This window comes from Vigna unguiculata, chromosome 10 (genome assembly GCF_004118075.2).
Source record: "Vigna unguiculata cultivar IT97K-499-35 chromosome 10, ASM411807v1, whole genome shotgun sequence".
In the NCBI taxonomy this organism is placed as follows: domain Eukaryota; kingdom Viridiplantae; phylum Streptophyta; class Magnoliopsida; order Fabales; family Fabaceae; genus Vigna; species Vigna unguiculata.
This window is the reverse complement of record NC_040288.1, coordinates 12,242,968-12,315,056: the sequence shown is the minus strand read 5'-3', so window position 1 is coordinate 12,315,056 and position 72,089 is coordinate 12,242,968. Positions and strand designations below refer to the sequence as shown.

Genomic DNA, 72,089 nt, shown 5'->3' with positions numbered 1-72,089 from the left:
AAAACATGAGTCCTGAAGGGATAACTAATTTCAAGAAATCTGGAATGCAAAGTAAAGCACTACAAGAAAACACAATCTTGGTTTTTTGACAAGCCGGGAAGTAAAGTATGTATATTGCAAGCCAAACCACACTTAACCAATAAGAAACTCCAATGGCTAACGCAGCTCTAACGTGTCCTAAGCCCAACGTAAAAACCAGACCCCAACAAATAGGAACATGCAAACACAGTGAGGTAATTGAGCTGAAAACCATGGGAAAGATCATACTCTGAGTCTGGAAGTACCGAGTCAGAGCCTGAAGAATAGCATGCCCAATTCAGCAGATGGTGTTCCGTAGAGCTGCATCACGAAAGAAATGAAGATACTAGAATAACTCCTCCAAGGTAGACCAAATACAAAGCCTGCTATAATTTATAAGAGTCATCACACTCCATCACATATACACATAAAAAACATGTGTTTAACTAAAAACATATCTAAAAAATGCATGAAGAATATAATTAAAAAAATTAATCAATTCTACCCCATATATTTATGGCACACTTCATACAGGCAATTTTTAAAAGTTACTTTTTAACCTTCGTATCTTTATGTTACTTTTTACTTCTTTTTCTGCATACCAATTCATTGATAAATAAGTTGAAGTTATACATGTAATTATGCATTTTATAGTTATATCAAGTAAAAAGTACACTTATCTCATATAGCTAGAACATTACTCATTCAGTTAGTTAGTACTAAGTAGTTATCAACTATAGAATTCTGAAGGAAACATTGTATGTAATTATGCATTTTTGCAGTTCTTAAAACAACATAGATCCTACGAATATCAATTCATATAGTACAATGAGTAGAAAAATCTTGGAGCATGTTTTGCTTGCACAAGTGACAGAGAACACAACAAAAGTATATTATAATATCAAATAAGTGAGTTGCTACAGGAGATTCAACATCCTCAACCAGAATCAATAAACAACATCAAAAGTACTATAATGCATTCAAATGTTTTACAAATAAAGCTAAATTCTTACCTTTCTCTTTGCAAGTGCCAAGCATATCCAAATCCACTTTTCCAAGCTTCAAACCAAGTTCTTCAGTGATAAGCTATTGGGATTCAGAAAATGTATCACTAATAAGTTAACAAAATAAGATTTAATGCAGTAGTAACCTCAAAACAGTAAATTTACTGCTCCTCCTGTTAGAACTGCAAGATCTTGAAGAATTACTTAGATATCATAAAAGGAAACTACTCTTTCATTAGTAATTTAGAAAAAATTTACAAAACCTCTATTAAAAATATAAAGAGGCAATTTTCACCTTACAAAATATAAATAGAGGTAATTTTCACCTTACAAACCAAAGGAATAATTACACTTAAACTCACTTCCTAATTCACCATAATGCCAATTCTATGGACATAGGGATTTATTATCAAAACTAGATTCAACTAATTTAAAGCCCCCAATTTCATGAACATAGGGACTTATTATCAAAATTAGAGCCAACTAATGTAAAGCCACCTTACAAATTATCTCCAATTTCATCTGTAAGTCACAAGTCTATGACACTATGACAACGATAAGTTAATCTATGTAATTGATATTAGCAAGTAAAACAGGACTATAGTAGCTGCAAATCAAGAAATCGAGTAAACCAATCCAAATTTACATGATAATGCAAAATAAGTGTTCCTGATAATGCATTATAAAAGCTTTCTGCCTAAAGAATTCTGGTTTACAGATTATTATAGAAAGGAATGCAAAACATTGGATACCTATTATTATGAACTAATAACTTCCAATAACTACCTATTATTATTATGCACAATTTTCAAAGGAAGTGAACGAGCGAAAATACCAATTTCAAAGGAAGTGAAGAATTTTCCCTCATCAACCATTTTCTTAACGCCTTTTATGTCAATCTTCTTCACCAAGCTTTTCGATCCTCCAAATCCTTAAACGCCAGTCACCAAAATCAACTTCTTTGCAATGGTCTATAGATCGACAACCTTGGGGCTAGGGCGGGCTGTGAGGAGGCGACCATCGAGGCTGAAGAGACCTACGACGGTGGTGGAAGATGACGCCCCCGACATCAACACCTGGCTCGGATTCTCCCTCGCGGCTAACAAGCACTCCAAGGCAGACGACGCCTACACAGCGGAATCAATCAGAGTCGAACAACCAAGTCATCGTCAGGGTGGAGAGCTTCTACTGCGTAGTATACCGCTTGTGAACCTCCTCATGAATGCCTAGTGAGAGTTAGGCAAAGAAATTGGGAAAAATCAAGGGCAAAGGAATTAGGGATCCGGATACTTAGTGTTTAGTAAATGCATAAGAAAGAGGAGATGGAGAATTTTTTTCAAATGATGAGAGAAATTTATGTTCTTCGTATAGGAAGATGAGATTAAAGAGGTAGGATATTCTAGGAATGAAAATCAATTGTACACGAAACAAATAAAAGAGAGGGAAGACGAAAAGTGAGAAAAAGAGGGAAGGAACGAAAATTAATAGTATAGAACAAAATTAAAAGAGAGGTAAGACGAAAAGTGAGAAAAGAGGAAAAGTAAATATAAAAAATAAAATAAAAATATGAAATTTGGTACGGTTTTTTTAAAACTCTGGACATTTACCAAAGGTTTAAGATAAACCCCAATTATGTATAATTTTTGCAAGAGGTTATAATAACCCATGATAATAAACCTCAGTTATAATTAATTTTTTTGTACTGATATATAAATATATAATAGATAGATATCTAGATAAATATTTATTTACCGAAATAAATAAATATCTTAGACAGAATTTCATTTATTTATTAAAATATATAAATATTTATCTTTTTTAATAGATAATATAAATATAAATATTAAGAATAAATAAATAAATATATATATATATATATATATTTCAAAATCACCCGTTATTAGTAGATATTTACCAATATTTAAAAAAAAAATATTTTATAAATTTTTAAAATTAAATTTAAATGAAATTACAAATAAAAATAAATATAAATATAATTTAATAAAATATAAATTAAATTTTAATTTTAATTAAATTTTATTTAATAAAATTGAATTTTAATTTTAATTTTTTATAGATAATATATATCCACATATACAAATAATATAATATTCATACTCAATTTCCTCTTTATTAATGGATGTTAAAATATTGGTTAATAAAGGTAATTAATATTTCTGAATTTCAACTATTGATTGTGAATTTTATCCAACTTGGTTATAGATTTTTTTAATCTCTAACTTCATTAAATGTTTTTGTTGATGATACAATTTTAACTAGAAATCTATATTTGTTGATGTCGAACATTGATTTTTGTTTTATTGCTTTCTCAAAATTGTGAAACGATAATTTGAAAGATGATGTTGATATATGAAATAGTTAGTATTATTTGATTGAATATATTTATTTATCTTAAAAGGAATATTATCCAACTTGGTTATAGATATTTTTTTGTAACGTCTCGTTTAATCAACAAACATAATTAACAGAAACGTTGCACAAGGTAACGTAATAGCGCAGTCCTGGAGTTTTAAACTTAACTCCTTACAACTCAATGCACACCACGGTGCCACAGGAAAACAAGTTATAAAGTTTAAGAGGAACATAAAGAAATTAAAAGTTAAACTGATACATGGGCCATAACCCTAAAGAAGAGCCCAACAATAAACATCAAGTCCAGCCCAAGTGGACTACGCAGCAGAATCCTCTCTCCCTTACCACGAGTACCTCTCGCATCTGCTCCCATCAATAAATTGATGATCATCGCAAAAGTAGAAGGATAACATACAAGGCATTCAAACAAGAAAGGGTAAGCTAGAGCCAAAAAGATTCCATCAATACAGTCAAATATATTTTCACAATCCAATGCACACATATCAACCAAGCATGTCATGACTTCTCAAACAATACACCAAGACTCGACTCGACTCATCCGGATACATATAACCTGGTCGGATTCAACGGATGCTTGCACTTGTGGTGGATACCTCTGCTCACCCCCGAGCTGTATGTTACAAGTGTTACAATGAATCAATTCCCTCACACACAAGGTTAGCCCTTAATGAGTTTCAGGCCTCCTGCTACTCTCACCATAGGAGTCAGTCCGCTTTAAGTGAGACTAACTGACTCCTTAGAGTGTCAGGATGCAATCCTTACCAAGTTATATAGATGGGGCACCACCATGGACACCCACTAACAGGGGTCATGGAATTACGTCCCGACCACTGAAGCACGACCTTGAGAATCTCACCAAGAGATCCCAAGGATTACGCACTGACACGGACCAAATTATGTTCACACAACCAAGTAATATTTAGCATGCATGTATATATATCATGCCAACCCTTATAACCAATCCTCTTTCGTGTTCCAGGTCAAATCCATACCAACTTGTCGTACTCCACCCATGAATATAGGGTTTCAACTCATCTCATTACCATGTCACATTCATAACCAACCAATCTCATATTCATCACATGACAAGAATTTATACAAGTTCATCATTCACAACTCACACACCCTCCCATTTCATGCATATTCATTCATTTCATACTTTGGCATAGCAATACAACCAAGCATGTATTTAATACCCAAAACAAAGATTGAAACAGTACCCACACATCCTCTCGCCCAACTATCGCTTAGGCCAGAAGCCCTCGCTCAGGCGAGAGGGGTTCCCTCGCTCAAGCGACAGGCCCTCACGTAGGCGAGATCGCAACAGAGGTAAATGGAGTGTTTCTCACGTACTCGCTTAGGCGAGCCCTCCCTCGCCTGAGCAAGCCCACTCCTCGCCCAAAAATGAGGTCCCTCGCCTGCGCTGCAACTGCAGCGACCCAACCTCGAACTCCCACGCGAGCTCGCTTAGGCAAGCGTCTCTCGCCTGAGCGAGATAGCACCTTGCTCAAAACTAAGACCCTCCGCCTGAGCGAGAGCTCGAGCACGAGCCGAGGTTGGTTCTCTGCAAGTCTCGCTTAGGCGAGACCAAGTCGCTTGGGCGAGAATAACAGGTCACGCCATTGTTCATCCTGCATCAGCTATATTTCCATACCCAATAATATTTCCAACCATCTCATACGTTCACAACAACATGCAATTTCAACCAATCACGATACAAACACACAACCACAGAAAATGCATCACACAAATAGAGGGTTCTAGCTTCCCTTACCTGGAAATAAGCTAGTAGGATATCCCGACGCGCCCCCGACACAGAACGTAAGAACGCAGCAACTCTAGGAACGAAATAAGTGGCTGGAAGGAAACCAAGAAATAGAGCAGAACGGGTTATTGAAATGAGTCTCAAGGGAACGCCACTATAGAGTTAGAGGAAGGCTACTACGAGTTCAGGAACAACTTACATGGAGTGGAAAAGTCGAAGTTCGCTTGGAGAGGGTTGACGGCTAACCCTAGCAGAGCTCTGAAACGGAAGGGAGGCAGTGTTTAGGTTCAGATTGCCAAAGTGAGGCTGAAAGGAAAATCCTAGCAGCTTTAAGGCCTTAGCACCCTATGGGCCAGTCTTTAGGCCCAACAGATTAAGGCCAACCCTTAAGCATTAGGGCAAAGAAATGAAACTGGGCCTTACATTTTTAATCTCTAATTGCATTAAATGTTTTTGTTGATGATACAATTTTAACTAGAAATCTATATTTGTTGATGTCGAACATTGAATTTTTGTTTTATTGCTTTCTCAAAATTGTGAAACGATAATTTGAAAGTTGATGTTGATATATGAAATAGTTAGTATTACTTGATTGAATATATTTATTTATCTTAAAAGGAATATTATAAATTAAAAATAGAGATTAAATATTTTATAGAAATAGAAATGGAAAAACAAAATTATACAATTAATGTATCGTTTCTCGTATATTAATGAGATATAGATTGGTTTCTCGTATTTGTTCAATAACTATTAATTAACTTATGAGTATTGATATTAAACACACTACCACTTAAACCGTTCAAAAAACAATTTTTTATTTAATTAGGATCTAAAATGCTAAGTAATTATTTTCTGACAAAAGTCATGTAAGTTCTGTTGAATGATTAACTTTAATTTTCTTAAAAATATATAAAAGAAAATGAGTTAAAAATTTTATAAAATTATAAAAAAATTATCGTTCAATTCATCTCAACTTCTACTGTCTAATTAAGATTACATGTGGTCACTCTAAATGAAAAAAAAAATAGATAAAAAAAAATAGAAGAACTAAATTGAGATTTTGTTATAAAGATGGGACCAAGACATAATTAAACCTTTTTGTTTTTTGTTTTTCCAATATTTTTAAGTTGGAACCAAGAAATTGAGATTTTTAAGTTTTAAATAAAGAAACTAAAAATTAGTTACCTAAGCTTTGTCTACCAAAATAACTTAGTTACTAAATTACTCTCTATTTAATTAGTGACAAATTTAATGATCGATTATAATTTTTTATTTATATTAGTGTTTTAAGATCAATTCCGGAATAATGAGGTAAATACTGCTAAAGTTGGTAATGGTTAATAATGCACTATTCAATTTTATGGTATGTTTTGCTAATTGGTAGTGTATGTAGTTTGTAACAGGTTGTACACATAAGTAAGAAAAGTACTTCTGATGTAGTTCTTGAACAATGTGTAGATGACAGCCACAAAATTGATTGTCATGTTCCAACCTCCAATGACAACCAAATTGTAAGTATTGATATGATTTCTATTTTTATTATTTGCTAATTTTGACTGTATGTATTTCATTATACAGATTGCAGATTTTAGCTCGAAAAGGATATGTGATTTAAGTGTTGATACTAATAGTTTTATTGTAAGTATTTACCATAATTAAATTTGGTTATTTATACCAATAGTTCTACTTCTAATATTTTCACAGTTTTCATATTTATAAACTGCGCATTTGTGCTTATGTAGAATAATCTCTCATGTACAACAGACCATGATCCTCATTCATAAGTTTATAGAACACCTGTAAAAAGATTATCCACTGAATCGACCAATGATGATGACATGTCACAAGAGGAACAATCAAGACAATTATCAACTACTAAGACGACCAAAGTGATCAAGAAGGAGAAATGAATATTGACGAATCTGTAAATCAGTTTTGTATATAAGTAGTTCACTGTTTTGGAAGCTTTAACTTATAAGGACTTCATAATGTTTACCCTTTTGGAAGCTTCTGTTTTGTATATATAAGTACTTGCGTTGAAAAATTTAACATTTTAGAAGGTTTAAATTATATAAGTAGTGAAGCTTTAAATTGTTATTCCTCATTAATAGTTTACTACTTATATGCAACCTTTTCTATTACAGGTCTCATTAATACTAATGCTGGTCTAATCTAATATTTGTACATGAATCTTTTCTTTGTTTTCCTAAATCAATTTTATACTCAGAACATTTGATGTAGTATTATATAAAAAGCTATTGTGATTTATAAACCCAACATGACAAACAGTAAAACTGGAAGTCATTGATTTGTTGTGAGAGTACTCTGTAAAAAAGTTTCCCAACTAAGAAATAGAATTGGTAGCATTTGTTTTCAGCCCTTTGCCTTTCGGTTGTTGTTATATTTTGGATACTTCTACATTTATATTTATATTATAAGTCTTTCACAATTTGAAATAAGTAAAGACTAAATAATTTAAATTGTCTGATTTGTTAATTTTAACTTTCGTGTTTTTTTAATATTAATTAATTTTATATTATTGTTTCTTTACTAATTCCTTTAGTGTTTCTTTATTGTGATATTACAAATCCAGCCATGATGTCTACTGTCACTTATATAATTTTGAAATTTAATTTTTTCGAACGTAAATTAGAATATTTTAATGTATTAAACAAAGTATAAGTTTATTCTATCTAACTTTAACTTCGTTTTTGAACTTTAACTTTTCGCATACATACGTTTATTGTTACATTGATATAAAAATGAGTATAAAGAACAAATGCCATTATATAAATATATGCTTATTTGACTATATAAGATTAAATTATATATCTATTCAATTTATATATTGCAATATCAAGTGGCCTGTAAGTACAAATATCACCAAAATATAGGCAATCATAAAACATCCATATAGAATATTACCACTATACATCTTCCCAAATTTAAGTTTGTAATATGTCACAAAATGAATCATGTTCAAAATCCCGCTACTGATATGGATTCTACCCACCTCATTTCTCTTAGTCCTACAATAGCATACATGTCTCTTAGGGTCTATTAATTTCACTTACCCAGGTTCAAATTCCTTACCCCAACTATATCCCAGAATTTGAAAATCCAAACTATCCAGCATACGAACAAAATTAATACACTGAGTTAGCCAAATTAACAATATTTTACCAACCAAGTATGATGAAACTGAATTGATCATCAAAACCAACCATATACCTTATTGATCTGCAACGAAGTAGTGAAGCAATGGAAGAAATGAGGCGAAACCAATGGTTCATCAGGATTTTTCATGTCCTTAGGGAGTGGATACTCCATCTCAACCCAATCATCATTAAAAATTCTAACCATTGGTTAACTATGAAATGCCTTGATTGCAGACCATAGAACTCGATACTGGTAGCAGCAGAAAACGATTTTATGGGTGCATGTGTTCCATCAAACTCCATAGTCAGGAGGTTGCCATTTGGATCTCTAAACAAATTCGAACCATTGACTAAACCTTCAGCCTAGTAATGCAGCAAACAATTTTGAAATTGCACAACCACCTGTACTTACAAATCTTAGTATCAAATATAGAAGATCATATTAAAAGCAAGTTGACTTTGAACAGTGAGATGAAATTTGAAACCCTAAAGTAAGAAATGCATAAATTTAACAAACATCATCCTAAGTCCAGAACTCAAACAGTCAACATGTAAAAAATATTCCATAATCAGATAATGGCAAGCACAACATACGATTTCAACAAAGAGAACTCATGCAAATAAGATGTATAATAGAAATAGAGAAGAAGGAATGATAACCTTACCTTTAGAGGTTTTAAACTGCCCACTGATTGTTGAAACCAGTTGCGAAAATTAAGCCCAGACGCACTCCTCATGGTGTTGTCGAATGGAAGTTTCTAGAGCCTTGTAGAGTGGGATGTTGGTAACTGGAAGTCTCCAAACCACTTGAATCCGTGATGTTTGAAGAAGTCTCGCAATTTATAGCATTGAACATACCAAACATAACTCAATATGTTATATTAATAACGACAATGATACTTTAACCTACTTTTTTTGACCCACTTTTAACCCACCACTTCAATCACCATTAGATCATCACATCACATCACTAAAAAGAATAAAAAAAGATGATCTAATGGTGATTAAAGCAATGGGTTAAAAATGGGTCAAAAAAGTGGGTTAAAATATCATTTTCCTATTAATAATTCTTAAAAAGAAATTGGACAATATGACGTTTAAAAGAAATAAAATCAAATCAAAACTAGATCACATGACATAACTTTTCTGACATAAATTGAAGGGCATTAATTATAAGCTAAATAAAATATTTAAATTAAATCTTTTAACCCATTCATAATAACAATTCATCATTACAAATCTTACGATCAAATCTCAGACCTGAATAAAAATAAACTTCAATATGAAATATATAAAATAAATAAATTGCAAATATTTATTTATTCTCGCCATTATCAGTGAATAAATTTGACGAAATATGGTTTATGCAAAATTAAACTAGAACACGTAAGTTGAAGACGAAAAAGAAAAGCTAGGAATTCTTTCAAACATGGAAGTAAATATTGTAGTCTCGCTGCATCCAAAACAATGTATGACAATAGCTGATATCTAAATGCAGAAGACTTCAGGTTAACCCTATTAAACTCAATACATGCTTTCGATTTTAAAAAAGTATACATTCCAAACTGATATATAATCAACATAAACAGATTCTTCCTAACTTAATTCTTGCCTTTTATAGATACAAAACAATGTCCATGAAATCTTTTATAACATTATTCATTTAATATGTTGTCTTCATTTTGCATTTCATCTACTGTAATCTATATGTATATTTTGCAATTCATCTACTCACAAAATATTTGATATATTCTTACAACTTATTAAATATATCATGCATTTCTACCTTTCTATAGTCTTTATGGATAATCAGAATCAGAAGAATAAGCATAGTTGTGCTTTGGCAAGATTGAAAAGGAAAAAATTCTTATTGAAAAGAGAAGTAGGTATTACACTATTGCAGTGGGATCCTCACCTTCTCAAAGTACCTGTCAATTGAAAATTCTACGAAAGGGAAGGTACATGTTAACAACTGATTTACACTTACAATTTGAATGAAATCTTACTCAACTAACTTTTGTATTAACATTGCATAACCATAGTTAAATAGAATATTCAATGCACTCGAATTCAAGTACTGAAGATGAAGGAACATTGCAAAACAGTGTTTTTCATAAACAAAAAGCCAAGAAAACAAATTATTGTGCTTTGGTAAGATTGAAAAGGAGAAACTTGATTATTAAAAAAAGATGTAGATCTACACAGAATCAGTGTACACCAAATCAACATACACAACCAAGGATATACAACAGGCCACTGTCAGATATTACTTTAAGTGCACTCAATGAACCCTCTTCCTCAACTCCTTGGTGGGAAACACTCCAAGCACCACAAATATCCCCTCAGTAGGTATTGATATATTAAATACAATCCCATATAATATTAGTCATCGTACCAACCTAATTAATAGGTTTGATGTTGCAACAGAAGGAACAACTCCTTTGAAAGGTATATTTCATGACTACAAAAGCAATACTCCCGATACACAAATGGAAGGTATCAATCAGTTTATGATTATAACTCCTAATGTATTAAATTATATTCAAATTGTTTGTTATTAACATTCGTATCATCATATGTAAGACGATTTTGCAATGCATTCAAGTTCAAGTTCTGAAGATGAAAAAGAATTTGAAGACAATTTCATTGATTTATCAGTTGAATAAGATGTAATATCTCCTATGAATTCCTATTTCTTACTATAATCAAGTATTCATATATTTCTACTAAATCATTATGTCATGTCTAAGGTATATGGAGATATTGGTCAACCTATATATGAATGTATACATTGCAAAGCTCATATGTGGTATCAAGAAAGGATAAGGAAAAAAGTACATTGCTCCATTCCAAAGTTATAACTATGTTATGAAAATGGTAAAGTTCAATTGCCACTACTAAAGGAACCTCTTCCTCTGTTGCATCATCTTCTTACTGATATTGAATCTCAATAATCCAAGAATTATCAGCAAAATATAAGAATATATAACATGATGATTGTTTTTACTTCGCCGGGGGCAGAAATTGATAGAAGTATCAACAATGGATAAGGACCACCAAATCTTAGAATATAAGGTCAATCATGTCACAAAATATGTAGTCTCCTTCCACCAATTGGAGAGGTACCGAAGTTTGCACAACTTTATATCTATGATATTGAGAACGAGACACATAATATGATCCAATCCTCAAGGTGAACATTTTGAAAGTAGCACTACTAGAAATTCTCATATTACATTTGCAAGAAAAGATTTTTTTTCTGTCATTTTCTCTAAGAATTTTAATTGGCAGGTAATTTCTTCGTGGGTAATCATTTCTTACAAAATTATAAAATTTGCAAGTATTTCCAACAAAATTTGTTGCGAAAAGTGTTTTATACAAAATATTTTGCAAGAAAATTTGTAGCAATTTCTTGCAATTTTTTTTTCACAACAAAATTTGTAAGTATTTCTTACGAAAATATTTTCAAAACAAAATTGGCAGAAAATATGAGTTGTTTTAGTAGTGTAGAGATTAAAGCTGCTTACACTATAATTTTCATTATATACAACTACTTACATTAATTTATTCCATTATTGCTGTAAGAACTCAAATCGTATAGATGTTGAGATTGTTGAACAACTAACAAACATGCTTGATATGCATAATGTACATGCAAAGTCATTTAGAATGGCAAGAGACAAATACAAGGACAAATCGTATGATGACTTGAAGCTAAGACTCATAGCAAATAGGAGTAAGGATGGTAGAATTTATAATATTCCTATTATTTCTGAAGTAGCAACATTAATTGTAGGTGATGTTGATACTGCTTCTCCTAGAGATATCATCATGGAAAATAGAGGTGGAAAATTGCAAAGAATAAATGAGTTACACACAAGTTACTTAGGATTTCAGTACCCATTACTATTTCCTTATGGTGAGGATGGATATAGGCATGACGTGCATCACCGAGACTCATTGTTATCAACAAAAAAAAAAAAGGAATCGCTTGACAATACGAGAATGGTTTAGCTATCACATACAAATAAGAGATTGTGAAGCGAGTACTCTGTTAAGATCAAGAAGACTATTTCAACAATTTGTTGTGGACGAATATACCATGGTAGAATCTGAAAGATTATCCTTCATCAGGAACAATCAATCAAAACTAAGAGTTGACAAGTACAAAAATCTTTCTCAAAATAGTATGAATGAAGAGAATGAAGGTCCAAGCAAAGGGAAGAGGATTGTCTTGCCGTCAACTTTTGTTGAGAGTCGCAGGTTTATAGATTAATTATACTTTGATGGTGTGGCAATTTGTGGACATGTTGGTTTTCCAGATTTGTTTATAACATTTACATGTAACCCAAAGTGGCCCGAAATAAAGCAATTATTAGGTCAGTTGAACTTAACACTAGCTGACCGTCCAGATATACTTTCTAGAGTATTCAAGATTAAATTTGAACAACTTCTAGAAGATGTAACAAAGAAGCACATCTTGGGCAAAGTTGTAGCATGTAAGTCTTTATGTTCTAATTAATTAATCCATGCTCCTACGTATCTCCATTCATAATGGAGAATCAGGGTTACATAGTTATTTATGAAAAACTATTTGAGAAACTTTTTGATTTGATTTTTTTATAATTTTGAAAACCTTTTTTATGTTTGTTTTTGTAAATTTGAATTATTTGGAAATAGGTGTCATGCGACGCGAGTGGTCGCACAGACACTAAAAATTAAACAAAGAAAATATTTTTTTATTTTAGTTTTTTATATATATTGTTTTACATTTTTTGAAGAAAAAAAGAATTTTGAAAATTGGTGTTAGACAAACACTAAAGAAATGAAAAAACTATTTTTTGTTATGATTTTTAGAATAAGATAAAAAAGGAAGCCCAAGAGTAGGCGAGAAAAAGCGTATAATATTAAAACAAAATATAGTGAAATTTTAGGAATAAATAAATAAAAAAATTTGGCACTGACATACCTTTTAAACTTTCTAGTTCCTCCTCTTCTTTTTCAATCTCTTTTGTTCCCTACATTATAACTATCTTCTCTTTTCTCCTTATTTTTCCTACTTCCTCTAATAAGAATTTTGCTCTTCCCCCCAAAAGAGATAGAAAGGAGGTGTAACGGTGTGAGTGGTATTGAGAAAGAAAGAGGAAGTGTAGAGAATATTTTCTTCTTTTTTGGTCCTTTTTCATATGACAAACTGCATATTTATATTCATATATTGCAATCCCAATGCAATCCTAGCCTTAATTGTAATGAACAATATAAGGAAGAAATTGGTCATGATAACATCACATTATGGAAATCAAATCATAGCAAATCAGAGTACAATATCAATCATCGAAAATATTGATTCTAACCATTAACAAAACAGATCACAAAAATCAATCCTAATTAATAATATTGATTCTAACCATATGAAGAGATATTGTTTCTAATTATTAGAATCATATCACTAATGTCCCTATCAAGAACAAAGGGTAGAAAATATGTTGAGTTGTTAGGCTCAAGAAAAGGAGTGCGATAATTAATAACAAATAGGGCTCTTCCTTTTTTTTTCCTTTTTTTCTTTTAAAATTAAAGTTTGAAAATTTTTGAAGAAAATAATGTTTCACATTTTTTTATTGTTATTTGTTTTTCTTTTGAAAATAAAATTTATTCGTCCTAACGAAATTGGGTATTGACAAATGTGATCTCAGTTGAGGTTCCAAATCGACAAAATCAAATATTGTATAAAGCTGTCATGGATAACATGATTCATGGACCATGTGGACTAGCAAACAGATCATCACCATGCATGAAAGACAAAAAATAACTCACAATTTTATCCAAAAAATTTCCAAGAAAAAACAGCTATAAGTGAAGATGGTTATCCACATTACAAAAGAAGAAATAATGGAGCAAATATTGTCAAAAATGGTATTGAATTGGACAATCAGTTTGTAGTGCCATACAATCCCAAACTGTTAATAAAATACCAGGCTCATATCAATGTGGAGTTGTGTAACCGAAGTACTTTTATTAAGTACTTATTGAAGTATATCAACAAAGGATATGATAGTATAACAGCTATAATAGTACCTAACCAGACAAATCCTTCAACAAGTGTAGCAGTAGATGAGATAAAGCAATATGTGGACTATAGATATATCTCACCATGTGAGGCATGTTGGAGAATTTTTGCATTTCCAATCCATGGAAGAAATCCAGTTGTTGAAAGACTATTTTTTCACTTACCAGGTGAGCATCAAATATATTTCAGAGATGGAGATATCATTGACCAACTCATTGTGAAACCAAGCATTACTGAGTCTATGTTCACAAGGTGGATGAAATGCAACAAGAAATATCCAGAGGCAAGGAAACTAACCTACAGTCAATTTGTATCTAAGTTTGTTTGTGTCAAAAAAGATAGGTGTTGGAAACCAAGGAAAAAAAGAAACACTCTTGGAAGAATTTTGTGGATATCACCCTCTACAGGAAAACTTTTCTACTTAAGAAGAATGTTAACAGTAGTAAAAGGGCCATTATGCTATGCATATATTAGAACTGTTCAAAACATAGTATATCAAACTTTCAGGGAAGCCTGCTTCCCATCAGGATTTCTAGTTGATGATTCTGAATTCATATAAGCTATTAAGGAGGCCAACGACTGGGGTTCTAAACACTACTTAAGAGAATTGTTTGTAGCAATTTTGATCAACAATAGTGTCAACAACCCTCAAAATATTTGGAACAGTACTTGGAAATGCCTTTGTGATGGTATTTTGTACAATGAAAGAAGAATAGCAAGAAATCCAGGTAATACTACAAAACAAATTTTGTATTCATGTTTCCTATTAGCTTAGATAATTTATTCACTAAGACTGTTTTCCAGATCTTCGTCTAAACGATGCACAATTACAAAATTTGACATTGATTGAGATAGAAAAGCTACTCAAATCATATAGAAGAAGTTTGAGGGACTTCTCAGGAATTCCTTATCCTGACAACTTTATAGCTTCTCAAACTGGAAATAGTCTGATTTATGCAGAATTGGATTACGACCCAGCTCAAGAACATACAAATTTCGAATCAAATTTCAAATCCTTAACTAGTAAGTTATTTAATATATAAATCAATACAAACTATATTCATACAAGTACTTATATTTGTTTAATTTTATAGATGAATAAAAGGAAATCTTTGAAAAAGTATTAGAGGCTATAAACAACAACAAAGGAGGAATGTTCTTTTTATATGGATATGGAGGCAAGGGAAAAACATTCATGTGGAAAACACTCTCATCTGCCCTACGATCCAAAAGAAAAATTGTCTTGAATGTTGCTTCAAGTGGAATAGCTTCTTTGTTACTACCAGGAGTAAGGACAACACATTCCAAATTTAAAATCCCAGTCCCTACTTTAGATAACTCAGTTTCTAACATTTTTCAAGGCTCTGAGTTATCTCGATTATTAAAACAGTCTGATCTAATTATTTTGGATGAAACACCTATGGCACACAAATATTGCTTCGAAGCTCTTGATAGAACATTGAATGATATAATGAACACAGAAAATAAAAATGGGAAAGTTTTTGGTGGAAAAGTTATTGTTTTTGGTGGAGATTTCAGACGAATACTACCAGTTATTCTAGGAGGAACAAGATCATATATTGTTCACGCCACTGTCAACTCATCTTATCTTTGGGATTACTGTCATATTAACTTTGACATAAAATATTCGTCTATCACACGCTAGATTAGACCTGGCAAAGAAAGCAGAAATTAAACAATTTTTTGATTGGATAGTCGAGGTTGGGGATGGTACACTGATTGAACCAAATGATGGGTTAGTGGAAATTGACATTCCACCAAAATTTCTGATCATGGAATTTGAAGATCCTATTCAAGCTATTGTCAAAAGCACATATCCAGATTTAACAACAAATTGCTTCAATCACAACTACTTGCAGTCTAGAGCTATATTGGCTAGCAAAATTGACACTATCAATGACATTAATGAATACGTTTTGTCTTTAACACTAGGTATATCATATAGATAAACTGCAATAAAGAGATAATACATTCAAAACAGAAACTAACCTCTTTTTGTGTTCAATATACCATCCAACACCAACTTCTCCTCATGCATCCTGCATAACCTTCCTCTTCCAGCATCCATAACCTTCCTCTTCCAAGCATTATATAATTTAAAAAATATAGAATATTACAAAATTTATGTGGTATAATTTTTAAGTAGAGAAGTTACGTACTTTTTTTTTGTCAGTAAAAGGAGACTCTTCACTTAATGAATAAAATATTTTTATTTGTTAAATGATACAATTATTCAATTAGAAGTTAACACAAAAGCTAGTTATAAAATATATTTTATTTTTATATAACAATATAGATATATGTAATTGATATAGGCTTTATTATAATTTTGATAATGTAATTTAAAAATTTTGTAAGTTTGGCTCTGATAATTTTTTGAGTAATTTTTATTTATGTTTTAATCTTTAATTATACGTAGTTTTGTTGTTGTTTAGTTTTAAAAACGCTTGTTATTGTCCTTAATGTTAACTAATGAAATGTGTTTGGCTGTATAATGTTTTAGTTTATAGTGTTTTTGTTCGAAGAAGCTTAACAAATGTAACTTTAAAACTGAGTTGATTTACTTCTTTGAAAACATATTTCGTTTGTAGTTTTACTGGGCAGGCAAACTTTTGGATATGTGAAAAAATCTTGATGACTTTGATAGACTTCGATATGATGCTCCTGAAGGTTGAAATATAGAAAAATATCCACTTACAAAAAGACTCTTTGACGTTTAAGTCAATAAGAGAGATATGATCTTTAAAGTATGAGAATATGTGTTTTCTTGAAGATATAAGGTTTTTGAGCCCATAGGTCTAAGCGATAAAACTAGTAATGAGATATTGAATAATATTAGTAAAATAATGACTTACCTCAATTAAATAATAATAATAATAATAATATTCTGCCAACATATTTCTTATACCAAATATTCTGTAAATATATGATATTAAAGAATATCATGATGTAATCATACTACTGAGATTTGTCATAGATAGTGTTAATATGAGAATATTCACTCTTATGGGTGTATCTTATATTATCTCTATATTATTGAGGCTTAATGGGCCTTATTGGACCGCATTATTGGACCGAGTAGGTACAATTTCATATATTGGCACAACGACTCTCTTTATGTTATAACAGGTAGTAACATGCAAAGTAAAAGAGTGGAGAGTACACTTACTAATTTTAATTTGATTCATTTAATAATAAACTAATGAGTTCCACTAAGTAGACTAATGTTACGAAGTATAATTTGAATATTCTTTGGGCTCATAGCCACTCTTGATTAACCCCTAGAATACTCTTTTGATAAGGTACTATTAACTCAATCAAGTATTCTTTTTCAAATCACTCTTGGATCAATCTAGGGTATTCTTTTGGCTTTCAACCACTCATAACTGACTTCATTAAAGTATTATTTCCATAAACTTCTTTCCAAAAGCCACTCGTGCTTAACCAAATATTATTTTACATGCCACTTGTGGCTTAAATGAGTGTTCTTTGTGTAAGGAATTGGGAAAATACGAAGTGTAGAAGTAGGAGAGGCATGCCTGTAAGAATGTATATGATTTTGGTTTACATATTGGGAAATGGTATTTTGAGAATGTTTGGTATGACAAACTTTGACAAACAATTATTTTTTTAGAAAAATCCCAAAATTTTATTACTTTATTTTTATAAATTTCATAAAAAATAAAAAAGTTATTAAATTTAGTACCATTGACAACTTTGTCAAAGAATTTGTTTGTGAAAAAATCAATTTTGTTAGATATTAGAGGAAAAAAAGGGTGGTCCAGTCAATTTAGTCCCATCACGTCATTGGTCTCGACTTGTCTAGTGACAGGAGTTGATGGATTTACCAGCCAAATTTTTTTATCTTTTTAAATTTTACACACACATAATTTCATAATTTTTTATTAAAGTGGACCACTTTTTTTAATTTAGTAAGTTCAATATACCTTGTCAAACATTACTTAATGAAATACATCGTTTTACTGTATATGGTACAAATTTGTTTCTCGGACAAACGAAAATACAATGTGATTTTTTTTTTCAGAATCCCTATTGGAATTTGGCTCCCTGAGAGACGAATTCTGAGCAAGTTTTTTTCTTCTAATTTTAGAAAGTTAAAAAAATTAAAAATTATTTTTGTTTATTAAAATTTTAAAATTTTTATTTATTAAAAGTAGTTTATTATAAATTTAAAATTTCGTTGCTGTGACAGGTGAATTTGAAACTAAAAAAATATATTCAATTTAATTTTTATAAATAAGTATGGAGTAAACAATTTGAAAAATAAAAATATTAAATAAGATAATATAAATATGTATGGAAATTATGATAATAGAAAATTTATGATAATAATATATTATAATGATCGTCGTGTAACACCCCATTTAATTAATAGTCGTAATTAAAGGAAGTGTCACAACAAAATAGTAGAGTAGCACAATCTTAAAGTTTCCACAAAACGCCTTACGATGAACCAAGGCATACAATGATATCGAACCAAACAAATACAGAAATTTAACTGAAACGAACTGGAAGTTTAAAGGACAACCAATACATGGGCCGTGGCCCTAAAAGAAAGCTCAGAGAAAAAGAAAATCCAGCCCAGATGGCTAAGCAGCAGAGTCACTGTTCTCCTATTGACCGCGAAGACCTTGCACATCTGCTCCCATCAATAAATTGATGATCATCACAAAAGAGAAGAGCCACATACAAGACAACCAGACAACAAACAGGGTAAGCTAGAGTAAAACAGTTCATCAAGTAGTTATATGTCAACACACAATCCAAGCATTTCATATATCATCCAAACATGTTCTAACTTTTCAAACAATACACTAGACTCTGACTCGACTCATCCGGATACATATAGTCTGGTCGGATTCAGTGGATGCTTGCACTTGTGGTGGATACCTCTACTCACCCCCGAGCTGCTCACCCCCGAGCTATGTGTTACAAGTGTTACCATGAATCAATTTCCCTCGCCACAAGGTTAGCCCTTAATGAATTACAGGCCTCCTGCTACTCTCACCACAGGAGTTAGTCCGCTCTAAGTGAAACTAACTGACTCCTTAGAGTGTCAGGATGCAACCTTACCTTGAATCCTTACCAGACCATATAGATGGGGCACCACCATGAACACCCACTAATAGGGGCCATGGAATTACGTCCCGATCACTAAAGCGCGACCCCGGAAGTCTCACCTAGAGACTCCAAGGAATTACACACTGACACGGACCAATCATAATTCAACAATAAGAGAACACTAATCATGCTTATGATTTCATACCAACCTCTGAAAATCAATCCTCATTCGTATCACATGTCGAATCCATACCACTGGTTATTACCCCTCCATGAATATAGGGCCTCACCTCATACCAATACCATGCCTATTTGACTTCCAACCCACTCATTAATTTCGCATGCCAAGATCCCTCAATCACATCTATCCAATTTATAATACAGAACATACCATGCATTTCATTTCACAGATTTCATACATCATACAAAATACATCATAAACCCACAATCCAATTACCAATTGAAGAAAACCATCCAACCTGCAACGAATCTCGCTCAAGCCAAGAGCCCTAGCTCAGGCGAGAGAGGTGCTCTCGTATAAGCGGTAGACCCTCGCTTAGGCGAGATCGCGACAGGTGTTGGGAGTTCTCGCAGGCTCGCTTAAGAGAGCCTGCCTCTCCTGAGCGAGACAACCCCTCACCCAAAACTGAGGTCGCTCGCTTGGGCTAAATCACAACAACGTCCCAAAGCTTTCACTCCTCCTCTCTTAGACGAGTGACTCTCGCTTGAGCGAGACAGTGCCTCGCTCAAAACCAGAACTCTCTGCCTGAGCGAGGGTTCGCAAAACCCCTGGTTTGCTCCTGCAAGTCTCGCCTGGGCGAGTTACTCTCGCCTGGGCGAGAGTAACAGATCTCGCCACTGTTTCTCATGTAACAGTCACATGCTCGCACCCAAATAACAGTACAAGGTCGTTCACAGATTCATCACAATCATATAGTTCATACAACACCCAACAAACTCTAAATCATCCAGAAAATCATTCAAGACCCAAAACTCTAACTTCCCCGTACTTGGAAAAAGTTCAGTAAGGACCCTAACGACATGACTATGAGCACAACAGCTCTAGGGATGAACTACAGGGCTGAAATAAAGGTGAACAGAACCAGTAGATGAGGTTAACAGAGGATCCTAACTGGGAATACGAAAGATGATTAAAGGGGAACCAGCATTACTTAGAAAGGAATACTTACGTGGAGCAACGAGTCCTCTTAGCCAACGTAACAGTGGAAGCAAACCCTAGCAGAGAGGTTGACGGCTGTAGTTCTAGGTTCTCTGAAATGAGTGGAAAGTGTTAGTTAGGGCAACTAGGAATGGTTTTATCCTTTGGGCCAGCCTTTAGGCCCAACAGTTATAAGACAGCCCTTAAAATATTAGGGCAGAAAAACTGGGCCTTACATTCTCCCCAACAAGATAATTTTCGACCTCGAAAATAAAGACTCAACAAGTAAACAAATGTGGATGTGATTTTCTCATGTCCTCCTCTAACTCCAAAGTCGAGTCACCTGTCCTCCGATCCCAGATGACTTTAACAAGACTGACAACTTTTCCTCGGCGTTCCTCAACCTTGCTATCCTCTAAAGCGACGGGTGGTACTTCAACAATGAGGTCTTCTCTAATCTGTATATCCTCGGCTTCCAACACATGAGCCGGGTCAAACATATACTTCCTCAGTTGCGAGACGTGGAATACCGAGTGAAGGTTTGCCAACTGAGGAGGCAAGGCTATCTCGTAAGCCACCGGCCCAATCCTCCTCGTGATCTGATAGGGGCCAAGAAACTTGGGCGAAAGCTTCCTTAAGCGGAGAGCCACTCCCACGCCCGTGGTTCGGGTCACCCTCAAGAACACATGATCCCCAGCCGTAAACTCTAAAGGTCTTCTTCTACAGTCAGCGTAAGCCTTCTGCCTACTCTGAGAAGCCTGCATTCTGTTCCTCACTTTCTCGGTAGTTTGTTCTAATAACTCTGGTCCAACAAGCGTTGCCTCCCCATCATGATACCAATAGAGAGAAGTCCAACACCTCCTGTCATAAAGAGCCTCGTACGGTGCCATGCTAATGCTCACATGAAAGCTGTTGTTGTAGGTAAATTCGATCAAGGGCAGAACCTCATCCCAAGCACCCAAATGGTCTAGTATGCATGTTCTCAACAAATCCTCTAATGACTAAATTGTCCTCTCAGATTGGCCATCGGTCTGTGGGTGATAAGCTGAACTCATGGTGAGCCTGCTACCCATAGCACAATGTAGCGTCTGCCAAAACCGAGAAGTGAACCGCGGGTCTTTGTCGGAAACTATGCTCGAAAGGCACCCCATGAAGCCTTACTATCTCCTTAATGTACAACTAGGCCAACTTGGCCATTGACATCCTCAAGTTCATCGCCAAGAAGTGAGCACTCTTGGTCAATCGATCCACTATCACCCAAATGGTGTCATGCCCTCTAAAAGTTCGTGGCAAATGGGTCACAAAGTCCATTGAGATTTTGTCCCTTTTCCACACTGGTATCTCCAAGGGCTGTAAGATCCCACTGGGTCTCTGGTGCTCCACTTTCGCCTTCTGACACGTCAGACAGACGGATACAAACTGTGCCACATCTTTCTTCATTCCTTGCCACCAGAAGTTTTCCTTAAGATCCTGGTACATCTTAGTCATGCCAGGATATAGACTAAGACGACTCTTATGCCCCTCCTAAAGGATCAACCGTTTTACCTCAGCATCGTCAAGTATACATACTCTGCTCTGGAACCTCAGTATGCCATCATCACCCAAAGCAAAGTCTTTGGCCTCATCTGACCCAAGTTGTTCTCTGACCCTGTTTAGACTGGCATCCAATAACTGCCTCTCTCTAATTGAGTCCAAGAAGTCACTAGATATAGTAAAGGTACTACATCTAATGGACTCGGACCCCAACTCCACCTGCAGCCTCATGTCTCTAAACTTCTCCAATAATTCCACCTCCTTGATCATAAGGTGTGCAGCATGTACGGTTTTCCTAATCAAGGCATCAGCCACTACATTTGCCTTCCTTGGGTAATATAGGAGCTCGAAGTCATAATCCTTCAGGAATTCCATCCACCTCCTCTGTCTCATGTTCAGCTCCTTCTGATCAAACAAGTACTTGAGACTCTTGTGGTCATTGAACACGCGAAACTGAGCACCATAAAGACAGTGTCTCCAGATCTTCAAGGCAAACACTATGGCTGCCAACTCCAAGTCATGAGTGGGATAGTTACGCTCATGCACCTTAAGTTGTCTTGAAGCATACGCCATTGCCTTCTTCTCTTGCATCAGAACACAGCCGAGCCCAAGATGAGATGCGTCACAGTAGACTTCAAATGGTTTCCCAACATCCGAAATTACCAATATTGGAGCATTAGTCAACCTCCGTTCAAGCACTTGAAAACTCTCCTCACACTTGTCCGTCCAAGTGAAGGGTTAGTCCTTCCGAGTAAGCAGTGTCAGAGGTGCCACTATCTTAGAGAATCCCTCTATGAATCTCCTATAGTAGTCCGCTAACCCTACAAAGCTCTTGATCTCTGTGGCCGACTTAGGACTTTCCCACTTTACCACTACCTCGACCTTTGCTGGGTCCACTACAATCCCCTGAGCGGATATCACATGCCCCAAAAACTGAACCTCATTCATCCAGAACTCACACTTGGACAACTTGGCATATAGCTATTTCTCCCTCAGAACACCAAGAACCAACCTCATGTGTTCGGCATGCTCCTCCTGGGTCTTAGAATAAATGAGAATATCGTTTGTGAAGACTACGACAAACTTATCTAGGAAGGGCCGAAAGATCCTGTTCATGTAGTCCATAAACATCGTCGGAGCGTTGGTCACACCAAAAGGCATAACCACATATTCGTAGTGGCCATATCTGGACCTGAAAGTCGTCTTTTGTACATCCTCAGCCTTCACCAAGATCTGATGGTATCCCGACCGCAAATCTATCTTCGAGAATACTGATGACCCATGCAGGTGGTTCATCAAGTCATCAATCCTCGGAAGGCGATACTTATTCTTAATCGTCATCTTATTCAACTGTCTATAATCCACACAAAAGCGTGAGCTCCCATCTTTCTTCTTCACCAACAACACTGGTGCTCCCAAAGGCGAAGTATTGGGTCGAATGAACTATTTTCCTAGTAGCTCCTCAATCTGACTCTTGAGTTCTACCAATTCTGCTAGAGCCATGTGATACAGGCCATCAACACTGGACCAGATCCAGGTACTAAGTCAATAGAGAACTCCACCACTCTATTAGGAGGCAACCCTGACATTTCATCTGGAAACACATCTTCAAATTCATGTACAACCGGTATCACCGACGTCACCTCTCCTCTCTCCACCTCTAGATGGGTGAAGATCATGAAACACTGCGCACCACCTTCTAGCTCCTTCCTGACTCCGTGAGATGATAACAGCTCGGGTTCCACTGTGTTGGGGAACAACAGCTTCTTCTCTCGACAATCTATAAGAATGCGATTGGCAGAGAGCCAATCCATCCCTAAGATTACCTCCAACTCTTTTAGGGGCAGGCAGATTAGGTTCACTTTGTACCTACGTCCCTCCACCTCCACCGGACACCTAGCATATAAGGACGACGACCTGACCAAACCTGACGCCGGAGTAGATACCACCAGCTCACACACCGGCAGACCCAGACGTTTCACACAAGCATCTGACACAAATGAGTGTGTCGCTCTAGAATCATACAACACACAGCAAGAAGTATTAGCTATTATGCAACTACCCATAACTAAGTTACTTGAAACAGTTGCCTCAGCTCCTGACATAGCATACACCTTGCTGGTCGCTTGAGGCCTGTTGCCTCTGTCCCTCCTCTGATGCTGGTAGGGAGTCTGAACTGGAGGGCTTGTTGCTACCCTAACAAGGTTGGGACAATCCTTCCCAAAGTGGCCTTCCTTGCCACAATTGTTGCATCTACAGTAACCCTCCATGTGTGGGCAAGCACTCCTCAGATGAGGGCCCCCACATATGTAGCACTACACTCTGCCTTGCTAGGGAGGAAGGTTCCTAGACCCTTGAGGCTGATGGTGAGGTCTATCATATGGTCTCCTCCGCTCATCATGTTTGGGCTTGGACCCAGAAGGTCCACCAATCCTTTGAGGTTGTTGTGGCCGTTGACCCTCTACCTCATTCTTCATCTTCTCCATTACTCTGGCCTTCTCCACCAGAGCAGCAAAATCCTTGATGGATAAGGGTGCTACCATCAAGCGAATATCCCCCCTGAGGCCGTTCTCAAATTTCCAGCATCTCCACTCCTCATCGAGCGGCAAGGTATAGAAGTGGCTGAGATGCTTGAACTTCTCAGCATAGTCCATCACTGTCTTCCCTCCCTGGGTCAGCTGGAGGAATTCCACCTCCTTGGCATACCGAACACTGTCTAGGAAATATTCCGAGAGGAATTTCCCCCTAAAGGTCTCCCACGTCACCGGCTCACTTCTCTCGTCCATGATGGATTTTGTACTAATCCACCAGTGCTCAGCCTCTCCGGTGAGCATGTACATTGTGAAGGCCAACCTGTTCTCCGTTGAGCATGTTTTTGCATCAAAGATCCTCTCCAAATCCTTCAGCCACTGGTCTGTTGCGTCAGGGCTAACCTTCCCATTAAACTTCACTGGGTGGTGCTTCATAAAGTCCTCTAGGCTCCACTTCCTGGCTGCAGGTTGTGGCTCGGGACCAAACACAGGGGCAGCCGCCCTATTCTCCTCCAACTGGCGGAGGGCCTCCATATGCTGCCTATGCGCATCCTCGACCACTCTTGCAGCCTCCATCTGCTGCATTGCCATCTATTGTTGCTCAAGTGGCGCTGCCTGTCACTGCATCGATGCCTCATGCTACTGCATCATCGTCGTGCTTTGTTGCATCATCGCAGCTACCATCGCCTCTATTGCCCTGGTGATATCGGGTACGTCTCCCTGAGATGATTGTGAAGTCCTACGAGGAGGTGTCATAATTCACTAGCACACAGAAAATCACTTGGTTAAGCTTGATAAAGGCAAGAATATAACTAAGAAAACTCAGAAGACACAGAGAAAGCTAAGCGGACATCCAAGTCCACAGAACTAAGGAGTGATCGCTCTGATACCATAAATGTAACACCCCATTTAATTAATAACCATAATTAAAGGAAATGTCACAACAAAATAGTAGAGTAGCGCAGTCTTAAAGTTTCCACAAAACGCCTTACGATGAACCAAGGCATACAACGATATCGAACCAAACAAATACAGAAATTTAACTAAAACGAACTGGAAGTTTAAAGGACAACCAATACATGGGTCGTTGCCCTAGAAGAAAGCTCAAAGAAAAAGAAAATCCAACCCAGATGGCTAAGCAGTGGAGTCACCGTTCCCCTATTGACCGCGAAGACCTCGCACATCTGCTCCCATCAATAAATTGATGATCATCGCAAAAGAGAAGAGCCACATACAAGACAACCAGACAACAAACAGGGTAAGTTAGAGTAAAACAGTTCATCAAGTAGTTATATGTCAATACACAATCCAAGCATTTCATATATCATCCAAACATGTAATGACTTTTCAAATAATACACTAGACTCTGACTCGACTCATCCGGATACATATAGTCTGGTCGGATTCAGCGGATGCTTGCACTTGTGGTGGATACCTATGCTCACCCCGAGCTATGTGTTACAAGTGTTACCATGAATCAATTTCCCTCACCACAAGGTTAGCCCTTAATGAATTACAGGCCTCCTGGTACTCTCACCACAGGAGTTAGTCCGCTCTAAGTGAAACTAACTGACTCCTTATAGTGTCAGGATGCAACCTTACCTTGAATCCTTACCAGACCATATAGATGGGGCACCACCATGAACACCCACTAATATGGGCCATGGAATTACGTCCCGACCACTGAAGCACGACCCCGGAAGTCTCACCTAGAGACTCCAAGGAATTACACACTGACACGGACCAATCATAATTCAACAATAAGAGAACACTAATCATGCTTATGCTTTCATACCAACCTCTCAAAATCAATCCTCATTCGTATCACATGTTGAATCCATACCACTGGTTATTACCCCTCCATGAATATAGGGCCTCACCTCATACCAATACCATGCCTTTTTGATTTCCAAACCACTCATTAATTTTGCATGCCAAGATCCCTCAATCACATCTATTCAATTTATAATACAGAACATACCATGCATTTCATTTCACAGATTTCATACCTCATACAAAATACATCATAAACCAACAATCCAATTACTAATTGAAGAAAACCATCCAACCTGCAGCAGATCTCGCTCAAGCCAAGAGCCCTCGCTCAAGCGAGAGAGGTGCTCTCGCTTAGGCAGTAGACCCTCACTTAGGCGAGATCACGACAGGTGCTGGGAGTTCTCGCAGGCTCGCTTAGGCGAGCCCTGCCTCGCCTGAGCGAGACAACCCTCGCCCAAAACTTAGGTCCCTCGCTTGGGCTAAACCACAGTAGCATACCAAAGCTTTCACTCCTCCTCGCTTAGGCGAGTGACTCTCGCCTGAGTGAGACAGTGCCTCACTCAAAACCAGAGCTCTCCGCTTGAGCGAGGGTTCGCGAAACTCCTAGCTTGCTCCTACAAGTCTCACTTGGGCGAGTTACTCTCGCCTGGGCGAGAGTAACAGATCTCGCCAATGTTTCTCCTGCAATAGTCATATGCTCACACCCAAATAACAGTACAAGGTCGTTCACAGATTCATCACAATCATATAGTTCATACAACACCCAACAAACTCTAAATCATCCAGAAAATCATTCAAGACCCAAAACTCTAACTTCCCCGTACTTGGAAAAAGTTCAGTAAGGACCCTAACGACATGACTATGAGCACAACAGCTCTAGGGATGAACTACAGGGCTGAAATAAAGGTGAACAGAACCAGTAGATGAGGTTAACAGAGGATCCTAACTGGGAATACGAAAGATGATTAAAGGGGAACCAGCATTACTTAGAAAGGAATACTTACGTGGAGCAACGAGTCCTCTTAGCCAACGTAACAGTGGAAGCAAACCCTAGCAGAGAGGTTGACGGCTGTAGTTCTAGGTTCTCTGAAATGAGTGGAAAGTGTGAGTTAGGGCAATTAGGAATGATTTTATCCTTTGGGCCAACCTTTAGGCCCAACAGTTGTAAGGTAGTCCTTAAAATGTTAGGATAGAAAAACTGGGTCTTACATTATGTAAAATTAAATTTGAGAGATGTATATTTATTTTATTAAAGTAATGTATGTAATAAAATTTTATATGTAATTAGTTAGAAGAATAAAATTAAATAATTATATGATTGTAGGTGAAATCATTTGAAAAGATAATTAAAGTAAAGTTAAAAATGAGGTATATGAATACGTAAAACATTTAGATTTATTTATAAAAATATATATAGAACAAAAATAAATATTTTAAAATATATAGTACAAAAATTAATTTTTATACAAATTTTCGATATAGAATAGATGTACTTGGTATGAACTATAGTAATTATATTGAAGTGCTTATGAACCCAAACAAATGAATTGCCTTGCCTTTTGTCTCAAAACAATGCCACAATACCTGTTACACATATGTGGTAAGTCTTGTGCAAATACGTGGTAAGTTGAGAAAGACTTTTTGTACAAGTTTTCAAAAACTTGGAAAATTACACATACCATGTTTGATGTACTTGGTATGGACCATAGTAATTACATTGAAGTGCTTATGAATCCAAACTATTGAATTGTCTTGTCTATTGTCCCAAATCAATGACATACCACCCTTCACCCATATATGGTAAGCCTTGCGCAAATAAGTGGGGAGCTGGGAAGAACTTTTTGTACAAGTTTTTAAAAACTCAGAATGTTACAGACACCATGTTTGATGTACTTAGTATGAACCATAGTAATTACATTGAAATGCTTATGAACCCAAATTATTGAATTGCCTCGCCTACAGTCTCAAATAAATCCCATAGCACATGTCACACATATGTGGTAAGTCCTGTGCAAATAAGTGGGGAACTGAGAACGACTTTTTGTACAAGTAATAAAAAACTTTGAAAATTATACACACCGTGTTTGATGTACTTGGTTTGGACCATATAAATATTTATAGATATTTTAAATATAGAAAAATATAGAAATTTTTAATAGAATTTAAAAACAAAAAAATTAAAATAGAGAAAGTATAATTTTTTTTAAAAAAAAGTTTATTTTAACAAAAAAATGATAAAGTATAAGTTGAAGATGAATACAAAGAAATGAACATGCATGCATTAAATACATTAAGTAATGGTACATGGAACACACTTTGCTAAATGAAAGATAATCAACAAGTGAGAGGTGGATGCCCCAGCATTGTTCAGACATGTTCTTTTGGTGTGTCTTGGTGTTTGGTAGTATGAACATTTTTTGGGTCAATCATGTTGTTCCTTTACATCCATCTCTGTTCTTATCCTACTTGACTTAGGTCAACCCTTTGATGTTCTTTTCATTTGTGGATTTGGACGTAGTTTTCAGCCGGTGTAAGGAGGCCAATAATCTTCATTTCTTAGTTCACCAAACAAACTTTCGTATACTTGAGACACTTGGTGCAATCTATACATAGGTGTGATGTACTTTTCAAAATCGTGGTGTGCATATTTTCATGCAACAAGCACGTGTGAGCATGGTAAGTGTAGTTTTTGGAATTTACCATAGTCACACAATAATTCATCTAAGCGGATAGCAAATCTTCCTGGTGGTCGTATGTTTCTTGGATTTTGTCGTTGCCGCTGCTAGATTTGCTCCGCCTGTCATCGTCGCTGGATCTACTCTACTTGTCGTCGTCGCTGGATCTGCTCTGCTTTGTCATCAAATCTGCTACTTTCATCGTCGCTTCTACTCCACTATTACTATTGTTGTTCCGTTCATCGCTAGTGTTGGTTTGCCATAAGGATTGTTGTTCATCATAAAACATGAGAGTTGTTAATGAGATTAATGTATTAAAATTTAAATCTTATCTTGTGCTAAAGTACTCCCTTTTGTAAGCGCTTAACTATGAATTTATGTTGAGAATATTTGGTTATATTGATCTTGGCTCAAGGTTAGAGTTCTGTTATGTTTAATTCATTTAGTATGTATATTTTTTTATTAAGTGCCAATTGTAAAGATCATATATTGTAGTTGACAAAAATGCCTTGTTTTGTAAAAGTAGATATTACAGATGCTATTATTCTTTTTGGTCAAGATTGCTAGTAGGAACGATTGATGTATATGTGTAATTTTTTTTTTCTCTAATACAATATGTTACATCGATTATTGTAGAATCGATTATTGTAGAACCGAAGTGAAAAAATGTAAAACTTATTATATTGTTAATATAGTCGGATTCAAAATTGATGTAATAAGAAGTAAATAACCGATGTAAAACGTATTTTTTGTACCGGTAAGTGAGTGAGTTCTAAGTAATTCTTTTTTTATAATATTGTAGCATTAGTCATTCTAGTAGAACTTAATAAGTCGATAAAGAACTCGACATAATTTACATTTATAAACGAACTACGAACTAGTATAAAAAAGGTTAAAATACTCCCTTCATCCATGTTTTTGTTGAAAAATCTTAAATAGGTCCTAAGATTTTTTTTAGTCTCAATTAGGTCCATATTTTTGAAAATGTGTAACAATTAGGCCCATTCCGTTAGTATAGAGTTAACGGTGTTAAGGATATGCCACGTGTCAGCTTCTCATTTTTTTGAATTTTTTAATTTTTTTGAATTTTTTTGAATTTTTTTTTATTTTTTTTTTAATTTTTGTAATTTTTTTTGAAAATTATTCATGTCACGTGTCACATCAATATTGTGCCACGTGTCAAGTCAGTAAGGTGACACGTGTCAAGTCATTGTTTGAATCTCAATTTTGTCCATATATTTGTTATTTTAATTATATTTCAGTTCATTTTTTTTTAATTTTCAATTTCATCATTTCTAAATTGAGATCAAATTTAACTTTTATATAAATTTTATAATGATATTTTTATTAAACATTTTAATAATATTAAGTTTATTTTATATTTTGTTTTAAAATTTTAAAATATTTATTTTAACTTATTACAAAATTGTTTTAAATAATTTATATACAAATGTTAGAATTGGTTTAAAATTAATAATTTTATAAATTTAAATATAAAATTTTAAAATAATTTTGTAAAAAGTTAAAATAAATATATTTAAAAATATTTTAAAAAATGGACTGAAATGTAATAAAAATAACAAATATATGGACCAAATTGAGATTCAGACAATGATTTGACATGTGTCACCTTACTGACTTGACACGTGGCACAATACTGACGTGACACGTGGCATGAATAATTTTCAAAAAAAAATTCAAAAAATTCAAAAAAAAATTTAAAAAAAAATTAAATTTTTTTTAAAAAATTTCAAAAAAATTCAAAAAAAGTGGAGCTGACACGTGGCACATCTTTAACACCGTTAACTCTATACTAACGAAATGGGCCTAATTGTTACACATTTTCAAAAATATGGACCTAATTGAGACTAAAAAAAATCTTAGGACCTATTTGAGATTTTTCAACAAAAACATGGACCAAAGGAGTATTTTAACCTATAAAAAAATGCATAGCGTAAATTTCATGTTATAAAATATGTCCTAAAAAGAATGATAGTTATAAAATAGTAAGATTTAAGAAAGTTTTCTGATGACATTAAAAGTTTGAGACTATAATTATTCTATCATACACAACTTTGCTAAATATTTAAAAAGTTTTGATACACTTATTAACTCCGATTCAAGGGTGGCTCAACAGTTTGGGAGGCCTAAAACAAACTTAAAAATTGAGGCCTTTTATTTAAAATTTATTTTTCGAGCTTTTTTTTATACAAAATTATTTATTAAATTCTCATAAGTAATTTCATTGAACATTTATTTCTCAATATATAATAAGATTAATTCGTTTAATCTTTCTTGAGACATTGTTGATCTTAAATAAATTTTTATTGTCTTTAATGTTGAGAAACTCCTTTTGCCTGAAACAACTAACACTATAAAGGTTAACATTATTCTATAAGCTATATATGTATTTGGAAAAAAAAATATTCTTTTTATATAATTAAGAATTTCAATTGGTTTATCATTTTTCAAACCTATAATTAATTTCCCTTAAGATATTTAATTATGAAATTAAATCAAATTCATCAATATCCAACAAATTATCATGTTTTAAGATTTTTCAAGATTTAAGTATTTTTCTTTCAAAAATGAAATATCTATACATCGTAATACTCAAGACATTTGTTCTTTTCAGAGCTCCTTTTTGTTATGCAATTAAAGCCTCAATTCTTCTTTTTTGAATAGCTTGATTCAAATTTTCTAATTGACATGTCTATATATTTTTATATGAAATAAAAAATGATAATATATAAAACACTATTAAAGATAAATATATAAAACGAATGAATTAAAACAAAAAACCCCGGTTCTGGTTATTAAGAAAATAAACTCGATAGTAGACTTGTATCTCTTTTTCGTTCTTAAGTCTCAACTTTTTCACAAACCTGCCAAGTTATTTATTTTAAGATTAATCATTAATAAAAAATATATATTACTTTTCTCATCTCGATAGTAAGTCTTTTTTTTTCCTAAACTTGAATTATCTTTTTACAAAAAACTCAACTATGAATTATGCTTCAATTAATCTATTATACACCAAAAGAATAAATCATAATCTAATTGATAGTTTTGTAAAAATATTTAGTTCTTCCTCAAGATATATGCAAAAAAAAACTCTCGAAACCTGTAAATCTAAAAGGACTGAAAAACAAAAGTCGTCAAAAGAAACACATTTCTAATCCTAGTACAAATCCAAAATAGAATAAAAATAACAACAACACAAATAGAAAGAAAAAACATACTAAAACTTGAATTATCTTTCTACAGAAAACTCAACTTTGCATTATGCTCAAATTAATCTATTATCCATCAAAAGACTAAATCATAATTTAATTAATAGTTTTGTAAAATAGAATCAATTCTTCCTCAAGATATCTGCAAAAACAAAAATCTCAAAACTCGTAAATCTAAAAGTACCGAAAAAAAATTAGACAAAAGAAACATATTTCTAATTCTAATACAAATCCAAAACAAAATAAAAATAACAACAACACAAATTGAAAGAAAAAGCATTCTAACCATAAATGAGGATGAAAAAATTGGTACACACGGATAACATGAGATTCAAGATATTTAAGGGATGTAATATGCCAAAACCCCCAAAAAAGGACTCTTAGAAGAAATTAAGGTAAGAAGAAGTAAGAGAGGTCATAGAAAGATAAGAAAAAAGAAAATATAATCCAGATCGATTATAAGGGAATAAAGATAGTTAATTTATAATTTATTAAAAAAATGTTTTAACTCATTAATTATCATTTTTACTACCAATAAAAATAAAAATACACTAATAATAATTTAATTAAATTTTATTCATAAACATAAATTTATAATTAATTTAATATAGCTACATTTGTAATAAAATATTTTTTTGAGGCCTTTTTTTTTATCTTAAACATAATTTTATAATTAGTTTAATAGAGGTATATTAATTAGTACTAAAAAAATTTGAGGCCTTTTTTTTAAACATATTTTTATATTTTATTTAATAGAGAAATATTAGTAGTAAAAAAAATTTGTTGAGGCCTTCTTGTCCTTGAGGCCTAAAGCGAGTGCTCACTTTACCATTGAGTCAGCATTGCTCCGATTTTTGTCTATATGTTTTTCACACTTGAGAAACCATAAAAATGGGTGACATTAGCCATGGATACCTATCATTTACATGTTTTACATCACTATAAGAAAATCTTCGATTAGAAATCAATTTTAGAAACAAAAAATAGTTAATAATTATAGTTGACCAACTTAAATACCAATCTATAAAATTGAGAATTATTGGTTACTAAAATAGTCATTATTATAAATAAAAAATATAATTAGTTACTAAATTTTTTACTAATTAATTAGAGACTAATTTAGAAATTAATTCATTTTGTAATCGAAACTTAAATAGCTAATTTGTAGTAATTAATTTCCTTTGATAATTAAAATCATGGTAGCTAATTTTAAAGATCAATTTAGTGACTAATTATAATTTTTTATTTATAATAATAATTATTTTAATAACCAATAACATTTAATTTTATAAATTAATATTTAAATAAATGGCTATTTAGAAATTTTCTTCTAGAGTATCGTTTGGAGTTCATTGGGCTGATGTTTGTGTGTCCACTGGCGGACCTAGGACGTGACAGGGGGGAGCCACGGCTCCCCCATTTTTTTTTTGAATTTTTTTTTATATATATTATATATATTTTTAAAATTATATTATATATTATTTATATTAAAATTATATTATGAAAAATTATAATAAAAGATAAAATAAAAAATTTTAATAGAGACATTAATTTGTAAAAGAGATTAGGGTTTTTTTCTGACTATAAGATCTTTTCATCATGTAAATTATCATGAAAGTATGTGAAGAGAGATAAATACAAAGGTTGGGAAATAGAGGTTGGAAACACATAGATTGAGATTCATGTATACATTCTTGCATGATCTATCACAAATCAAGGTTTGTATCTTATTATGATTTATGTATGTTAGTTTATGATTCTTTTTAGGATGTTTCTTCCAAATTAAGTTTATCCTAAATTAATGTAACCCTTAATTATGATTTTAGGGATTCTTTTATGAAATTGGTATGAACCCTAATTATAATTTTTCCTAAATTATTATAATCCTTAATTATGAAATTTAGGGATTTTGTGTTTTTCGCTACTTATGGTATTTTTTTTTAAGTTTTGAATTTATACAGTATTGTTTATTTAATTAAAGTAGTATGAGTTTTATTATGTTTTGCATTGTGATAATTGTGATTTGTGAATATAAATTTTATTTATTCTAAATAGGTAAGAGGTGATAAATTTATATTAGAAAAATTATGATACAAAGTAAAAAAATTGATTCATTTTTTTCAAAGAGGAAGGTTTGTGATGAAGATGAAAAAGAAATGCATTTACGTTAACTAAGCTTGAGAAATTTAATAAGAACCAATAATTTAAGACAATATAAAACAAATCTTTAAAGTTACATATAATGAATTTAACAATTCAATAGAATGTGATCTAAAAAAAACGACATCAAATTTGACAATACCACCAAATCAAATTGATGAGATACGAATGCTTGATCTAAAATGGTATTCATGAATTGGTATCATGATATAATAGCGAATGATAGTAATATTTTTTTGAATTCTACTATTATATGTGTTTGTTATAAGAAGAGGAAATGAAGAGAAAAAAATGAATAGTTTTTCTTCTAAAAAAAATTATATATAACAAATCTAATTTGGCCCCCCTACAATTTTAGTCCAAGTTCTGCCACTGTGTGTGTCCACTTGTAAGTAATGCATGAAGCAGACGAAAAAGATTCAACTCGATGATTCACTCTGAGTTTATGGTTCTATTAGCCACTGTAGTAGATCATATATATTTGAAAATAATCTCCTTTTATTTTCAAATAATAAATATTTTTTATATTATAGTTCTTAAATTTTTTAATATTGATATAATTTTCGTTACTTAACAATATCACAATATAATATTGTAGTGTTCGTATTAACTATTTTTTAACTATCTTTGAGATTTTTTGTGTTATCTTTCTGTTACGTATTAAAAAGAAAGATAAAATAAAGAGACAACACAAAAAATTTAGCAAAAAATTTAAATTAATTTGCAAACCATCGGTAACATATTAATTCAAAAATTATTACAACATATTTTATTGATGATAATTTATATTACATTTGGAGACATATATTGTGTTTCAGTTACAAAGGCTTACTAGCTATCCACCTGCTGAACATGGCATAACCTTCTTCAGGCTTGTACTCAGGAGCTGTGTGTCCTGAATCCTATAACCAGTTATGATATCATTAATAACTTATAAATATTAATTTTTAGTTTGGTAGAATAAATATTTACGTATTTATTTTTAATATAATAAAAATAATAATAATTCTGTTCATTTTATTTAAATTTCATAGAATGTTGTAATATAAGGAAAGAACAGTTAAAATATCTAAATTGGATGCTGATATGTTTACCTTCACAGTTGCAAATGTCATTTGATTAGAGTATGTTCTTGTGTATCTGCGTGGAATGCAAATTATTCACAAATTAGTATAATAGTAAATACTTTTTATCATTAAAAAAAGTAAAGATTGCTTTTTAAATGCCTACAATATTAATCTCACTGAACTCATCTTCACTCTTGGTAATTTTATATTATGACATATCATACTGTTTCCTGTGCTATATATTTCTTTTGTTGATAAAAAAATTATAATATATCAATGATAAATCTCTTTAAGATCATTTCACACAAAACAAAAAAATATAATAATAAGTGGTATCAAATTGATGGTGGTTTATTTTGATAACTGACTTAAACAAATAGAGTATAAATTAGGTGAAACTAGGTGAAATATTTCAAGTTTATAGATTTTTTACATTAGAAAGTCTTTGTGAAAAGATTTTTAGACAACCATTAATAATTTATTCATGATTAAAAGATGATTTCACTAAAAAAAGGAAGTGAATGTATCATACTATCAAGAAGTTCACACTTAAAAAATATTATTAAATTTTAAATTGAAACTCTTGTGTTGAATAAAAGTCAATAAAACGAACAAATATATAAATAAATAAAGAAAACCTCACGTATCTATTATTTTTAATATTTTAAGTTTAAAATATAAATTCTTTCAACTTGATAGCGGCTCAAATCCCCCCTCTTTAATTTTAAAAATACGTTTGTAATCTCTTAACTTTAATAAAAATTAGAATTAATTTATATTCTGTTATGAATTAATGATTGTCTATTGATTTACTCATATAATTTTTTACTCTTTATGGTAAATATTTGTATTAACTAAGTTGATTTGTTTCCTTTATGGATTACATATTGTATCTATAATGATTGTATTTATAAAGTTTCACTTTATTACTTTAATGATTGTATCTAGTGAAATAAAAAACATGTTCACTAACATTGCAATATTCGATTATCCTAGTTGCACAACAAGTTTGCATTTACATCTAATGGATGATGTTACAACCTGTTAGTACGGTTCTTTTGAGAATCATATTTATATGAAAATCCTTGAAGGATTTTATTTGCCCAACCAGAAGTTTACAAATCAAAATGATCGTCTTGTTTGACATGATCAGTTATTATGATGCGAAATAAAAGGGTTGAAAAACTCATGTGAACACGTTTGAAGCGTGGTAGACCTATTGGTTCCAAAGATAACTCACTCTTGAATGAGAAAGGGGGCTAATATGCAAAATAAACTAATCGAAAAGGTTGAAATCCCAAAAGATTCATTTATGTAAAAATTTGGCAGGTTTATTTATAAAGTCTTTGCCAAGAAGAACTTTTCAGCAATTGGTCCACAATATTGGACTTTGTCATCTTAATGATGTAAGTTTACATGAGGGGTAGAAATAGAAGATGTAAAGAACATTATTATATAAAATGATGTACTCTTTTTCCTTCACTAGGTTTTTATCCCAAAGGATTTTTCCTAGTAAGGTTTTAACGAGACACATTCTTTTATCAATTTATCAATGGACACTCAAGTGGGAGTGTTATGAATGAATGATTGTCCATTAATTTGATACACTTACTCATGTGATTTCATATGATTGATACTCATATGATTTATTACTCTTTATTTAAATATTTGTATTAAATTGGTTGATTTGTTTCCTTTATGGATTACATGTTGTATCTATGAATAGGACTCTTCCTATCAATAATAATACACAGATGAGTTTCTCCCTATTCTCTATTTTCTATTGTTTCTTCTCTTCTCTATTATCTATTATTCTCTCTCTATTATTCGCTTTATTTCATAACATATTCAAAATTTTGGTTAAATTTAATCTTATAATTTTAAAAATAGGTGAATTTAATCTTTTTAATTAAATTTTATTAAATTTATTTATATTTAAAACGTGTTTTTGAGTTAGTATTAAAGTAAAAATATGTAAAACAATATAAACAACTCAAATGTTATCATGAAACACAATTTAAATGTCATATAAACTTAATAAAGTTTAGTTAAAAAAATTAAATTTATGTATTTTTAAAATTAGATGACTAAATTAGATCAAATTTAAAAAAATGAACTAATTTCAAATTTAATTAAAAATTAAAAAACCAAAAACATAAATGAATTCTCACCCTGCAACTTGATCTTCTAGAAGCCATGCCTCCAATCTTGTAGAATGGAGTAGTTCAGAGCTCTGATCCATGCTTGAGTCGACATGAAAGGAACAACTGTATCATGATCCCCACTGCCAACAAAACACCAAACATCCTTAACACACAAAACATATGCAAACACAATTTTTCAAAACAAAACATATAAAACTCTTCACCTATATATTAAAGAACGATATGCTTTCGCACTCAGATTTACATGAAACGGGAAGCTACTATAGATCTCATACTCATAATCACTACTCCAACAACGTTCCCATTTGCCCTTGGTTCCCTGCAATCAACATACAAAAGATTAAAAGTTTATTTAAATCACTATCATCAATTTATTTGATTTAACACACATCCCAATATATATATATATATATATATATATATATATATATATATAAATAAGGTTAAATATGTTTTTGTCCCTTAACTTTCGGTGAATCTTGGAATTAGTTCATTTTAAAATTTTGGACCAATTTAGTAATTCATCTTTCGAAATATGTGAATTTAGTTCTTTTAATCAAATTTTGTTAGGTTTATTTGATGTTTCGTATGGATTTCAGGATTGTATTTGAGTTGTTTATATAGTTTGGGCAATTTTGTATTTTAGGATCTTTGTTGGAAGTCCCACATCGACAAAAGATAAGGCAATTTCATAGTATATAAGTGAAGTGCAAACCTCACCTTCCAAGCTAATTTTGTGGAGTTGAGTTAGGCTTAAAGCTCACCACTAACATGGTACCAGAGTCAGGTTAGAGCATATCCTAGTAAACTTTCTTGGACAATTCATTAAAGCATTGTTCCACCCTCTAAACCTTCCAAGCTGGTTTTGTGGGGTTATCAATTATAAAAAAAAGTGAAGTCGTTACTTGAGAGATGACGACTTCACTTTTTCACTTCACTTTTTTTAAGAAAAAAAAATAGAAACTGACAGGGTGGGAGACGACTTCACCTGTAATGTCATCGTCCACCCTGACGACTTACCCCTATTTTAAAAAAAATTTCAACGGACTCAATTTTACAAATTTCAGTTCAAAAAGACCTTAAATACAAAACTGCCTACGGTTTGACACATTTTTACTTTAATGTTAAGTCAAATACTATTATGAAATGTGTTTGAAATGTCAAATAAACTTAACAAAATTTGATTAAAAGAACTAAATCCACGTATTTCAAAAGATGGAAAACTAAATTAGTTCAAAGTTTCAAAATAGACTAACTCCAAATTTACTAAAAGTTAAGGGACCAAAACCATATTTAACACTATAAAATATTATGTCAAACCTCTCGAATGTGCAGCGATTTGCGAACGCTCTCATCATTGGCCCATTGAGTGACAAGGAAAAAACGATATGTCTGCAACAACGTAAAATGGTGAAATAAAATTGAAACCATGGTGGACAAAAAGTTTGAGAGTGCATTTAAGGTACGCAAGAATTACTTGGCATCTTGTGTCTAAGTCTAACTCTGTGAGATGAGAATTAAGAGAAGACTCAAAGTTTTGAGTCAGAGATCTTATCCATGGACCTTCATGTTTCTTAGCAGAATCATATTTGCAATAGCGATCCAAAATGTTGAATGTATTGATTCCTGAAAGCAACTGAACATAACAAATAATATTTATTATTACGATCAATAAACAAAAATAAAATAAAACAGAACACAGAACACAGAACTAGGATGGTTTTTACTTGCCTCATCATAGTAGTTGAGATCTCTTAAACACAACTCATTTGTAGAATCTACATATGTATATTCTCCTTTACAATTTCTCTTCAGTGACTGCCCATTCATGATGATTAAGAATTCATGTCATTTAAACAAGTTATTTTTTAATAAGTAGCATACTATTTTTGAATAATCAGCATACACTTTTAAACAAACAACGTATAATTTATTAATAAGCAACTTGTTTTATCAGTTATGTATTGGTCATTATATAAATTTTTGAAATAATATAAGATCTACCACGATATCTCTGAAAATAGCATATATAACTGATATTTTTCATAACAATAAATTATTCCTATCATTTATGAGTAATTAATATCACTCTCTTAATTTTTGGTTGATTAGAATGTACTTATCAATATAAAAAGGATGCCTAAATATTTTCACACACAATTTAAGTCATCACTTCATTTTGGTACGTTAGAAGGGAGGATAGGAGATATGTGCTCAACTCCCCTCACATAATACTAACAAGGCTTAAGTATACTTTTAGTAGTATATGAGTTGTTTACTCCAACACATCTCTACTTTAATATTTACAGGAAAAATGCATCTCACATGTACAAATATTTTAAGATAATTGAATGAAAATGACTATATTCATTATTTTTACAATTTGAAAACTAAAATATATCAAAATTTCAAACATGGATCAATTCTATTTTTCTTTCAAAATCCATAAATTAAAAACATTCTTAACCCTAACAACTAACCCTTGTCGAGATAAAAAAAAAGTCAGCAGTTCAGCGGTTGCGACAAACTTTACTCAAAAGTACAATGCAAGTAGCATTATTAAAGAGAAGAAGAACACTTTTATTACCTCATATAGTTCATCAGAAATAAGTCCCATCCCATGAGAAAATGGGATTTGGTCATTTTTTTCTTTCCTTGTTGTTATTGGGTTCCCTAGCAGATATCCCTGAAAATAGTGGTGGATCTTGATAAGAAAGTTTGAAGGGACCAAAATAATATACTCAAATTTTATATATTTAATTATTACTAATGTAACAAAAGTATATATAATTTAGTATTGAAATCCTTGTATGTTTTATAGTAAAAAAAAAGTATAGTTTTGAAATTATATATGATATGAAACTCATTTTAAATAATTTTTTTTAATTTAATCTCTTCCCCTATATATTTCCACATTTGAGAACGCTTTCTTATAATAAATTCCAAGGAATTAATCAGAAACATTCGTCTTGTAATTTAAAAGAATTAATATGAAACTTCTCACTTATAATTTTTTGAATATTTAGGAATGGTTCTCTAATTCAACAATTGAATTCCTAACATGCTTGAAAATAGGTGAAGGAGTGGATTTGTATTGTTTTGATCTTCAAGGGTATCTTCTTTTTATCACTTTAAAAAAATAAATATATTGTTTTATTTTTCATCAATATACCTATTAAAATAAATTAAGACTAAAAAATAATTTATCAACATCTAATCAAAGATTGAGAGACATAATTACTAAAAAAATAAATATGGTAATCAAGTCACATCTAAGAAATGGTTATAAAAAACATATAGTACATATATAACTTTTATTTTTACATTCATAAAAAATAAATATAAAAAAACTTAGAAGATGAAAAAAAAAAACTAAATATCAAACTAATATTTTCCTATCAAGAGAAATGAGAGAGTTGCCTTTTTTTATCTTAAACTAGTATACTGACTCGTGCATACGCATGAGTTGTATTTTTTTATATTTTGTATATTAAAATAATGAAGTAGTGAAAATATTATGTAATGAAATATTATGAAAAATATGTTATATTATTGTAAATATTGTTATTAAAGTAATGAAGTAGTAAATCTAAGTGATGTAATAATAATTTCGGTTCTAAATATAATAAATAGAATTGCTATCATAATATAGTACAATTAATTAATTTTACGAAATAATTATAATAGCATGTGACTTGTGACGTAAGCACGTTTTTATTTTGTTTTTTTTATTTCAAATCTTTTTAGAATAATAATATAATTATTATTATATTTATTTAACCATTAAAAATACTAATAATAATATTAATTATAAATTATAAAAATTTTAAAAGATTAAAAATCTATTCAGTAAAAGTATTTAGTATAACAATGTTTTTTATAATTAAAAAAGAAAACACTTATATTAATAACACTACTATGAATAGTAATAATAGTAATAATAAAAATAATAATAATACCAATAATAACAAACTAATGATAATAATAATAATGTTTATGCTATAAATATTAATGTCAATGTTAACACTAAGGCCAATGTTAACCATAATAATCCATAATTATATATAAAGATATACATCAAAAATAAAACAAATAAAAAGGATAAGTAATTGAAATATGATCCTGTAATAAATTAAATTAAGGTATGTGTCTAATTATAATAATTATAACACCATTATAATAGTATCTCGTAGTGATAAAAATAATAATAATACAACAACTACATGAATAAAGAGGTAAATATTTTGTGTGTTCTCTTTTATTTTTACAATTTCATCCTCTTAATTATTATTTGTTAAATTTAAATAATTATTTATAATAAAAAAATATTTGTCAGTTTTATCATTTTACTAATTTCAATAACTATTTTTTTAATTCAAAAAGTTACACAGATCTAGAGATAAAATGAACAACAAAATAAATAAAAAGTGCAAGTAATTGAAATATAATATCGTAGTAGATAAATGTAAGATGTATGATTAACTATAATAATAATAATAATAATAATAATAATAATAATAATAATTAATAATAGTAATAATAACACTAAAATAATATCATGTAAAAATAAAAATAATATAATAATACAATTACATATATAAAGAGATAAACATCTTTGGTGTCTTTTTTTGTTTTTTCAATTATATCCTTTTAATTATTATATATTAAATTTAAATAATTATTTATAATAAAAAATTATTTTTAGTTTTATTATTGTACTAATTTTAGTAACTATTATTTTGAATTGAAATAATTGTTCAAATGTAAAGATAAATGAACAACAAAACAAATAAAAAGAACAAATTGAAACATGATGCCTATATGGTAAGTAAAAGTAAGATGTGTAACTAACCATAATAATAATAATAACTATTATAATAATTATATTTTTATTAATAATAATAATAGTAATATAATAATAGAAATAATTATAGTTAATAATAATGATAATAATACTTATAGTTGGAAGTAACAATGATCATAATAATTATAATTGATAATAATAATAATAATAATAGTTAATAATAATAATAATAATTACAATTATAGTTAGAGCTGCTCATAATAACAATAATTCGCTACTAAAAAAACTCATATAACAATGATTTTTTTTTGTAGAAGATTGCACCTCTAACTATAATAATAATAATATACTAATAGAAATAATTATAGTTAATAATAATGATAATAATACTTATACATGGAAGTAACGATGATCATAATAATTATAGTTGATAATAATAATGATAGTTGATGATAATAATAATGATAGTTGATAATAGTAATAATTACAATTATAGTTAGAGCTGCTGATAATAATAATAATTTGCTACTAAAAAAACTCATATAACAATGATTTTTTTTTGTAGGAAAATTGCAGCTCTAACTATAATAGTAATATAATAATAGAAATAATTATAGTTAATAATAATGATAATAATACTTATAGTTGGAAGTAACAATGATCATAATAATTATAGTTGATAATAATAATGATAGTTGATAATAATAATTACAATTATAGTTAGAGCTGTTGATAATAATAATAATTTGCTACTAAAAAAAATTCATATAATAATGAATTTTTTTTGTAGAAAATACTTAACAATTTTATTATTAAAAAATAATTGTATGAAATTACTGTCAATTTTTTTTGCAAAATATTTTGTATAAAACACATTTCATAAAGGTTTTGTGAAAAATACTTACGAATTTTATAATTTTGTAGGAAATAATTAACCACGAAGGAATTACTTGTCAATTAAGATTCTTAGAAAAAATCACGGGAAAAAATATTTTCTTGCAAAATTTTTTAACAAACTAGTAAACTCACCCATGCTCACACAACAGTTGTATTTTTTTTATTTTGTATATTAAAATAATAAAGTAGTAAAAATATTATGTAATGAAATATTATGAAAATTATGTTATATTGTTGTAAATGTTGTTATTAAAGTAATGTAGTACTAAATCTAAGTGATGTAATAATAATTGTAGTTCTAAATATAATAAATAGAATTGATATCATAATATAGTGCAGTTAATGGATTTTACGAAATAATTATAATAGCATGTGACTCATGCATGTATACACATTGTTTTTTATTTCAAATCTTTTTAGAATAATAATATAATTATTATTATATTTATTTAACCTTTAAATTACTAATAATAATATTAATATAAATTGTAATTAATATTAATATAATATTATAATAAACACATAAAAATATTACAAATAATATTATTACTTGTAATTAATATTGTAGTTGAAATCATAAATAAATGAAAAAATAAAAACAAATTGAGTTTTGTAGAATTTGAACCCGAGTCTTTTTGTACCAGAGTTTTAAAATGACGAAAAATTAATTTTTATGACACGTGCCAATAAAAGAAAATGGATAATGTAGTAATTTTGGTAGTATATTCTTTTCTTAATATGTAATTTGTACCAGAATTTTAACATGACACAAAAATTAATTTTAATAATACGTGTCAATAAAAGAAAATGGTCAATGTAGTAATTTTGGTAGTATATTCTTTTCTTAATATGTAATGTAATGTAATAGTAGAAAATGGATGAGAACATAGAGTGAAAAAATGAATTTATATCTAACTTTCTATTTTTTTAAAATAAAAAAAAGGAGATGCAAAAGTAATAAATAAATACAAAACTTGAAATGAGAGAGAAAAATATCTCAATAAATTTTATTATTCTTTATTATATTTAATTTTTTATTTTATTATTTATAATATTAAATATTATATTTTATAAAAAAGTAAAAATCAATCTAAAAAAATTAAAAAAAAGTATTTAAAAAAAATTAAAAAATCTTACCTTGTGTTTGGATGGAGCATTTCAACCGTGGTTAGAAATTGAAATGCTCTGTATTTGAATTGCTTGCAATTAAATCCCCTTCATTTTCTAAATAACTTGTTTGGATAAAGAAATTAAAATACCTTACATTTCAATTTCTTGTTTGGAAAAAAACAATTGAATTTCTTGTGAGATAAATTTAATTTGTACAATATTTATTTTAGGCTTAATTATGTTTTGAGTTCATGATAAATTTGAAAACGGGCTTGATGATCCAGATGGGTTGGGCTGACCCAACTACCTAGCCGAATTGGTCTTACTCGATGACCTAGATGGGTCAAGACGACCGAAAAACCCAAATAGTCTGGGTCGGCCCGATGATCCAAACAAGTCTGACGGCCCATACCTACCGATCATGCTCATCAAATTCGTCAAACTGGCCCAGCATGACCCGACCCAACTCGACTCGTCTAGGTCATTGGCCTGGCTTGGCCCCACTAGGTTGTCAAGCCCACGCGACCCATCTTGGTCGTCGGGCTCGTCCAAACAGTGTGGGTTGTCGGACTTGATCGACCTGTTTGATTTGTCAAAGCCGTCCAACCTGTATGTGTCATCAAGTCACCCGGTCTGTCTAGGTCATCGGGTTCGCCCAACCCGACTGGGTTGTTGGGCCTAGTTGACCCGTTCAATCTGTCTGGATCATATGACCAGCCTAGTTTGTCATGGTTGTCGGGTTTGCCGGGTTTGTTTGGGATTGAGTCCAAAGTGTGAGATTGATGAGAAGAATTTCAAATTTCACCTTTTTTTAGGGCATTTGAATTTATTCTAATTTAGCTAATAGAAATACTTTAAGAAACATTTTAAATGCTTTTTAATTTCTTTATCCAAACAAAGCATTTCATTAAAAAGAATTTCAAATTCTCCAAATAAATGAATTACCCTCTTGAATTGTTTCATCCAAACACACCATTAGAGACATGTAGGGACCTTCCAAGGTCCGCCACTGCTGCCTGAAAATATCTTAAGATCAATTTAGACTTTAGAGTGGTAACCGAAAAGATATTCCTTGAATGATTTGGGGTTTTGAAAATTGAACTTAGTTATCAAAACTCAGTCTCTAGAAATTTATTTTGTCTGTAGTAAAAGCACGGACAGAGAAACTGGTAGCAAACCTTGAGATTTATCGGTGGTTGAAGACCAATTTCATTTCCTGTTCATCAAAGAAATCGAAGAATAATTGTAAGATTTATTATATATGTCCATGCATGATAAGCTTTTTATATGTTATATATAGTTAAATGTAAAGTGAGATTTAGTTTGCACAACAATCTTGTAAAAAACTGTCCTTAACTTATGCAATAAATGTAGCAGTTTTTTACAGTTAATATATGTTAGGAGATGTGAAACTAAAAGATTTGAAATTTCATACCTTTTGAAATTTCTTGAACAATGGCAGGGCCAGGTATGCCAGAATATGAATCAGCTCCCATGTAAAACTCATTTGAAATAAATTCAGGATGATCAATCAGCCACTACAAAGATCATTACCATACCAGGATTGTAGTTTAATAAAAGAATGATCAAAATTATGGTAGCTTGTTTTCAAAATGCTTAAGAAAGGGGAATTTGGTGATGAAACTAGGAAAACTCACAAAACACGATAAGAGTGAATATTAACTTAATTTCACAAAATCAAAATCTAACATGTAAAATAAGATTTGTATTTATTTATAAATTATAAAATTATTTTATCTTTAATCGTTTGACTAAAACAATTTTATTTTTTTAAAAATTGTCAAACAATCGTATATCAAACAATTTTTTTCTATCAGAAAAGTTGATAGAAAATTAAACTGAAAAAATAATAAAAATTTAAGTGAGTAATATGAACTCAGTTAAATTTTTAACTTAAAATTTAATTAATGAAACAAAAACTCACAAAACATGATGAAAGTGAACGTACCTTCCTAAGAAATTGATGAGTATGGTGAACTAACTTCCAGTCACTTCTATTAGCAGTAAGATTTTTGGCATACGAGAAGCCTGTTCCTAAAGGCAAATCCACAAAAATAATGCTACACACCTGTCAAAACAAAACACAATAAAAGAATTATTTTAGGTTTTATTAAATTTGAAGTTAAAAATGTAACTGAGTTCTTATTACTCAGCTAAATTTTTATTATTTTTCAGTTTAGTTTTCTATTATTATCTTATTATAAAAATTTTGAATCTTAATAAATTTTAGTTGTATGAAAATTAAATTAACTATGAGATGAAATTAAAGTCAAATGAGGATGCTAGCTCTTTCCAAGTAAGGGAAGATAATATTTTTTTTTATGCTTTTATAAATAATGTGTCTGTTTTGGTTCAGTTGGGTGCTCTTGATGATTTGATATGCTTTTGATGGTGTGAAAATAATTTGTATATTGTTTATGGATGAATTTTTGGCTTGGCATGCGTGAGAGCAGGTGAGATCTGCTATGCTCGCCTAAGCGAGCTGTTTTTCGCCCAAACGAGAAGCTCTCGCCTAAGCGAGGAGCTCTCGCCTAAGCGAGAATGGCAGTAACTCGTGCCCTTTGGTTTCGAGTGCTCGCCTGAGCGAAGGCCTCTCGTTTGAGAGAGAACTTGAAGTGCTCTCTGTTTTCAATCTCGCTTAAGCGAAAGCTTTTCGCTTGAGCGAGAGACCCTGTCGCCTGAGCGAGAGCTCCTTAGTTTGAGCGAGATTGACAACATAGTTGTTTAAATACTTGTATGCTCCCATGATTGATTTGTTTACCCTTTTAAAGCATGAAAATATGATGCCAACGTTTCATGCAACGTGTTTGTGTTTTCTTTAGTTTTTGTTGTTTGGGATTTTGTATTCTTACATGTTGAAACCAGTGAAAAGCTATCAGTTTAGCTTAAGCGAGAGATTTTAGCTTAAGCGAGATCAGTCTAGCTTAAGCGAGAATTTCCAGCTTAAGCGAGACCATTCTAGCTTAAGCGAGATCAGTCTAGCTTAAGCGAGAATTTCTAGCTTAAGCGAGATCAATCTACCTTAAGCGAGAATTGCTGTAGAATTTTAATTCCTCACTTTAACTTGAACTTGTGGATTGATTCAATTACTTTTAAAAGCATGAATTGGGCGAATGGGTATGAGTAGAATGGTTTATGGTCTGTGATTGAAAAGTTTAACATGACCTTGACATGTGGCATGTATGAGATGGTTGGTAATTAAAGTGGCATGGTATTGGTATGAGATGAAATTCTATATTCATGGTTTGGGAAGGATGAGTTGGTATGGACTCCACATGTGATGGGAATGAGGATTGGTTATAGAGGTTGACATGAGATTTACGTGCATGATAAATATTACTTGATTGATTGAGTATGATTGGTCTGTGGTCAGTACGTAATCCCATGAGCCTCTAGGTGAGACCCCATGGTAGTGCTTCAGTTGTCGGGACGTAATTCCATGACCCCTGTTAGTGGGAGTTCATGGTGGTGCCTCATCTATATAACTTGGTAAGGATTCAAGGTAAGGTTGCATCCTAACGCTCTAAGAAGTCAGTTAGTCTTACATAGAGCGGACTAACTCTTGTGGTGAGAGTAGCAGGAGGCCTGAAACTCATTAAGGGCTAACCTTGTATGTGGGGGATTGAGACATTGTAACACTTGTAACACTTAGCTCGGGGGTGAGCAGGATAATCCACCACAAGTGCAAGCATTCGCTGAATTCGACTAGATTATATGTATCCGGATGAGTCAAGTCTGAGTCTAGTGTATTGTTTGAGAAGTCATAACATGTTCTGGATGATATAGACTACTTGGATTATGTAATAGCATGTGACTGTATGATAAACTGTTTTCTACTCTAGCTTACCACGTTTGCTTGTTGGTTGCCTTGTATGTGGTTCTTCTCCTTTTGCGATGATTATCAATTTATTGATTTGAGCAGATGCGAGAGGTTCTCGAAGTCAACAGGAAAATGGTGACTCTGCTGCATAGTCCGCCTGGGCTGGTTCCCGCTTAATGGATTTTCTCTTAGGGCTGTGGCCAATGTATTAACTTGTTTTCAATCTTAATTGTATTATGGTTGGATTATGTATCCTGTGTGTATTGGCATCGTGATGTGCCTTAGGATTTTCTTTTAAAACTCTTGGATATTCTTAAGGAGTGAGTTATACTCCGAACCTTTGCTCGGAATATTGTTTATGTGTGACGTGTCATTTAATTAAGTTTATTTATTAAAATGGGACGTTACATTTATGGTTTCAGAGCAGTTCGTCCTTAACATGACCCGAGGTTGTGGGTTTGTCATGCCTCGCGGGCGTGAGTAGTCATGTCTAGTTAAGTTTGTAAGTGAAACCAAAAGTTTTGAGAACAGAAAACGCCTTGATAATGTTATGAGGGTGCACACTCATGACTAGATTAAAGGTTGTTTTTTCTTTCTTAATTCTACTTGTTAGGGAAAGAAGGGTGACAGACAAAAAGGTTTGGTTGTCTATAAATGATGGAGTGTTGCTTCGTATGTTCTAGTTTATCTTGTTATGCCTTTGTGCTCTGTGTCTGGTGTCTATAGAAATAAGGGAATGCATATTCAATGTCAACTTGGCCTGCTTACCTTTACAAGTGTTGGATGAGGTCTCTGAGACAACTTCTTGCCTCAAAGATAGGAAGTTGATGTGTGATGTATACCGTTGAGCAAGGAAAGGTAAGTTTGGGTTAGTAGTTTGAGAAAAGATGTTGGAGTTTAGCAACGATTGGACTAAGGGAGCTTCAAGGACAAGTTTGGGATCAAATACCGCAAGTTTTCCAAAATAAGTTGAATCTAGAGGTTAGAATATATGGGAGATATCAGTGCATGCAAGTGTAACAACGTTTGAGGAAAAATCAACTTGGTTCTACATTCCGGTAATGCCGGGGTTCAGAGTTCTACAAATACATGTAATGTTAAGAGAAGTGTCATTAAATTTGGTCGTATGGCCATATCAAGTGTTTTCTTGGATTGGTGGAAAAGAAGCAATTGGCAAATCCTGGGTTGTAGAAAATAATGAGATTGCTTGGCATCGAGCAAGCTGAGAAAGATAAAGACCATGAAGTGTAAAAAGACGACAAATCTCTAGTTGGAGGCTAAAATGGAGTAGAGCTTACGAATCAGTCAAGTAGGATAATGTTTCCTAAGTAAAGGAAAAAAATAATATGTGGATAAAAAAAGGAAGTGGCATAAAGGTTTCGTACTAGGTTGGATAGTTAGAAGGAGATGATTGGTCTTTGGAGTTGGTAGAAGGATGTTTCATGGAAAAGTAGTTTACATGAGCAAAACAATTGACCTTGGGCTGAGGCCAAGAAATCTAAGTGTTGGGTTTTGTAGGAATGGCAAGATCTAGTGGGGGCAAAATACACTAAGGAATGAAAGGAGAAGAAAAGTCTGAAGAAATTGAAATGGTGTATATGATAGCTGGTGCTAGAGTGAGTAGCACAAATGATCAAATTCGAGGATACAAAGTATAAAAGTGGTGCTTGGGATATGGGTTTGTGGGATGATATACCTCTTGGTATCGCCCATATGGTAAAGGAGTCATGGGTGCCTGCAAGAGGGAGTTGGAGTTGAGATGGTGGTTTGCTACAATTGCAGTCAAGTGACGTTTACTCGGGTGGGTCTCATGTCTTATGGTGACCAAAGGATTTAAATTCAAAGCCAATTTGAATTGTTTCCTTTACAAGGTTGGGACATAATCTCAAGGGTGAATTGGTTGTTTTCTTAATCTCATTCTTAGGAGATGTGATCCCCAATGAAGTAGTATCCTTTGATTTAAAGAGATGAGTCAGTAATGGTGTAACAAGTGTGGATCAAGCTGAAAGGTGAGGGCATGATGTCATGTGAATCAAAGTTATACGACAAAGGCAAGCGAAAAATAGACGCAAGGAATCTCAGTGGTAGAAGAGTTATAGATTTGTTCTGAAGTAAATATTAGAATTTTCGCTTTGGAGTGCTGAAGTTCACTTTTGGGTCTGAAATAGAACTTGTGCTAATAGTTTCTAATTGGAGGATTTATGCTAGGATTGTGAAGTAAGAGAAACAAGTGAAAGAGTTGTTAGAGACATAATGGTATAAACTCAGTATAATCACCAGGATGACTGCAAGTTTGGTGAATCTTTAAAAAGAAGTTGTGGTGTGTCAAGCTGTTCAAGAAGAGTATTGACTAAGGTTGGAGTGGCTAATAAGGAATATAGTTTTAAAATGATAGATACATTGTTGAGAAAATGGAACGCTAAGGCTATCAAAAGAGGAGTTTAAAGGGTTCTTCAAGTTTTATAGGGGTCTCGAGGAAGGTTTCTAAACGACGATTGCTTCCTTATCATGGCGAACATGAAAGGATAATTAGTTTGAGTAAACAAACAAGTGACCTTATGTATGGGTCAGAGTAGCGCAGCGGGATGGTGGCAGATGATGCTTAGAAATGGTAAGACGTGCACGAGAAGAACTATCTTACTCATGACCTAGTGATTACTACGAAGACCAGTTCTTTAAAAACATCAAAGGTTTCATTCTTGTGAGTATCGGGTAAAAGTGTGCAATGATCATTCAGAGAGTGAAGTGTAGGGTTGCATAGAGGAAGTTGGACCAAGGAAATGAGAGGTGGTTGAATTATGTTTTCAAGTTAGGGTACCAACCTAGAAGTAAGGAAGTAAGAGTCGGTGCTTATTTCTATAAGAGAATTCAAGATCTAGGCTTGGCAAGGTAAGAGTAAGAGTTGGTGGAGAAGTTAGTGTCTAAGTTGGGAGGAGAAGAGGTGAAGAGATTTCATTGGTCAAGTCATTTGACTAGTACAAGGGAGTTTCTCAAAGAGGTAGGGAAAAAAGCCAAATCAGGAAATCTTAGTTTGAGGTGTATTGTAGAGTTGATTGATACAGATCAAACTAGAGACTTGAAGTCAGGGAGAGTTATGGTTTTGAGGTTTCTGTGAAATAATGGTTTCAGGTTAGGCGATTAAAGGTGAAGGTAGGACGCCAAAACGATATGGTGAAGGAAACAATTGAAGGTTTTAAATTGGAAATGGAACAACTCGGTAGTGAACTTGTTGCCTTGGTTGAAGCCAACAGAGGAAGCAAGAGGTATGAGTGTCCTTATACATAAAAGTGGTCAAGAGTGTTGATGGTGGGGCAGTAGGCCAGAACCCAAGAGTGATCAAGTCAGTGGAGAGATGCTTAAAGGAGAGAACAAGGTGATGGGAAGTGATAACGAACATGCTTTAGTTTGAGATTTGAAGTCATCTGAGACTTTGATAAATAAAATTTAACAATTATTTAACAATTTTTAGAAAAATAAAATAGTTTTAGTCGACTTTTATATTTAAAAGAAAGAAAAGTGAGTAGTAACGAAGATCATTGTTGTAAGACCAACTGGCTACCCTTATTTTTAAAGGCCCACCCTAATCAGTTGGGCCTAAAGGCTGGCCCATAGGGTGTCCTTCATTCTGCACTCACTTGTCAAAATCAGTGCTCTCACTCTTACCTTTCCTCTCCACAGAAACTCTGCTAGGGCTCAGTAACACCATGGTCAAGCTAGTTTGAACTCATTCCTTCTTCACCTTAGTAAGTTGTTCCCAAAGTTGTGGTGCTCACTGTTTGGGTATACGAGTCTTTTGGATAGCTCTTTCCAGGTCAGGGAAGCTAGGATTTTTTTTTAATTTTTTTATAAATAATGTGCTTGTTTTGGTTCTATTGGGTGCTCTTGATGATTTGATGTGCTTTTGATGGTGTGAAAATAATTTGTGTATTGTTTATGGATGGATTTTTGGCTTGGCATGCGTGAGAGTAGGTGAGATCTGCTATGCTCGCCTAAGCGAACTGTTTTTCTCCCAAACGAGAAGCTCTCGCCTAAGCGAGAAGTGCAGTAACTCGCCCCCTTTTGGTTTCGAGTGCTCGTCTAAGCGAAGGCCTCTCGCTTGAGCGAGAACTTGAAGTGCTCTCTGTTTTCAATCTCGCTTAAGCGAGAGCTCCTTAGTTTGAGCGAGATTGACAACATAATTGTTTAAATACTTGTGTGCTCCCATGATTGATTTGTTTACCCTTTTAAAGCATGAAAATATGATGCCAACGTTTTATACAACGTGTTTGTGTTTTCTTTAGTTTTTGTTGTTTAGGATTTTGTGTTCTTACATGTTGAAACCAGTGAAAAGCTGTCAATTTAGCTTAAGCGAGAGATTTTAGCTTATGCGAGATCAGTCTAGCTTAAGAAAGAATTTTGAGCTTAAGCGAGACCAGTGTAGCTTAAGCGAGATCAGTCTAGCTTAAGCGAGATCAGTCTACCTTAAGCGAGAATTGCTGTAGAATTTTAATTCCTTACTTTAACTTGAACTTGTGTATTGATTCAATTACTTTTAAAAGCATGAATTGGGCGAATGGGTATGAGTAGAATGGTTTATGGTCTATGATTGAAAAGTTTAACATGACCTTGACATCTGGCATGTATGAGATGGTTGGTAATTAAAGTGGCATGGTATTGGTATTAGATGAAATTCTATATTCATGGTTTGGGAAGGATGAGTTGGTATGGACTCCACATGTGATGGGAATGAGGATTGGTTATAGAGGTTGACATGAGATTTACGTGCATGATAAATATTACTTGATTGATTGAGTATGATTGGTCTGTGGTCAGTACATAATCCCATGAGCCTCTAGGTGAGACCCCATGGTGGTGCTTCAGTGGTCGGGACGTAATTCCATGACCCCTGTTAGTGGGAGTTCATGGTGGTACCCCATCTATATAACTTGGTAAGGATTCAAGGTAAGGTTGCATTCTGACGCTCTAAAAAGTCAGTTAGTCTCACATAGAGCGGACTGACTCTTGTGGTGAGAGTAGCAGGAGGCCGGAAACTCATTAAGGGCTAACCTTGTGTGTGGGGGATTGAGACATTGTAACACTTGTAACACTTAGCTCGAGGGTGAACAGGATAATCCACCACAAGTGCAAGCATCCGTTGAATCCGACTAGATTATATGTATCCGGATGAGTCGAGTCTGAGTCTAGTGTATTGTTTGAGAAGTCATAACATGTTTTGGATGATATAGACTGCTTGGATTGTGTAATAGCATGTGATTGTATGATAAACTGTTTTCTACTCTAGCTTACCCTGTTTGCTTGTTGGTTGTCTTGTATGCGGTTCTTCTCCTTTTGCGATGATCATCAATTTATTGATGTGAGCAAATGCGAGAAGTTCTCGCGGTCAACAGGGGAATGATGACTCTGCTGCTTAGTCCCCTTGGGCTGGTTCCCGCTAAGTGGATTTTCTCTTAGGGCTATGGCCCATGTATTAACTTGTTTTCAATCTTAATTGTATTACGGTTGGATTCTATATCCTGTGTGTATTGACATCGTGATGTGCCTTAGGATTTTCTTTTAAAACTTTTGGATATTCTTAAGGAGTGAGTTATACTCGGAACCTTTGCTCAGAATATTGTTTATGTGTGACGTGTCATTTAATTAAGTTTATTTATTAAAATGGGAAGTTACAATTGTCAAGTGATAGTAAAAAAATTTAGTGTGTCCTTTTTTATAATAGGTAAGATGATTATTATCTTATGAAAAAGAAAATTGAATCTTAATAAATTTTAATTGTATGAAAATGAAATTAAAGATGAGATGAAATGAAGGTGAAATGAGGATACATTATGAAATATATACCTTCGTCCATGAGTGTGGCATCAAGATCAAATTTGGCACGCTCCCATCGGACTTCTCGGTCTTGAATCGCAATGGACCTACAAATCCAATTGATTCAATCTTTTTGGTGAAGCTCATATTTGGATGCATTCACTATCACATCATTTTCAACTATCTAAATGGAAACAAAGGTCAGGTGAAGTACAAGATTGAAGGGAATATGAATATTTCAATGGTGATTGTCCCTTGAATCAAGTGTTTGTTATCAAAGAAATCAACTAAGAAAATTTTCATCTCAGAATTACCTATTTGAAAAACAAGACTACATAAGGAAGAACAACCGGGACCTCCAGTTAGCCAAAGGATAAGAGGATCTTTTGTAGGATCATTCTCTGACTTGATAAAGTAGTAAAACACTTGCATATCATCATCTCTTTCTCCCAATCCTACATACCTGTTTTTGCTTTATGTCTATCAAACCCAAAATTCATTGAATCGTTGAAAACAGGGTTCAAATCAGAAAAGGGTAAGCGCTGTTGCGTACCCTGTTTCCAGTTCAAATGGAAGAGGCCCTTCAAAACCAGGAAGCTCTTCTACCTTCGAACCAAGCTGCGATGATACGCGTGCGAAAACTGCAAGAACAATCACAAAAATAATGCCAAAATTGAAACAGATAATACCAAACGTGTTCATCTTAGAAACTATGTAGGTGATAAGTTTAGGAAGCTGGAAAATGTTTGAATATATAAATTCTTTTCGTACAAGGTATCCTATAAATCTCAAATCGATTCCCGAAAATCCAAAAGACATTAATGACGTACCTAATTCTGATTGCTCTCTTGTCGGCAGAATGTGTGGCTATCTTTTTTTTTTTTGTAGAGAGACATCGTTTCTTGGATGAGGAACACGATTTTACTATTAAATTATATTCAGAGTACTTTTTTTTCCATGTGAAATACTTAATTAGAAAAGGACAGGAAAATGATGGTTTAACAAACTTTTATTTTGACGATGTGAACCTGTAACCGCTTAATTGAATTAATTTTGTTTTTTTAATAGTAAAATATTTTTTACTACTAAATTTTGATAATTTTATCTTATAATCTTAGGTGTTATTTTTTAAGTGGTTTTTCAATTTTTCGTTTTCTCATTCTCAATATTCCAAAACCACTTAGAAAATGCATTGTGCTTCTAGATTCTGCATTGTGCTTCTGAATAATGGTTTCCGAAATTGTTTTGTCACTTGTTTTTTGGATTGTGGGTATCCCCAGACTGTGTACTAGAGAAAATGTGGAAAAAATTGTTGGAAAAATATATTCAATACTAAACTAACAAACACTATCTCCTTAAGTGGCAAACGCAATACATAATTTTGCACAACAGGTATCCCAAATGAAGGTGCCCAATTCATTTGAAACTGCATATCACTGGGACACATGTCGACCTTGCTTTTTCAAAAGTGAGTGGGTTATAGTTATCCCTAGATTGTGCACTAAAAAAGATGTGGTTTATGGTTTTACCAGGAACTTAAGGCAAACTCTTGGACATGTGATAAGATCTTGATGGCTTTGATAGATCTCAATATGATGCTCATGAAGATTGAAGCATAGGGGAATATCCACTTACAAAAGACTCTCCGACGCTGAAGTCGGTAAGAGAGATATGTTCTTTAGAGTATGTGAGTGTGTGTTTTCCTTGAGGATATAAAGTTTTTGAACCCATTGGTCTATTGTTAAAAATGGTAATGTGATATTGAATAATATTAGTAAAATAACAACTTACCTTAATTAAATAATAACAATAATAATAATCATAATGTGGCAACATATCTCTTATACCAAATATTCTGTAAATATATGATATTAAAGAATATCATGATGTAATCATACTACTAAGATTTGTCATAGTGTTAATACGAGAATATTCACTCTTATGGGTGTATCTTATAATGTCTCCATATTATTGAGGTTTAATGAACCTTGTTAGATCGTATTATTGGACCGAGTAGGTACAATTTCATATATTGACACAACGACTCTCTTTATGTTATAACAGGTAGTAACATGCAAAGTAAAAGAGTAGAGAGTACACATACTAATTTTAATTTGATTCATTTAATAATAGACTAACGAGTTTCACTAAGTAGACTAATGTTGTGAAGTATAATTTGAATATTCTTTGGGCTCATAGCCATTCTTGATTAACCCCTAAAGTACTCTTTCGATAAGGTACTATTGGCTAAACCAAATATTCTTTACCAAGTCACTCTTGGACCAATCTAGTGTATTCTTTTAGCTTTCAACAACTCATAACTGACCTCATTAAAGTATTTTTTTTTTCACAAACCACTTCTAGCTTAACCAAATATTGTTTTACAAGACACTTTTGGCTTAACCAAATATTATTTTACAAGCCACTTTTGACTTAAATGAGTATTCTTTGTGTAAGGAATTGGGAAAATACCAAGTGTAGAAGTAGGAGATGCATGCCTAGAAGAAGAAGGAGGTCAGACACTAAGTATAAGTTGAACAAATTAGACAATAAACATAAATAAGGTGGAGTGGATGATAAATGTAAAGGAGGAACTGTAAATAATACAAGTGAAACTCGATTTGTAAGGAGTTTTATAGAAAATGCTATGCATGGAAGTAGACGAAAGGTGAAAGAAGTGATAGAAATAAAATATGTATAAGATACAATAATACAATATATTCAAGTATCAGTTAAAAATTGTGTACCTGGAATTAACGAAGGATCCATGGAAGCACGTAGTTTGATATGCTACTGTTCTCTTTCTGATGGATATTCTCTCAAACGTAAGAGTGTTTTACGTTGTTACTTAAAAACTGACTAATGGGTATCAGTTTTATAGAAATACTTTCAACAATTTGAAAGCCAGAAATCAAATTTTTAAGCCACACAGCTTGACAAGTAGCTTCATAACAAGCAACATACTCTGCCTCCATAGTGGAAGTAGCTGTAAGAGTTTGTTTAACACTCTTCCAAGAAATGGCTCCTCCTGCCATCATAAAAATAAAGCCAGAAGTAGACTTTCGGTCGTCAGGGCAACCAGCAAAATCAGAATCAGAATAACCAATGACCTGAAGTTGATCAAACTTCTTAAAGGTCAACATATGATCCTGAGTTCCCTACAAATATCTAAAGACCTTTTTAACAGCTTTCCAGTGATCCAAACCTGGATCACTCAAGTATCTCCCTAAAGCATTAACAGCAAAAGCAATATCGGGACGAGTACAAACTTGAGCATACATTAAACTACCAACAGCGGAAGCATATGGGATTTTTTTCATTTCAACTCTGTCATTATCATTTTGAGGACATTGAGATTTGGAGAGTTTGTTACCTTTTTGAACAGGTGTTGCACATGAGGAGCAAGAATGCATTTTAAACCTCTTGAGGACTTTATCAATGTATCCTCTTTGAGACAAACCAAGAATGCCACGTGACGTGTCATGAGAGATCTGAATGCCCAGAACAAAAGAAGCATCACCAAGGTCCTTCATATCAAAGTGGCTATTTAGTATAAATTTTGTCTCAATCAAAATTTCAACACTGCTACTAACAAGAGAATATCATCAACATATAAAACAAGAATGATGAAATGGCTCCCATTTTTCTTCAAGTAAATGATTTGATCTGAGGCATTTTCCTTGAAGCCAAAAGAAGTGACCACCTGATCAAATTTCAAATACCATTGCCTAGAAGCTTGTCTTAGTCTATAAATCGACTTCTTCAACCTGCAAACCAAATGCTCCTTACCTTTTTTAGTAAAACCATCAGGTTGAGCCATATACACTTCTTCAAATAAATCTCCATTCAAAAAAGCTGTTTTGACATCCATTTGATGAAGCTCCAAATCAAAATGAGCTACTGAAGCCATAACAACACGAAAAGCATCCTTAGTAGAGACCGGTGAGAAAGTTTCCTTATAATCAATGCCATCCCTCTGACTATAGCCTTTTGCTACAAGTCTGGCTTTATACCTTTCAACTTTTCCATATGGACTACGCTTAGTCTTGAAGACCCATTTACACCCAACTGGTTTACAACCTAGTGGCAAATCCACAAGATTCCAAACATCATTATGAGCCATAGAAGCTAACTCATCATGCATAGCATTTAACCAATCATCACCATGAGAACTAGAGATAGCCTCTTCAAAAGTAGTAGGATCATCAACATTATTTAGATCATATTCATGCTCTTGAAGATACACTAGATAATCATTAGATATAGAAGACCTGCTTACTCTTTGAGATCTCCTCAAAGAAATTTCTTCAACAACATCATCATGAACTTGTTCATCTACTACAGGTGATGTGGCATCCACAAGATCTGGAACAAATTCATTTTCATCACGGACAACTGGAATGACATTATCTGTTGGAAGATAAATGGACGACACCGGAATAACAACATGATCTTCTCTAAAAGTGACTGGTCGTGGTGTATTGCTCCCACTGTCCAAATCATCCTCAAAGAATAGCGCACGGTCAGACTCAATAACCCGCATAGAGTGAGAAGGACAATAAAACCTGCTACCACGAGAACCCACACAATAACCAATAAAGGACAATAAAGTCTTGAGATCAAGTTTTTTAACTGAGGATTATAAGGCCTCACCTCCGCCTTACAACCCCACACATGGAAATGTCTCAAACTTGGCTTCTTCCCAGACATGAGTTCATAAGGAGTCTTTGAAACATACTTGCTAGGTACTTGATTAAGAATATACACAACAGTCCTTAAAGCATCTCCCCAAAGGAAATCTGGTAAAGAGGAATGACTCAACATACATCTCACCATCTCTAAAAGAGTGTGATTCCTCCTTTCTGCAACTCCATTTTGCTGAGGAGTACCAAGCATAGTATACTGAGCTTCAACACCACATTCATCAAGAAATCTAGCGAAAGGTCTAGGATTTCTTCCAGTCTCATCATATCTGCCATAATACTCTCCACCTCTGTCAGACCTTAAGATAGTCTCATCATATATGCCATAAAATGTTATATTTTATATAATTTTATTATATAAAATATAACAAAATACAATGCACATCTCATGTCAAAAGAAATCTAATACCGATAGGGTACAAGACAAATAACTGACATAATAAAATTCAAAAAATACATTGTATCAAGAAAAGTAAAATGCATTAATAATAAAATACCGATAGGGTATAATTAATATTAATGTAATATCAAATTAATTAATAAAATATTTAAATTATATCATTCCCACAAAATTTCATACAATTGTACCCACGATAGGGAGCTAACAATTATATAAAATTATATCATGCTTTAACAAAAATATAATAAATTATATAATGCATGAAATCATAATAATAATAAAAATAATTATTATTATTATTGTTATTATTATTAATTTAATTAATTAATTAATTATTTTATTATTATTAAATATAATTATATTATTAATTGTTATTATTATTCCCATAATTACATTCTGAACTATTCCCGTAGTTACGGGGTTCTTTTCCTATAGTCAATGCAGTGTTCATTGTTTTAAAAGATTCAAAAGGATGTAGATAAATCTGGTACATAAATCTGGTGCACGTGGGCCATTGGTGCAAAACTTAAGCCACCAAAAGTGACCATCATCCACAACGAACCACCGCTGCGCATAACATCGACGCGAACCACTGCTCCGCGACGAAAACAACGTTCACCGCTGCTGCGCGCAGACCATCACCACGCAGATCGAGCACTGTCGTGACGCAGTGTCAAACATTTCCCGTGAAAGAGAAAATGAAAATGGTTGGTGGTCAAACGGGAGAAACCTGGCTTTGATTTGGGATTTTGAAACGTGATGCACAATGATTTGGGGCTTTGATTTCGAATATTGATTTATCCAAAAACCAATTGATATTGATATATTAGGTTTTGAAAAACAATAAAAAATCTCCCGAGCATAGATCGTGAAATTCTAGAAAAGGGATTTTACTTCTAATTAGGGTTCCAAATTTGGTGCTTTAATAATATTAATTAAACGACATCAGACCAATAATTAATAAATAATGAAACTCCTTAATCAAATTTTGAATGCAATCAAAAGTTAAGGTGTTCCATAAGAATGAACAATTATGAAAATTATGATACACTTTTCAAAAGAATAATTATATTTTGTATCTTAATAGGCTCTGATACCAATTGATAGAAATAAAATATGTATAAGATACAATAATACAATATATTCAAGTATCAGTTTAAAATTGTGTACCTGGAATTAACGAAGGATCCATGGAAGCACGTAGTTTGAGATGCTACTGTTCTCTTTCTGATGGATATTCTCTCAAATGTAAGAGTGTTTTACGTTGTTACTTAAAAATTGACTAATGGGTATCAGTTTTATAACCCCTCAGCAGAGACCAGGGACCTCTCAAAATGTATCTGATTATTCAAGCCCATCACAGACTGTTTATTAAACAATCCAACCCCATCACGGATCGTTCATCAGAATACTCAAAATTATATATATATATATATTAACCATACAATAATTAATATTAACAAATAACTTAATTTATTATTAATGCTAATCCATAATAATAACAACATAGAGAATAATAATTTTATATAATAAAATTATATAAAATATAACAAGAAGGGCGATTCTCTTGGTGCTCTTTTCTTTAAATACCTTTTAATGTCTTATATACATGTATCCATTTATCATCTGAAATGTTTTATCACTTTACATATCAACATCTATCTACGATTACTACCATATACTCACCTGAAAGCTCGTCTATTGCCCCCAAACACTTTTTCTCTTCTCTTTCGCAGGTTATTCCCTACAATGTTGTAGACTTACTCTTCTGATTGTTCCGTTTAGAGTGACTTTGATTTCTCCATTGATTAACAAAACTGATGAGAATTAGTGTTGTCCAAAAAGAACTGTTGATGATAAACTTTTGTTGACAAAGACAACGACTGATTGCATCTTGTGCGACACCATATTTTGACAAAGTTTGGTATGACAAACTTTGACAAACAACCATTTTTGGTAAAAAATCTTAAAACTTTATTTTATTACTTCCGTAAAAAAATAAAAAATTACTATATTTAGTATCTTTGTAAACTTTTAGATATTAGAGGAAACAATGGGCTGGTCAGTCAATTTAGTCCCATCACGTCATTGTTTTACCAAATATGGGGTGTGGTGGGTTGGCCGACTGTAGCCAAGTGGTAAAAAATCTTGACTTGTCTAGTGACAAGAGTTAATAGATTGACCTGTCAATTCTTTTTTATCTTTTTAAATTTATATTTTTAAAATTTTACACACATAATATTTTATTAAAGTGGACCACTTTTTTAATTTTTTAAGTTCAATAGACCTTGTCAAACATTATTTAGTGAAATAGACCGTTTTACTGGAATTCGGCTCCTTGAAAGATGAATTCTAAGCATGTTTTTTCTTTCCAATTTTAAAAAGTTAAACAAAATTTAAAAATCTTTTTTTTTTGTTAAAATTTTATTTATTTTTTATTTATAAAAGTAGTTTATTATAAATTTAAAATTTCGTTATTGTGATGTGAATTTTAAACTAAAAAAATATATTCAATTTAATTTTTATAAATAAGTAATGAGTAAACAATTTGAAAAATAAAAAATATTAATTAAGATAATTTAAATTTATATGGTAATTATGATAATAGAAAAACTAAGATAATAATATATTATAATGATGGTTGTTTTATGTAAAATTAAATTCGAGAGATGTATATTTATTTGATTAAAAGAATGTTATGTAATAAAATTTTATGTGTAATCAGTTCAAAATAAAATTAAATAATTGTATGAGTGTAGGTGAAATTATTTGAAAATATAATTAATGTAAAGTTAAAAATGAGGTCTATGAATATGTAAAACATTTTTATTCATAAAAAAAATATTTATAGAAAGTACTAAAAAAATTAAAATATATAGTACAAAAATTATTTTTTATAGAGATTTTTGATATAGAATAATATAGATGTACTTGGTATGGACTATAGTAATTACATTTAAGTGATTACGAACCCAAACAAATGAATTGCCTTGCTTCTTGTCCCAAAATAATGCCACAATACATGTTACACATATGTGGTAAGTCCTCTGCAAATACGTGGTGAGTTGAGAAGGACTTCTTGTACAAGTTTTCGAAAACTTGGAAAATTACACATACCATGTTTGATATACTTGGTATGGACCATAGTAATTACATTGAAGTGCTTATGAACCCAAACTATTGAATTGTCTTGCTACTGTCCCAAATAAATGGCACACCACCCCTCACCCATATATGGTAAGCCCTATAGAGATAAGTGGGGAGTTGAGAATAATTTTTTGTACACATTTTCAAAAACTCAGAAAGTTACATACACCATGTTTGAGGTACTTAGTATAAACCATAATAATACATTGAAGTACTTATGAACCCAAACTATTGAATTGTCTCGCCTACGGTCCCAAATAAATCCCATAGTACATGTCATACAAATGTGGTAAGTCTTGTGCAAATAAATGGGGAGTTGAGAACGACTTTTTGTACAGGTAATCGAAAACTTCAAAAATTACACACACCGTGTTTGATGTACATGGTTTAGACCATATAAATATTTATAGATATTTTAAATAAATAAAATATAGAAATTTTTAATAAAATTAAAAAAAATTAAAATAGAGAAAGTATAAAATTTGTTAAAAAAATTTATTTTACACAAAAAATGAATAAGTTGAAGATGAATACAAAGAAATGAACGTGCATGCATTAAATACATTAAGTAATGTTACATGGAACACACTATGCTAAATGAAACATAATCAACGACGATAAGTGGATGCCTAGAATTGTTCGGACATGTTCTTTTGGTGTGTCTTGGTATTTGGCAGTATGAACATTTTTTGGATCCATCATGTTGTTCCTTTAAGTCCATATCTGTTCTTATCCTACTTGACTTAGGTCTACCTTTGATGTTCTTTTCATTTGTGGGTTTGGGCATAGTTTTCGGCCAGTGTAAGGAGGCCAATAATCTTCATTTCTTAGTTTACCAAAAAGGCCTTCATATACTTGAGACACTTAGTACAATCTATACACAAGTGCGATGTACTTTTCAAAATCGTGGTGTGCATATTTGCAAGCAACAAGCACGTGTGAGCATGGTAAGTGTAGTTTTTGGAATTTACCACAATCAAACCACAATTCATCTAAGCGGACTATAAATCTTCCTGGTGGTCGTATGTCTCTTGGATTTTGTGTTTCTTGTATCAAAAATCTTGTACTCCTTTTGTCAAAAGAAAGCAATGTATGAGTGTTTTGCCTTAGATTGTGCATCTTCCAATGCCTTTGTTACAACTTTAGAGTAGACATGGCCAACAACATCATGGTTGTGACTTGTCTACCTCTATTGGTGAAGATTGAAGCAAGCTGTGACAGAACCCATAAACATTCCTCAATGTGCACACACGAATTTGATATTAAGCATGCATCAAAAAATTAAAAATCAAACGTAATCTCGTAATAAAGTTAGTCTTGATTATAAAGAAAATTAAAAGGCAAGAATTGGTCCTAATATTATCATATTATGGGAATCAAATCACAGAAGAATCAGAGCACAAAATCAAACATGATCAAGAAAAATGATTGTAATTAATAATTGAAACATAATTTATAAGTGTTAAAGATTTATGTTTCAATTTTATTAAAGATTTAAACCATTCAAGTTATATAATATAAAAAAGATAATCTTTTAATTTATTTTTATTTGAATTTTTAATTAAAAGAAGGAGTTATTCACCAACCCGCTTAATACAACTTTCGGTGTGTCAATTTGGCAAATTACGTGGTATGAAGCAAAATAAATTAACAAGTTGAAAACTCTAATCCAACCCAATCAAACTTTTGTGGGATTGTTCTCTTTCTTTGTCTCTTCCTTTGTATTATTTTCCATTCTTGTATTAATTTGATTCTTAGTGTAATTACATTATGGTTTTCAAACTGAATTTTTTAACGTTTTCTACATAAAGGAATTCTTTTTAGAAAAATTTTCAAAACCAATATAATCCATTCGTTTAGGTAAGTCATACAATATTTTTCTTATAATTAGCCTTAGAGTTGGTCTTTGAAAAAAATACTCAAAACAAAGATCTTGATTTTCTAAATGGATTTTTGTAATTCATTGAACATTATAAAAATAATTTTTGTTTCAATAAATTTTGGAATTGATATTTTTTGTATCAATAAATTTTGTTCCAATTGACGTGAATCTTGTAAGTATTGAAATGGTCAAAATACCAAGAGAATGGGGGGTTGAATTGGCTAGTTAAAAAATATGTTGACTTTTAAAAGCCTAAAATAATTTTCAATTGAATCAAATTAACCATGAAATGAGGATGCAAAAGTTACTAAACTGCACACTTTCAATTGATAAAAAACAAAGACAATCGATTGATTTCATTAAACATATACAATACTGATAGAATCAACAAATTAAATCACAAAAATAGTCGATTGAAAAATTAGGAAAACTATAGAAATGCGAATTTGTGATTTAAACAAAAACTAGCATGAAAGATAAAACAAGAATATCAAAAAGATGGTTTAATTCAAGTTTCTTTAAGCTTTAAAGTGTTAAACAAGAGAGAAGAGTTAGAGGCATTCATAATGCACTAGATTTTTATACTGGTTCACTCAAACCTAGGCCTGACTTTGCACTATTTCAAAAGATTTACAAAGTTTACAACATTACACTTTCAAAATATGCAAAAACTCCACACAATGACTCTTGAATCACACAAGAATCACACCATCATAGCAAGACACCTCTTGTAGACCTAGAAAACCACCCGGCACAACCTAAAAGCTTGAGAAAGACCAAACCTCAGTGGTAGCACAACCTTGCCTACCAAAACCACTTTCTCCCAGCTTCAAACACCAAGCAAAATGCTCCAAGAATGATCCAAGATCAATCTTCAACAACTACACATTTGTATGATCATGAGAGAGAGAGAGAGAGAGTTCCACAAATTCTAAACAGTTTTCGCGCTAAAAAAGGGTCTTCTTTGCTCTCTTTCAAAAAATACAACCTTTATAGTCAAGCTGTTATAAAATTCAACAGTGAAATCAGTCGATTACAAAATCTGATGGTGGCTTTCCCTAGCCAACCATACATGTGTTCTTCAAGCTAATCCCAAACCAAAATGGCTATAAGATCAACCAACATCTTCAATCAACACGTTGCAACTATGTATTATAGAGAGATAGTTTTTTAGTGATGAATGACAAGATTTCACCCTCTAAAACTCAGAATTACACCTCTGCTCTCGAAAACATAGCTTATATGGTATGGTTTAAGTGAAATCAATCAGTTGAATTTTCCCTACAATTAGTTGATTTCACTTAACTTAAGTGAAATCAGTCGATTACAAAATAAATCAACTAATTGAATATGTATCAGTTAGAACTACTGCAAAAAACCTTTTAACCTATTAAAAAATATTTCAACAGATTAAAGCACAACTAAGACCTTATACATATAATTAATGTAAAATGGTCTAAAACATGAATATAATTCTTCAAGCTTGTTTTCCCCATGAAAAAAACCAGATATAGAGCACACATAAAAGGCTTGATCTACACGTGAAACACCAAATATGCACATCTTCATCAATGTAAGCATGGTTCCAACATGTTCCAAGGCAATGCTTTATGTACCTTCATCAAATCTTCAAGCATTAAATCATCCAGGCTATGTGTGCCAACATTCTCCCCCTGATTTGATGAAGCCAACCTCCATTATACATTACTTCCATTGTTTCAACCTTTATTTGCTTGGACTCCATTGAATTGATGAAGTTCCATCTAAGCATCATCTTCCAACTTGGCTTGAACTTGTGAATCTAAAAAATGTTTCCGAAAGCAGTACATACAAGATAACAAGCACACACAGATGCAAATTCTCCCCTTATCATTAGTATGGGTATCATCCATATTTGATTTAGCAGTTTCTTAGTTCAATTCATTTAAATTCCACTATTAATGATCCAATTTTAATTCTTCTAATATTTCTGCCCCTTTGGATTCATCAAATAGAAGTAATGCAATTAAGATAAAAAATAAAGGATAATTTTTCATTGATCATAGCACGCGATATAGCAAACAAAAACTGAACCAGAGAAAAAAAAGCATAAAAATTGATACATTCAACTGTTAGGGAAAAACCAACACGGCAAGTGCACTGGTCGCACATAGCAAGTAATAAGTATTTTATCATTCTCTCCCAAGGGACTTGTGCAACGCATGACAACTCTCGCAATTTACAACTCAATTAGACACAAAGTTCATAAAAATACTAAGAAACTTTTTTGGTATTTTATGAAATAGTTGGTGTGCAATAAGAAATTACTTAACATAGTGTATTTATAATTTATCAAGATTAGACTTCAACCATTTCATTCTCATGCATTCTAAATTATCCCAATTCCATATTCATGTTAATATCAATTCACAAGAATACTCAAATCCCATTCCTAGATCCTTTGAGCCTATGATCACTCATTAAGTTTCAATTCCTTGAATCCTCAACAAGTGAAATCATGCATTAGTTTCAAGAATCTAAGATTACTAATGAACCAAGTTCTATTCCTAGATACAAGCATCCATTAGGTATTTAATTTCAAATTTAGATTCTAAAGATGTTTCCCAACACCTCAAGAATCACAAATCAAGCATGAGAACAATCCACATCAAGCATTAAGCATGGAAATCAAATACAAACATGAATTGGAAAAGCATATAAATTAACTACACAATTTTACACAAGAATTCAATGTTTTACATCTAATCTCAACAAATAGAAATTGATCTCCATGGTGGGGAACCTAGGGTTTTACAAAATTATAGAATAGGGAAGAAATTAGAACAATAAAGTAGAAAAAATCCCTCTCCCAAGGTTCTTGAATACTCCTCCATGGTTCAATTGCACCTCCCATTCGCATCTTCGCCTTCAATTTCGTAGCCCATCATCCTCTCCAACCCAAAAGGGGTAAAACCTCCATGGATGAAGAAGGAAACCCAAGAAGAAGAAGGGAGAGTTTCCCAACACCCCTAATAGCCTCTAAGAGACTCTCCCAAGCACCCAAGGCGTTTCTCTTCGTGCAAAATGAGGAATCCCCTAATACTCTCATATAAACATGATTAAATAACCATATTCGCATATTCGGGTCAATATTCTCGCCCAACGGCTTCATTCTCGCCCAGCGAGGCCTAAAATAGACGTTCTCAAACATGTAACTCGCTGGGCGAGCCATATTTTTGCCCAACGACTCGAATACTGTAGTTCTGGTTTGTCATTTTCGCCCAGTGAGTGACCCTGGCGCCCAATGGTCTTTTTTTGGCCTTTCAAGGGTGGTCCAAGGCAATATATACATATAGGTGAGTCCTTTCTCCATGTTTGTAGTGCTGGACTTGATCTCGGTGCCCCTCGACATGATTATTTGTGTAAAAGTCAATCTTTCATTTCCAATCATGCTTCCTTGAGCTTTAGCTTGTTTTCTTCCACCAGAATTGCTTCCTATTGTTTTATTTCACACACTCATAATAGAGATTAGAAGTAAAAAAAGTATAAAACAACTAAAATACGAAACAATGCAAAAACAACATAAACTAGAGGATTAAACAAGATAAAAGTTATGTAGGAGTTGATTTTATTCACGGAACTTAACATCAATAAAAGGTAGAAAACAATGTTATCATCAACATACTAAAATTTACAACCAACCGATTGAAAAATTGCAGAACACATAACAAAGCAACACAACCACACAAATGCAATGCATGATCCTAAATGTCAACACACTCTATTATTCTAAGGATTGTTTCTGGTATGGAATGAAGTCAACAGATCATGAATGTCATGAATTTGGCCATCCAAATCATTGAACCTTTCATTGCAAAAGGTGTGATGTGCATCTTGAGACACATTGAGTTCATGTAGTTGGTGCAACACCATCCTCTCCAACTGTGAGTACACATTGGTCCAATAGTGGGCTTTTGCTCTTCCTATTGATTTGTCCACTTGGGCCAACTTCATGGTCATGTGCACCACCAACTACAACACCACTAATTGCGACACCACCAACTGCAACACCACCAATTGCAACAATACTAGTTGTCCACACTTTCCCCACCTTGGTAAAACCCATCTTGTGTAGATTGATATAGGAGGTTTTGTTCAAAAGTCCAGTTGATTCTTCCAATTCATCTTTTACATCAACACCAAAGTACTCTATGAACTTGGACACCAAAACTGCATAGGGAAACCTAAAATCGGTGAGTCTCTTGGCCTTGAGCATGTGATCACGAAGCACAAAGATCCAATCCACAAACACATTGTGCTGGATGTAATACATGAGGATCAAATCTCCCTCATTGAATGTAGAATGGATGCTTCCGCGTGGAACTATGATTTTAGTGATGATCATAGCAAGAAGCCTTTCATTCACCTTGAGACTACTTGTAACATCCTGATTAGATATTATTAATTTAAATAAAATAAAATAACACGTAATATTAAATCGACAATTAATAAAACGTCTTACCAAAATCTCAGGAAATTTAAATTTATTAAATGCGTCATAGTTCAAAATCTATACTAAAACATCAATGGTTCCAAGTTTCCAAATCATAAAAGCCATAATATCTAGAATACATAAAATAGTGGTAAAATATTCTCTATATACCCATATTAGCCCCGCTCTGACTTTATGTATCTGCAGCTCCACCTAAAATATCATTTGCTCACGTGTAACGAGTTACATGATCATCGCCAAACACAAGTAGATAGGGTGAGCTCAAAGAACAAAACATAATAAACAATACAATGTAACCCAAATCCTAGTTATTAAGTTAAACCAACGACCCTTTTTAGGACTACCATCCTTAGACACTAGCAATCACAACCACCACCGTGCGCATCTCGATTCTACACACTCTGATGATATCCATAAGATGACTCTTGTTGCCATAAGCTCCAACTCGTGGTTCCACCATCTACCTGTTGGCACAAGTAAGCTTGAAGCAAAGATTTGATAAAGCCAAGTGGATGAAGATCACATGTGTTTGATAAAGATTGATGAAGATCAACTTGAAGATTATGTTTCTAGTGTATTAAATTTGGAAATAATGTGTTAATGTAATGAATAAATGTTATATCTTGTTGGTAGGCTATATGACATAGGTTAGATGTCTTGTTAGTCTTAGTGTGTCCTTTTTAATCTGTTAAATTGGGTTTTAACAAGTTAAAAGGCTTGTTGTATATAGTTTCTAGTATGAATGTATTCAATCAGTTGAATTATTTTTCAATCAAAGTGAAATCAACTGATTGTACGAAAAATTCAACTGATTGGTTTTAGTTAAATTAGATTATATAAGCTATGTTTTTTAGAGCGAAGGTATAATTATGAGTTTTAGAGCGCGAAATCTTGTCATTCATCATTGGAAAACTCTTTCTCTTTGTAATACATAGCTGCAACGTGTTGATTGAAGATCTTGGTTGATCTTAGAGGCATTTTGGGTTGGGATTAGCTTGAAGAATACATGTATGGTTGGCTAGGGAGAGCCATCATTAGGTTCTATAGTTTTTATGCCTCTAGTAGTTACCCTGATGTGATTTTAGGTCTATAAGTGTGATTGTTGTAGGGTGTTAGTCTAGATTTTTGTGTGAGTCAAAAATATTGTGAGTTTCTTTGTTCAAAAGTGTAATCTTAGTGTGTGATTTGTAAAACCTTTGAATATAGTGGAAACCAGGCTCAAATTGTCATGGTAAACTGGATGTAGCTCTGTGATTGAGTGAACCAGTATAAAAACAACTGTGCAATTCTCTTTCCTTCATCTAACTCACTTTTAATCACTAAAAACTCAAGAAAACCAAGTAATCCATTCTTTGTTGTGCTTTAATGTATTCTTGTTTAATCTAAGATTGCATACTTGTTAGAAATATTGATTGGAATAAGTCTTGCATGTAAAAGTTTGTTGTTTGAGTTAAATCTGCGAATTGTGCATTCTACATAAATTCTTAGGATTCTAGCCGATAAATTTGAAATTTTTATCGATGGTTTCATAGTTGAAGAATAATTTAGTCTGCTGTTTTATTTTTTTGATCAATTGAAAGTGTACTATACTACAACTTTTGCATTCTACAACTTTTGCATTCAAACAACCAATTCAACCTCCCCTTATTGGCTTAAATCACCATTTCAAACTTACAATTGGTATCTAGCAAGGTTCTTGAAAGTTATTCAAGTTTGATAAAAAATCTTTTGAAATGGTAGAAAATAAACTCTCTTTTACTGAATGTGTCTCTATTCATAGGCCACCTATATTTAGTGTAAGACATGGGAAAATTAAATAAATAAATAAATATGTATTTAATATAAATGCAATTAAAGGAATCTTTATGGCAATTAATGTGGAGAATTATGGCAATAGTAATGGTAGCTTAAGTGGTAGAACGTGTGGAGCAACATTGAGGGAATTTGGGTTCGAGTCTTGTGTATGTCATTAATGGGTTAATTTTATTATTTAATTGTTTTGCATGCATTCATGGTTGTGTGATACGAAATTATAAAGCATGGTGTGCATGAAATGTCAAGAAACATGAATTGACTTGATGGTTGAGCATACACTCGTAATTGGGAGGTTGTGAGTTTGAACCTTGCTTAACGTGAAATAGTCTCTTTTCACGTTTATTAATTTTGCTAAGCTAAGGAAAAGTAATGGATAATTGGGATGTGTGGAATAGGCATATTTTCATGAAAAATGTTATTTTTTGTATTTTTGCGCAATAGGGACCGCCAGGCGCCAGGTCCTGACTTTTGGGCGCTAGGAGCGACCAATTTTTCTGGTCTGCACAGTTTTTGTAAATCTGCATTTTCCAGTTCGTTAACCACCCATTTTAGCTAAAATTTTGATAAGTAATCCATAACATGTTGTTCTTTACTTTGAACGATGGAGATTTAAATTGGAGGTTTGTAGCTAGAGATATATGTTACTCATGACTGTTGGTTTGAATCCCCTAAGAGTATGATTAATATTGGATGCTTAAGTGTGCTTAAGTGTTGGTATGGCCTTGATTGGTGAATACATATACATATATATATATATATGTATATATATATATATGTATATATATATATATATACATATATATATATATATGTATATGTATATATATATATATATATATATGTATATATATATATATATACATATATATATATACATATACATATATATATATGTATATATATATATACATATATATATATATATATACATATATATATATACATATATATGTATATACATATATATGTATATATATATATACATATATATGTATATATATATGTATATATATCTACATACATACATACATACATATATATGTGTGTGTGTGTGTATATGTCTGTGATTGATGAGTATGTTTTTGGTAGTTCTTGCCGAGCCATGTTGAATATATAAATTTATATATGTCAGCTTAAATGTATGATGTTATTGAATTATGGTGTTAACTTGTGATTGAACAATTGAACCCTTTTAAGTAGAAGAGTATATGTATTTATATTCTAGAATGAGTGGTTATTGAAATTGGGTTCTTTCGAACCTGAGTTAGAGGAGAAAAATCAATAGTTGTCTCATTACTGGTGTGGTGCCTGGCGGTGCAAGTTGAATCGCCAGGCGATAGGCCACAAGGAAAGCTCTAGAGCAAAACCCGAGAGTTGGC

At 32.5% G+C, this 72,089-nt stretch overlaps 1 protein-coding gene, 1 long non-coding RNA gene and 1 pseudogene across 10 annotated transcripts in view; all 3 read right to left on the bottom strand.

The window, feature by feature from the left end:
- The window catches only part of LOC114167260, a 4,004-nt gene extending 1,517 nt beyond the window's left edge, over positions 1-2,487 (bottom strand). For 3 of the 9 annotated variants that reach the window (XR_003600152.1, XR_003600153.1, XR_003600155.1), the window contains exons 1-3: positions 1,858-2,487; positions 1,032-1,104; positions 1-401 (exon numbers count right to left, since the gene is read on the bottom strand). The exon at positions 1-401 is cut by the window's left edge. This is a non-coding gene — a long non-coding RNA (uncharacterized LOC114167260). Of the gene's footprint in view, positions 405-1,031; positions 1,105-1,857 lie in introns of all 9 variants that reach the window. The other 6 variants (XR_003600154.1, XR_003600159.1, XR_003600156.1 and 3 more) reach the window with 5 other exon arrangements.
- Positions 2,488-23,697: 21,210 nt separating this feature from the next.
- On the bottom strand, positions 23,698-25,170 carry LOC114165254. The gene is made up of 2 exons (XM_028049912.1): positions 24,745-25,170; positions 23,698-24,438 (listed from the first exon to the last, which is right to left on the bottom strand). The coding sequence occupies exons 1-2, from the start codon at positions 25,168-25,170 to the stop codon at positions 23,698-23,700; spliced, it is 1,167 nt and encodes a 388-aa protein (XP_027905713.1).
- Positions 25,171-35,321: 10,151 nt separating this feature from the next.
- On the bottom strand, positions 35,322-55,097 carry LOC114165870 (annotated as a pseudogene).
- Positions 55,098-72,089: the final 16,992 nt, after the last annotated feature.

Coding starts and splice junctions, on each gene's coding strand:
- LOC114165254 (XM_028049912.1), bottom strand. CDS start 25,170: ATGAAGCACCACCCAGTGAAGTTTAATGGGAAGGTTAGCCCTGACGCA. Junction 24,439..24,744: donor GGGGGGATATTCGCTTGATG/GTAGCACCCTTA, acceptor AATTGTGGCAAG/GAAGGCCACTTTGGGAAGGA.